This window comes from Pituophis catenifer, unplaced genomic scaffold (genome assembly GCF_029215685.1).
Source record: "Pituophis catenifer annectens isolate HBS135680 unplaced genomic scaffold, rPitCat1.0.hap2 SCAF_8, whole genome shotgun sequence".
NCBI lineage: Eukaryota > Metazoa > Chordata > Lepidosauria > Squamata > Colubridae > Pituophis > Pituophis catenifer.
Window position 1 is genome coordinate 3,146,510 of NW_027256888.1, and position 72,089 is coordinate 3,218,598.

Consider the following 72,089-nt stretch of genomic DNA (forward strand, 5'->3'; position numbering starts at 1 on the left):
CAGTTCCTGCAACTGTTCATCGTATGTTTTAGCCTCCAGTCCCCTCATCATCCTGGTTGCTCTTCTCTGCACTCTTTCTAGAGTCTCAACATCTTTTTTATACTGTGGTGACCAAAACTGAATGAAGTACTCTAGATATCTCTTTGATCTTTTTCGCTCCTTTGATCGCTCTCAATTAGGCCCATCATTTTTCTGCACTCAAAATAATGTGAATGATGTAGGAATAGTACAGGGTCAGCTATATGAACACTGAAGGACCCTCTTTATTCACATTATTATAAGAAAGAAATGTGCTTGTTTAGAGATTACACTAAGTCAGCTGTTGGTGATGAATTGGCGGCTCATCATGAATGGCCGAATTAGAGAATACACAAACGCAGGTGCTTCTCGGGATGATGGCGCCCAGAGCTGACTCCGTCACCCTCTTTTATTAGTTATCAAAATACAGCGTCATCAGAAGGCGTTATTATGGCTACACATCTCATATTACATACAAGAGATAGAAAAACATCCATATATTTTCCAATATAAGTTTCACATTCTTACCTATTACAGTAAATCACGTGATTTCTAGGAAAGCGATACTTAAGGTAAAAACAAAACTTAACTCTGGCTATTTGCGAGGGGCCCCATCTCCTTTATCTGATTACTTCACTTCTTAGGAATGTTCTGCAAGGAGATAGGAGATGTCTCTGCCTTTGCAGGCACAGCCTATGTTAGAGAATGAATAGGGTCCTTCAGAGAGTATCCATATGAACCCGCTTTTCATAGTTTGATTATGTCGATGCTAAGCTCCATACAAGTGTCCAACCAGTTAAACTGGTCTATACATGTACGATGGCCACTGCATTCCCACATTTCCTCTGTTTTTGTTTTTTTTGCAACAGGGTTCAGCTGTGTTGTTATTATGGTGTTCTCTTTATGCCTGGGAAACATACCTATCATCATAGCAAACAAAGCAGGAATATATTGAATACAACATACAGAAATAAGCAAAGCAATAATCATGAGTACAGTATACAATATGTTCTTCAGCCATCTGGTTTCTGCAAATGTTTTTAGCTCACCCATCCTTTTATTACGGTGAACAAAGTTAGTGGAAAAGTGGCCAGGAGATGTCAAGCGAGGTAGGCCATCATGTTTCTGAGTTGTATTCCAGTTATGCATTTCCACAAATCGCTCACACAAATTGTAAATCCATCCGGTTTCAGGCACCCAAGAAAACCACATGTCAGGAGTTTGTAATCTCTGAGTTATCCTGGAAGCCCTATCTTGCAAGTCCCGAGCACCTCCTCTGACCACACCTGATTTGTTCCTCCAGTTCCAGAAGGGCTTTGGTTTCACTTTTCAGGACGTCCTTCCTATTGGAGGGAATAAAACCTTTGCATATTTGCAGAAGGGAGGGGAGACATTGGATACAGCAACAAAGCAAAACAAGCAGTACAATTATAGATACAATATTTGGCATAATTGATTTCAACCAAAAACCATCCGGGAGCCATGACCAAAGAGCAGCCCAGATGTCAATGGCGCCAGATCCATTGGATGATAAGGGATTATTTTTTGATCAAGTTTTCCATATTTTCTATGGTGTGAGTGATGTTATATTGATAATCAGATACATAGGTACAACAATGTGAGTGCATGAGGGCACAATCGCCTCCTTTAACTACCAGCACAATATCTAAGGCATATCGGTTTTGTAAGACCACCTCCCTGATTTCAACCAGTTCTTTATTCATCAGCTTCAGCACCTTGATAGTCTCGTTGAACATATGTACTGTCCAGTTATTTAATAAATGAAGATCCCGATAGTTCATTGCCACCCGAGATTGGGCAAGATGCCTCTGGATATCTGAGTTTTTAATGAGCCACCCAGTGTCAGTGGTGGGTGTGGTTTGAAAAATAGGAGTAGTGGAGTTTGTCTGATTAGCAGCTATTTGAATGTCTTTTATTACTGTCCCATTATGATTGAATGTAGAGGTTGCTGACATGAAGGATCATGAGATGCAGGGGCAATAGATGCAAGATCGTGACTTAATTCCAGAATCCATGATATATAGTCTCCTTTATGCAATTGTTGCAGAGGCCCATTGTCCTTATCCACTCCCCCCTCAGCTGGAAATGTCAATATGGGAACCTTAGGTGTTGGAGTAGACTTAGGTAGAAAGTAAGAACCTTGTGCATAGACAATGTGTTTTTGGCAGGAGCGTACTTGACTTGAAGTGTATGTATGTGGGGATTTGATATTCCTTACATGGTCACTTGAGAGTCCCAAAGCTAACAATGTCCAAGGCCATAAACAAATCATAGTCACTTATACGTGTGAAACAAAATTACTAGCAAAATCAGAAAAACAATTCTGCTAACATTAGTATGTGTAAGAAAGTGTTAAAATGTATATGTACAATGTGAAGGTAGTTTCCTCCTGATGAATATTCGCTGTGCGCAGGGGACCAACTTCCGGTGTAGTTCTGCAAAGCTGATGGTCACCACCTTGAGTTAAGAGTCTGTTGCCGGGAGGACTCAGCAAGATGTTTTTTCTCTTAAATCTCAGCACCAGGGGTTTCTCCTTCTTTTTGTTGTAAATGAAATGGTCTTACGTGTCTTCCGGGGATCCAAATGATGCGATCGTTATGCTGGACAGCAGCGTATCCATGGCCCCAGGTAATAAGGTCAGCGGTCCTCTCTATGCAGGATCAGGTAGTTGGTGGAAATAGACCTTCGGTTTTAGGGTAGCTGATGGATAAGCAGAAAAATGACGGGTCGCAGCCGATGTGGGAGGCTGTCCAGTCAGGTTAAGGAAGTTCAAAGTATATAAACAAAGATTGAGTTTGTTTTGCATGGCTGGGAGGCCGAGGCATTTTTCCTCTTTCAATTTTATAAGCCAAATTTGTGTGTGATGGACCACTTGTTACAAAAGTCTGCAAAGGCAGTACTGGTGTACACAGGTCCATTGTCAGTTTTAAGTTCAATTGGGTGTCCCATCGATGCAGAAATCCGAATACAATGATTTATTACATGTTTGGTTGCTTCTCCCCTTTTTGGGAATGCCAATAATAAGTCCTGAATAAGTATCCAAGGAAACATGCAAATATTTCCATGGGGCAAAGATGGATACTGAGTTACATCCATTTGCCAGATTTCACAAGCTTTAAGTCCTCTAGGGTTTTACACCCATAGGGATAGAATGAGCTTGTTGACTACAGGTAGGACATTGCTGTATGATGGCAGTCGCTTCAGCTGCCGTGAGACCAAATTGTTTCGCTAATGCTTTTTTTTATTTTGATGAAAATAGGCATGACTGTCCCATGGTGTGATGGAAGATATAACCATGAGCGCAGTTGCAGCTTTGTCATTTCCCTCTTCCAATCTCTGTCTCTGCTACCCACAATATCTATAACCTTCCAATAAACAAATCTCCTTATAACACTAAACATTCAAGTCCTTCTCCCACTGCCATTCTGACTTCCAAGCCAGCTCAAGTCTGTGCAAACCAACTTTTTCTTAAACAATTCAACTCCTTCTCTGCACCAATATCTGATCGTCCTTTTAAATCTCCTTGTAAACAAGCATACTTCCAAAAGTCAACTTTCCGCTTTCCTTCATTAACTCTCTCTTACATTCCCTGTAACACTGGGTTCTTTGCATACCAGTCTTTATTCAAAATAGCACAATTATCTATTCACAGCCTACAATATCCAGTCAATCCTAAAAAATTTCCTCAACTCTTCAGGTGTTACTTCTTTCATTAATTAAATGTCCTAAGTATTTTATCTCTCTTTCTACATATTGTAATTTCTAACTCATCTCTGTGATAATTCCTAGCAAACAAACAAATAGACAAACAACAGACAAACAAAGAACAAACATGCCATCTGTTAAGTATGCAAAATGCACGTAGATATAAAAACATTAAGGAGTATTTTGAGTCAATACTCTGAAAAAGAATTGGGTATGAAAGTATTTGAAACGTCAAAAATTTCCAGAAGGAAAAAGAAGGTATTGCATTCTGAGCCATTCAGTGCTCTGCAAAGGCAGGTATCAGATATCACCCTATACCCCGCCCCTCTCTGGCTGGTTCTCTGAGAGAAAAAAAAATGGTTAAAAATACAAAGAAACAGTAGCCCCCCCCCCTCTTTCGTGCCTCTCATCTCCCAGGGAAAAAAAGGAGGGGGTGAGGGAAAGGAAAAAAATTTTAAAACAGACCAAGCCTCCCTTCTCCTCGGAGGGCAGGGAGAGAAAAGAAAAAAGTTGCTTATACACAAAATTACATTTCATGCAATCCAATACACACCCATTCACATCTGTACTGCAATCAGACCTTTTGTATAATACATCCTTCATGCGAATCAGTCATTCAAATTATTTCAATGAACTAGTTTATTCCCAAAACAGTGAAAAAATTCAGGCAACAGTCATAATCACAAAAAGTGATATGGGCCCATAACCATTGCCCGGTTTTCCACAGTTTCAAGTTCAAACCCAGTCAATTTTTTGCTGGCCAGCCAAGCATATCAATTCCACACACTATCATTATAGATGCGCATCAACACAATATTTTTAACAGAAATCACTTCAAGTTGATTAGTTCAAATTATCTGAGTCTTCCCATTTAGACAGGCTCTAATTTTATTTCCTGCTAAACCCCGGGTGGGAAGAACAATAAACAATTTATTTATTTATTTATTTTTTCAGCCTAAGAAACATACTGAGAGTCAGAGATCAAATTAAAAGCTTGTTGAGAAAAAGTGTGAAAGCTAAGATAGTCGCAGACAATTAGTGTAAGATTCTTTCCAGATGTCGTCATGAGTATCCTTGTAAGCAATGGCTCCTCTGGAGAAAATCATTAAGCAAGTAAACCTAGGATCTTTAGGCAAATGATATGAAATACAGCCTACAAAGTCAGTTAGAGCACACTGAAGAGATGAATTATTCTGAAGATAAAGGTGAAAGTCAGATTTTGAGATAGAAAGAATAATATTTATTAGATCAGTTCCATTTCTTCGACAGTCTGGCATACGCCCCAAGGTTATAATTTCAGCAATAGCTTAAATAAAGGGTAAAACATTTTTAGATGGTAATGAGACAAATAAAGCAATGTACTTTTTGCTGTTCTAAAACAGAATTAAATCTCCTAGCTTTTTCTTTTAGTCAATAACTCAAATAATGGACTAAGTAAATGCATAGGTAAAGAGAAATATGAGCAGTCCCAATTAATAGTACCCAGTAATTGTTGCAAATTTAACTTTGGGTAACTTTAGCCGGAGCAGAAAGAGATTGCACATAGTTTATGCCCTATACAGATAAGAAGCGTACATCTGTATTTTTTCTGGGGTAATGTGCAATTCATTTACACATAAATCATTTTGTATTTTCAAAAAGCCAATTAGGTTGTATTTTTTGTGCTCCAATTAAAATGTCATCTATACGATGATAACCAGGGTTTTGAGGGCTAGATGTTACAGACATGCCCCCACTTTTTGGATTTTTACACTTTTCCTTGAGGTTTGCTGCCTGGTGATGAAGCAGTCTTTCAACAAAGTCTGAAAAGGAACCATTAACAGTGTCCTGAAGGTTTTTTCTTTTTCTTTTTTTGCATCATTAAACACTCTATAACTAATCTCCAGAGTGCAAAAAATTTTTTAAGGGCTGGGGAGGTTTGTGGAGGCATGTTCCCATCTGCTTCCATTTTTTCACTTTTAAAGAACCCTTTTATTGCCAAAAGTATTTTAGAAGGTAAATCAAATTCTTTCACGGGCAGGACTTTCCCGTTATCTTTTTAAAACAATGATTGAGGACTTGGCCAATTCTCTAAGTTTGGGGAGGTACGTAACCTGAGGCTTAGAGAATTATGCCCCCATACTCACGATTTATGGGAGGGTGCTTCGTTCGCAGACGACCTGCCCTGGTTTGCAGAGGCTTTTTTTTCCAGCCGAATGAGTATGAGGGTGCCAAGAGACGTGCTCGATCCATGAATCACGTCGGGGTCACCATATGTTGGTGATGAATTGGCGGCTCATCATGAATGGCCGAATTAGAGAATACACAAACGCAGGTGCTTCTCGGGATGATGGCGCCCAGAGCTGACTCCGTCACCCTCTTTTATTAGTTATCAAAATACAGCGTCATCAGAAGGCGTTATTATGGCTACACATCTCATATTACATACAAGAGATAGAAAAACATCCATATATTTTCCAATATAAGTTTCACATTCTTACCTATTACAGTAAATCACGTGATTTCTAGGAAAGCGATACTTAAGGTAAAAACAAAACTTAACTCTGGCTATTTGCGAGGGGCCCCATCTCCTTTATCTGATTACTTCACTTCTTAGGAATGTTCTGCAAGGAGATAGGAGATGTCTCTGCCTTTGCAGGCACAGCCTATGTTAGAGAATGAATAGGGTCCTTCAGAGAGTATCCATATGAACCCGCTTTTCATAGTTTGATTATGTCGATGCTAAGCTCCATACAAGTGTCCAACCAGTTAAACTGGTCTATACATGTACGATGGCCACTGCATTCCCACAGTCAGCTAAATTCCATTCTTGGTAATATATATCTTCTTCTGAGGGGCCTAGCTGTCAAGAATGCAAGGACATCCATCTGAAACAAAAAGTTACTTATTATCCAAAGCAGCCATGAATCTACGCCTCAGCGATCACAGAACTGAGGAAGGTTGTTTAGCTAAGATAATCTTATGAACTAGAAAATAATGAAGGAATTTAGTAATTTAGAAAGTATCAATTATCATGTAACAAATGTATGTTAACCATAGATGGAAAACTGCTGTGCTCACAAAATCCTTTGTCTTGGATATGTATAAAAGCAGTTGTATCAGAGCTCTTCCGGGTTCAGAATTGCAGATACAAATCTGATTCTGAAACTGCGCAATAAAACTGTCTCTGGCTGACCCAGGAATGTTGTTTGGTCCCATCATTCCATAACAAAAAGGCAATCTAGTTAAAATTGGGGTGGGGTAGGCGGGAACCCAAAACAACCTCACAGCCTCCGGCAATTTGTTGTAGGCAACCTGCTTCTTTTCAGAAAATATTACGCCAGTGACGGTGTCGGCGATTGCAAATTTTAAAAGGTTGTGGGTTTTTTTTATTTTTAAAATGGGAAAACCTGTGAGTTTCCGCCCAGTAGGCCTGTACAGTTCCGTGTTCTCCCCCTGCGGATGGCAAATCCTTTCTGACGTGCCACAGGTAGTCCTCGATTTATAACGGTTCACTTAGTGACCATACGGCCCTCAGAGAAGTGACTTACAACCGTTTGTCACCTTTACGACCATTGCAGCGTCTCCGTGGCAAGCGTTGGCAACTAGGTTCGTATGTATGACCGTAGCAATGCCCCGGGGTTCACGCCAGAGGTGGTATTCAGCCGGTTCGTACTGGTTTCGGAGAACTGGTAGCGGAGATCGCGGGTGGGCCAGCCTACCTGCCCTGGCTCTATGACAACCTATGTGGACACATGTGTCGAAGGTGTAAGCGCGTGAAATGCGTGCGCGCACGGCAGTGGTAGGTTGACCCCGGTTCGGACTGGTTGTGAACCGGTAGTAAAACTGGCAGGAGGCTCTGCCCACTGACCCGGACATCATCATAGGCGATCTGCGAGCTAAGCACGCGTGCATGCAGGCATGATACAAACCAGTAGAAAAGGTAAGTAGAGCCCACCCCTGGCACATGGGTGTTGAACTGGTGGTAAGAATATTGGAAACCTACCACTGGGTCACACAATCCCCTTTCGCGACCTTCTGACCAGCCAAGTCAACGCGGGAAACCAGATTCGCTTAACAAGCGGGTGACAACAACTTCTGCAGTCATTCACTTAACAGTTACGGCGAGAAAGGGCATAAAATGGGGCAAAGCTCACTTAACAACGCTCTCACTTAACAACAAAAATTGTGGGCTCAATCGTGGTCGTAAGTAGCAGGATGACGAAGAGAGGTTAAGCAGTGAACATGAGAGACGGAGCTCAGGCGATGAGCAGGGACCACCTCCTCCTGATCCCCGAGCACGGAGAGTGGAGAGAAGGCAGGAACAGCACAGGCTGACCTGACTACTCACGAGGAGAGTGCCCCGCCCCTCTTCACAAGGCACATCTGGGGACTGAGACTTAAGGAGATGCTGTAGGGCATTTGTCAGGAACAAATGCTGAATTCCTAGAGTGTTGAGTGCCGACGTTTGAACTTTCCTGAATTCCTTCTTGATTTTTAGATTGTTGCCTTGCTTCTTGGCTTTCTGGACTCTTCGACTTGTCTCCTTGATTTTCTTCCTTGGAGCCGTGGTGCTCACAGTATGGGACTGGATTATTTGCAGCCAGAGGATGCTTGAGGTGTGTGTGGGGTTTTATCATCACTCGGCTCTGGAACATGCCAGAAACGTGGGAGTGTTTGGGGAAATTTGGAGCAATAAAGGGGCGTTTTGAACTGCCAGCTGCCTGTGCCCTGGGTCATCACAAGACTTATGACCATTTTTCACCTTTACGACCGTTGCAGCCCTCTCCATGGTCACGTGATCGAAATTCGGACGCTCGGCCACTGGCTCGTATTTATGACGGTTGCGATATCCCAGGGACACGCGATCCCCTTTTGCGACATTCCGACAAGCGAAGTCAACGGGGGAGCCATATTCCCTCAACAACCGTGTGTCACTAACTTAACAGCTGCAGTGATTCACTTAACAACGGCGGCAAGGAAGGCCGTAACACGGGGCCAAACTCACTTAAGAAATGTTTCACTTCGCCACGGAAATGTTGGGCTCACTTGTGGCCTACCTGTATTTTGTAGGAAGAGCGCAAAGTAAATTGAGACAATTAGGACTCTCGGTTTACATATCCCTGGAAACTCATTAGTTCAGTTTCATTTAACCGATCCTTGAGCTGATATCTCACTGGATAAACTATGCCACTGGATGCCATGGCTCCCAGTAATTGGATCAATTTCATTACCTCAGCTCAAGCTTTCTTTAGCCGGAGACTCTGCATAATGAGATCCTTCCAGGTGGAAAGATTCATGATCTTTCTCCTTTCCTTTCCTTTCCTTTCCTTTCCTTTCCTTTCCTTTCCTTTCCTTTCCTTTCCTTTCCTTTCCTTTCCTTTCCTTTCCTTCCTCTTTTCTTTCTTCCTTTTCTTTTCTTTTCTTTCCTTTCCTTCCTCTTTTCTTTCTTTCCTTCCCTTTCCTTTCCTTCCCTTCCCTTCCTTTCCTTTCCTTTCCCTTCCTCTTTTCTTTCTTTCTTTCTTCCTTCTCTTCCCTTCCCTTCCCTTCCTTCCCTTCCCTTCCCTTCCTCTTTTCTTCCTTCCTTTCCCTTCCCTTTCCTTTCCTTCCCTTCCCTTCCTTTCCCTTCCTCTTTTCTTCCTTCCTTCCCTTCCTTTCCCTTCCTCTTTTCTTTCTTCCTTTTCTTTTCCTTTCTTTCCTTTCCCTTCCTTCCCTTCCCTTCCCTTCCCTTCCCTTCCCTTCCCTTTCCTTTCCTTTCCTTTCCTTTCCTTTCCTTTCCTTTCCTTTCCTTTCCTTTCCTTTCCTTTCCTTCCTCTTTTCTTCCTTTCCTTTCCTTCCCTTCCCTTCCCTTCCTCTTTTCTTCCTTTCCTTCCCTTCCCTTCCTTTCCTTCCCTTCCTCTTTTCTTTCTTCCTTTTCTTTTCTTCTTTCCTTTCCTTTCCTTTCCTTCCTCTTTTCTTCCTTCCCTTCCCTTCCCCTTCCCTTCCCTTCCCTTCCCTCCCTCCCTTCCTCTCTTCTTTCTTTGTTTTGTTTTCTTTCCTTCCCTTCCTTTCCTTTCTTTTCCTTTCCTTCCCTTTCCTTCCTTTCCTTCCTTTCCCTTCCTCTTTTCTTCCTTCCCTTCCCTTCCTCTTTTCTTCCTTCCTTTTCTTTTCTTTTCCTTTCTTTTCTTCCCTTCCTCTTTTCTTCCTTTCCTTTCCTTTTCCTTTTCCTTTTCCTTTTCCTTCCCCTTCCCCTTCCCTCTTCTCCCTTCCTCTTTCCCTTTCCTTTTCCCTTTTCTTTTGATGGAAGTACCAGGGGTGACATGATAGCAGTATTCCAGTATTTGTGGGGCTGCCACAAAGAAGAGGGGGGGGGTCAACCAATGGTGGGATGACCCCGGTTCGCACCGGTTCTATACGACTGGTAGTAAAACCGGCGGGAGGCTCCGCCCACTGACCCTGACATCATCAGAACGCTTCTGTGCATGCGTGTGGCCCCATTGCAAACTGGTAATAAAGGCGAGTAGAACCCACCCCTGGGGTCAACTTATTTTCCAAAGCACCTGAGTGTAGGACAAGAAGCAATGGGTGGAAACTAATCAAGGAGAGAAGCAACCTGGAACTAAGGAGAAACTTCCTGAGGACAATTAACCAGTGGAACAGAAGTTGCCTTCAGAAGTTGTGGGTGCTTCATCCCTGGAGGTTTTTAAGAAGAGACTGGACAGCCACTTGTCTCAAATTGTCTAGGGTCTCCTTTCTGAGCAGGGGGTTGGACTAGAAGACCTCCAAGGTCCCTTCGAGCGCTATTCTGATTCATCGATCGTTTCCTTCTTATTAAGCAGCTGCCTTCTCAGCTGGGCTGTTTATTACAAATGAAAATGATGCTTTTAATCCCTAGATTTTGCATGACGGCCAAAGCTGGACATCCCAAGGCTAAAATGCTGTTGGCGGTCTGAACCCCAGATTGTAACAAGCTTAGACTGCCATAATATAACGTAATGATGCATTTCTAATCATATTCAGCGCTACCAAAAGAACCACTTAAAATGAATAGCAACTGGCTCATCTGAATTCAAATGCAACCTAAGATATGTCTCTGTTGTGGCTCCGTTGCCTGAGCCTGGGCTATCGACAGATGCAGACTCTGAGAGTGAGGGAGAGGAGTTGGCAAGGCCTCCCTCTCCAGGACCCTCCTCTCTGGCAATGCCTCCGGAGGACACCGAAGGCCAAGAGATAGGCCCAGAGCCAAGCACGTCCCCGCAGCCACAGGTGGACAGCGACGAAGGAGATAAGTGCTGGCTGGACCCTCGGCAGAGGCGCAGGGAGAAGCGTGCGCAGCAGAGGGGAAGGCGTGCCAGAGAATAGCTGAGTCACTGGACCACACCCCACAGGGTATAAATGTGGGTGTGGTGGCCGATTCAGTTTGTGATGAGCAAAAACTAGAAATAATCCATGATCTCTGCATTACTGGACTTCTGCCTGCCTTGTCGGACTGCATTTGGACTAATCCTTGTATTGCGGAAACTTTGCCTGCTTTATCGGAATGCTTGCAGTCTAATCTTTGTTTTGTGTGAGTAAAGTCTGAATTGGCAGCTAGCCACTGGGTTGCTGCCAGCTTTATCTTCAAAGATTTTGTCGTGTGGCTTATTAACTCTGGGCCGTCTGTGGGGGCTGCGTGTGTGGGACGGGGACAGAACAGTCTCTTCTGTTTGAGATCTTACCTACGGCATGAAAGAATACAGCCAGTCCTCGGGTTACGACCATGATGGAGCCAGTGGTGGGATTCAGCCAGTTCGCACCTATTCGGGAGAACCGGTTGTTAACTTTCTAGGCAGTTTGGAGAACCTGTTGTTGGAAGAAATCTTATTTTGTTTTTTTTTCCACTTTACGGGGCTAATCCTGTAAGGAAGGCAGGAAGGAAACATTCTGGTGGTGTTTCTAGCCTAATCTTTATTGCCCTGCTTACAGAAACTGCCTCTCGGGTTAACCCTTATTACATTGTAACAGCTAAGGCGAAGTGCCCATCGATGTGAGTGACGTTGAGTGGGCCACGTTACGCTAGTAACACAATTGTTATGTGAATCTGGCTCCCCCAAAACAGGCTGATTACCTTTTTTTCTGAGAACTTAACCAGATTTTGACTCTTTCTCTCTAGGGCAGTGATGGCGAACCTTTTCGGCACCGAGTGCCCAAACTGGAATGTGCATGCATGTGCGCATGCCAGAGCACTAGAAACCCACAGACCAGATGGCTGGTGCACGCATGCCTGTTTTTTGATAATTTTGGGGGCAGTTTTCAGGTTGTTTTCCGACACTATGGTGCCCGCAAAGACCTGCTGGCTGGCACCCCAGAAGAGCAGCTGGCGACGGCACGCATGCCCACAGAGAGGGCTCTGTGTGCCACCTCTGGCACACCTGCCATAAGTTTTGCCATCACTGGTCTAGGGAATAGTTTTTGCATACTGTTGTGACCTTTTGCATACTGTTGTGAGTCACTACAAGACATAATTGGTCCCAAACAAACCTATTTTGTTGTAACAGCTGAGAATTACGTTCATTCCCGGCTGAGTCCTAATTAGTTGCAAAACAAATCCTTCGGGATAATCACCAACCTTTATCTTCTTATCCTTCCTTCCTTCCTTCCTTCCTTCCTTCCTTCCTTCCTTCCTTCCTTCCTTCCTTCCTTCTTCTTTCTTTCTTTCTTTCTTTCTTTCTTTCTTTCTTTCTTTCTTTCTTTCTTCCCTTCCTTCCTTCCTTCCTTCCTTCCTTCCTTCCTTCCTTCCTTCCTTCCTTCCTTCCTTCCTTCCTTCCTTCCTTCCTTCCTTCCTTCTTTCTTTCTTTCTTTCTTTCTTTCTTTCTTTCTTTCTTTCTTTCTTTCTTTCTTTCTTTCTTTCTTTCTTTCTTTCTTTCACCACAACCTCCATAGCTTATCAGAATCATATCATATTCAACCTCATTTTCTCATCTGAGCAGCCCAAGAGAGCAGGAGGTCTATCCAGTTGCCTTTTAGTCATCAATCTTTCATCGCTCCCTACATTTATTTATTTATTCGCTTTTCCAAGGCTTCGACCAAAGGAACAGCCTCTGTACGTAGATTTTTGTCAGCGGGATTTGTCACTCTCTGGACAATTACAGTATTCTTGCCCGGATCATTATGAAAATGAAATGGAAACTACGAGGCAGAGCTGTGCAAATATCGTTGTGGAGCCACTCACACCCAGCTGTTTTCCTCGGACTATTACTGACAGATCCATCACAAGGTTAAGGAATGCTGTGGTGACACCACTGACCTTTTCAGATGCCTTTTTTTTTAAAAAAAAATATTATTATTATTATTTATGCACTCATTTCACAGCTCAGCTGCTGTTTTTGAAGGAATGCCACCTTCATCTCCAAATAATAGTTTCAGGCAGGAGTGGGCTCCAAAAATTTTAGCAAGGGGTTCTCTGCCCGGTTGCTGGGTAGGCGTGGCCATGGTGGGTGTGGCCTAGTCAGCCTCCTGCACCACAGTGGTGTGTGTGTGTGTTTTTTTGCCCTCCCTGGGTTCTGGAGGCTTTCCTCGAGCGTCCAGGAGGGCGAAAAGGGCCTCCCCAGGCACCAGAGGCCCTCTGGAGGCTGGAAATAGGCCCGTTTCTACTCCCCCTCCCCACCTGAAAGAGAGAGAAGGGGATAAGAGAGGATCAATGGGGCCAGCCTGAGGAAGAGAAGGGGGATAGGAAAGGAGAGGCCTCTGTGGGGCAAGCCTGAAGGAGAGAAGGGAGAGGAGAGGCCGATTGTAAATACTCATTAATGTTCAAGCTTTAACTGTCAATTTATCAAGCCCGATTACTTAGTTTCATAGCGGAAGGGTGGGTATCCAGCTTCTAGGTTTATATATTTCTGAATCGAATCGAATCTGGACCCTTTATTGTTTAATATGGCAATCTCTCGAAAGACGTTCCCAGCAAGTTTCAAGCTATAACCCTAATACCTCATTTTTTTAAAAAAACATCAACAATAAACAAACTCCTGTCCTATTTCTTTATACCTCCAGCTATTTTTATGGAGGTATTTATTTTCAACAGCTTTCCATTATGCATGATACAATTTCTCGGATATTAATCTGTAAATCCCATACGAATCCGTAACACGGCATATTCTCACTTCAAGGGAAATAGGTAACTTTTTCTTCGCAGGCTGTTTTTTTAACCTATCTGTTATTTTGATGTGCGGCGAGAGAAAGAGAAGTTGTACCACAAAGAGCAAATTTTCTTATTTATCGTGAAACAGGTTAGCTTTCCTCAAGGGAAGTGATCTCACGGTGCAAAATCATACAGAGTGTTTTGCGGATTGATGTAGATTTTTAGAACCTAAATTATATCATTGCACCTTCCCTTCCCCCCCCCCAAAATATGTCAAATCTTGAAAGATTGGACAAAAATCAAAGAACTTATTTATGCACATACGCACACAAAAAAGAACTTATTTATGCACATACGCACACACAAATTCCGGCACGCAAGAGGGCTAGTAATATTTATCATTTCATCCAATTTATTATTCTCATTTCTGTCTGGTGGTCCACAATTTATTCATTTCTTATGCAAAATGATCACATAATTATTACAAGTTAATGACAAATGAGGCTTGCCTTTTGAAAGCAATTCACATGTTCTCTACACTAGCCACGTTCTTCATATGTCTTTAATCATCATTAGTTGCTCTTCTCTGCACTTTCTCCAAAGTCCCAACATCTTTTTTTGTAACGTGGTGGCCAAAATTGGATTCGGCCTTCCAGGTCTGGTCTTACTAAGGTTTTGTAAAGTGGTAGTAATACTTCACGTGATTTTAATATTCCATATTGCATCTTTATGATCGGGTGTGACTTTCCTGTACCTCAGGAAGAACCGCTTTGTGTCTGTTGCCACCAGGAGATGCTAAGGGGAGGAAGGATGCTGCAGACAATGGGACCACCCAAAGAAGGCACTTTGGAGGCCACAGAAACTTGAACACAGAACTTGTGTAGAACATCCTAAAGGAACTGGGCAACCTTAGGAAAAGCGTAGCATACAAATGCTCTTCTAGTCTCCAAAGCAACTTTAAGATATCAAATCCAGAACCCAGCACAAATAGAATAGAAATAGAATAGAATAGAATAGAATAGAATAGAATAGAATAGAATAGAATAGAATAGAATAGAACAATGGAATGAAGAATAGAATAGAATAGAACAGAATAAAACAGAACAGAATAGAATAGAATAATGGAATGAAGAATAGAATAGAATAGAATAGAATAGAATAGAATAGAATAGAATAGAATAGAATAGAATAAAAATAATAGAATAGAATAGAATAGAATAGAATAGAATAGAATAGAATACAATACAATACAATACAATACAATACAATACAATACAATAATGGAATGAAGAATAGAATAGAATAGAATAGAACAGAACAGAATAGAATAGAATAGAATGAAGAACAGAACAGAATAGAATAATGGAAGGAAGAATAGACTAGACTAGACTAGGCTAGAATAGACTAGAATAGAACAGAATAGAATAAAACAATGGAATGAGGAATAGAATAGAATAGAATAGAATAGAATAGAATAGAATAGAATAGAATAGAATAGAATAATGGAATGAAGAATAGAATAGAATAGAATAGAATAGAATAGAATAGAATAGAACAGAACAGAACAGAACAGAACAGAACAGAATAGAATAGAATAATGGAATGAAGAATAGAATAGAATAGAATAGAATAGAATGAAGAACAGAACAGAATAGAATAATGGAAGGAAGAATAGACTAGACTAGACTAGACTAGGCTAGAATAGACTAGAATAGAACAGAATAGAATAAAACAATGGAATGAAGAATAGGATAGGATAGGATAGGATAGGATAGGATAGAATAGAATAGAATAGAATAGAATAGAATAGAATAGAATAGAATAGAATAGAATAGAATAGAATAGAATTCTTTATTGGAGAGAGAGCGAGAGAGAGAGACGGGTTCGGTAGTTTTTGCCCAAACTGGTAGTTACGGTCAGCGGCTGGGCCCGCCCTCCCACCCTGGTGCTATCCTGTCCTATACAGTCGCCATGCTTTTGACGCAGTGCGCATGTGTACAAGTCGCTCGCGCAAACGAAGCTATCCCGTCCTATACAATCGCCGTGTTTTTGATGCAGATTGTATGTACGCAAGCTGCACATATATACACATATTTGATTCCGGGCGAACCGGTTGTTAAATTATGTGACGCTCACCTCTGCCCCTTCCCTATTTTCTTACAGCACAATTTTGTCCCCGCTCACCATATGCTGGGCAATAAATTACGATTTACATGGTTCTGGGAGACGGCGTCGCTGAATAACTGCATTTCTGCACGTTCGCTTACGAGATGGTTCGGCACAGCCCGTCCTCTTTAACCTTACTCCGTGTATTGCCGTACTATTTTTAATTTATCCTTATGATGCATTTGGGAGACTTCAGCTTTAAATGCAGCTTTACTGCAGAATTACGTGGTCGGGTGGGTGAAATCCAGGGGTGAAATCCAGCAGGTTCTGACAGATTCTGGCGAACTGGTAGCGGAAATTTTGAGCAGTTCAGAGAACCGGCAAATACCACCTCTGGCTGGCCCCAGAGTGGGGTGGGAATGGGGATTTTGCAATATCCTTCCCCCAGGAGTGGGGACGGAATGGGGATTTTGCAGTATCCTTCCCCTGAAGTGGGGAGGGAATGGGGATTTTGCAATATCCTTCCCCCAGGAGTGGGTAGTGAATGGGGATTTTGCAGTATCCTTTCCCCAGGAGTGGGGAGGGAATGGGGATTTTGCAATATCCTTCCTCCAGGAGTGGGGAAGGAATGGGGATTTTGCAGTATCCTTCCCACAGGAGTGGGGTGGGAATGGAGATTTTGCAATATCTTTCCCCTGGCATAGGGAGAGAATGGGGATTTTGCGGTATCCTTCCCAGTGGTGAAATCCAAATTTTTTTACTACCGGTTCTGTGGGCATGACTTGGTGGATGTGGCAGAGGAAGGATACAGAGGAAGGATTTCCACCCCGCTCCAGGGGAAGGATATTGCAAAATCTCCATTCCCACCCCACTCTGGGGCCAGCCAGAGGTGGTATTTGCCGGTTCTCCAAACTTCTCAAAATTTCCCCTACCGGTTCTCTGAACTGCTCCAGAACCTGCTGAATTTCACCCCTGATCCTTCCCCTGGAGTGGGGTGGGAATGGAGATTTTGCTGTATCCTTACCCTGCCACACCCACCAAGCCACACCCACAGAAACGGTAGTAAAAAAAAAAATGGATTTCACCACTGGGCTCTAGTATCATTCTGGAGCGCGTACCTGATAATTGTGTTGGCCTCTAAACCTTTTACATCTTTAGCCTGGTGAGAGGATGGGTGGGAGCACACTCTGCCAATCTGCACCTTCCAGATGTGCTAGACCATAAAATCCCTCGTCACATCTGGAGGCTGCTGGAAATTGGGGGACAATTATATGCAAACACATGCCCACAGAAACCCACAACTGAAGTTACAGGCAGTTATGGACAGGCGGTATATTTGCACCGACTTTCTTAAACAGGCGTAGCTGATGTCAGCAGTAATTTTCTGCAGAAGTGTATTTAATCACGGAATAGATGTGAACCGGCATAATTTATACCTTATTGCATTAAGAATGATGGCAGAGCACCGAAGAGAAATATTTTACAGTCTAGTTAAGGTACGATGGTTTGAAGGGGTTTTGTGGCAAGGAGTGACCCAATGGAGATCCAGAGACTTGGGGTAAAGGGTTGAAGTCAGTGCTGAAATCCAATTTTTTTTTTTTACTACAGGTTCTCTTGGCGTGGCTTGGTGGGCGTGGTGTGGCTTGGTGGGCGTGGCTTGGTAGGTGTGGCAGGGAAGATACTGCAAAATCCCCATTCCCACCCCACTCCCGGGGAAGGATATTGCAAAATCTCCATTCCCACCCCATTCTGGAGCCACCCAGAGGTGGTATTTACTGGTTCTCCAAACTACTCAAAATTTCCGCTACCGGTTTTCCAGAAGCTGTCAGAATCTGCTGAATTTCACCCCTGGTACTATTCCCAACCCCCCCCAAAAAAGTGGTTGTCAGGTTTTGATGTCATCTCAAATAAATTGCACTCCCAAACAATTTATCTTTGCTGAAATATTCCATTTATTGAGTATGACAGATCTGGTCCCGACTTTGTTGTAGCCGATACTAACCCTCTGACCCCCAAACCCTTCCCTTTCCGTTCCCCAATTCTCATCTTTTCATTGGCCATCTTCCAAGTCAGTCTCCCCAGCTTCTGACCTCAACCCACAGGAATGTCCCCCTCCCATCCCATCTCCTAGGGGATATTATCTACAGAGAAAATAAGCAGGTGAAAAGTCAAGCCTCATCTCCTTTTTATGGCAGCATCAGAATGCTGACAGTGGTGTTATTAGCTAGTTTTAGAAAATACACTTTTCCCAAAAGGTTTCCACAATTTTGGCCACTCCTGTAGCACCATCCTTCTGCTTTCTCTGGAGGGCATCTTGCTTGCAGAAAGCTGACGTGACACTTTCACAAAAGATGAGTAGAGATGAAACGTAGGCAGGTTTCTAGCTTTACGCAATGTTTTCCCGGTGGCCATTTAGACATGAGTCGTAGTGACGATCAGAGCTCCAATTTTAGGTTAAATCTTGAACTGAGAACTGGAGGTGTGGGACTTTTCCCCTCCCCTTCCCTTGAAAATGATAATATTGCAGTGATTATGAAAGTAGAAGAGCGGCTGCTGGCCGAATAAGATTCAAGATTTAAGAGCCGCATTGTTTACGGAGGAAGCTCCACCTGGATGTGCCACAGGTAGACAGTTCTAACCGTCCTTGCAACCAGGAGCTGTTCTGCTGGGACAGGACAGGAGGGAGTAAACTACAAGCCAGGCCTGACTGTCACTTCTACTGAAAACAACAACAACAACAAATTCTCCTCCTCCTCTTCTTCTTCTACAAGATGAAATGGGTAACCTTCCAAGGTGGAGCCCTCGTTCGGCCAGAAGCTGGGAAGAAAAGATTTGGCTTATCTTGCTGGGCAATTGAATGAGAATAAATTGCGAATCAGCTCCTTCCTTCCTTCCTTCCTTCCTTCCTTCCTTCCTTCCTTCCTTCCTTCCTTCCTTCCTTCCTTCCTTTCTTTTTAATTCTCCGGCGCTGCTGGAATCCGGGACGTTTGTCAGAAAGGCAAAAGAATCCACCAGTTCGATTCCCAGGTTGGCTTATGGATTTTTCTTTTTTTCTTTTCTTTTCTTTTTCTTTTTCTTCTCTCCCCACCGGCGCCAAGAAAGATTCAGGATTGCAAGGGAGCATAATCCATCCTTTGGGAAGTCCTCTCCCAAATCTCTCCCCCACCCCCCCGCAAGCCCCAAACCCTCCCCATCGGCTCTTTTCTTTCTGGCTAGGTAGGCGCAAGTTGTAGCATCGCTCCTTGCAAAGTTGCCCCCCCTTTTTTTTCCCCCTCCACCACCCCAGAGCCCCCCTTCCAGCTCCCCCTTCTCTCTCGCGACCCAAGCCGGTGCCATCCTCCTGTCCCCTCCTCTGCTTCCCCCCCACCCCTTCCCCCCCACCCCCCACCCCCTCCCTTCCCGAACCGGCTCTGCGCAAGGTCCCCGCGGCTCCGTCCCCCCCCCCTTTTTTTTTTTTTTGCTGCCTGCGCTTGACGTCAGCTCGTCTTTCCCCCCACCGGCTGCTGCGGCGGGTCGAGCTGGAGAACCGGCCGGCGGGGACTCAGGGAAGGCTGCAGAACCTGAAGACACCCCCCCCCCCCCACAGCCCCGGGAACGACCCCACCCCTCCCCCGGCCTCAGCTCCTGCCCTGCGGCGGGCAGGACGGGCCAGCAGCGGCCGGGGGTCCCGCAGGCAACCTTCAACCGGGCGCCCCCAGCAGACCCTCCACTAGAGGGGAAGGGGGGGGAAATCCCCCAGTGGGGTCTGCCGAGAGGCTGCTGATGCTGCGCGTCCCACCGAGAAGGAGCCCTTTCCTGCAAGGAGACCCCCCCCCCACACGCCCCCCGACCCTTAGACGCACCGCCGAGGGGAGCTGCCGTTGGAGACCCCAGAGGTTCGGGAAAAGACTTCTTGGGGGGGGGGGATCCCGGCTGCTCAGAAGACCCCCACTCTTAGCCGCATCGCCGAGGGGGGCTGCCAGGGGTTGAGGACCCCAGAGGTTCGGGAGACGACTTTCTCGGGGGTCCCGGCTACTTAGAAGACCCCCACTCAGCCGCATCGCCGAGAGGAGCTGCCGGGGCTGAGGGACTTAAAAGAGACCCCCACTCTTAGCCGCATCGCCGAGAGGAGCTGCCAGGGGTGAGGACCCCAGAGGTTTGAGAGAAGACTTTCTCGGGGGTCCCGACTACTTAGAAGACCCCCGCTCTTAGCCGCATCGCCGAGAGGAGCTGCCAGGGGTGAGGACCCCAGAGGTTTGAGAGAAGACTTTCTCGGGGGTCCCGACTACTTAGAAGACCCCCGCTCTTAGCCGCATCGCCGAGAGGAGCTGCCAGGGGTGAGGACCCCAGAGGTTTGAGAGAAGACTTTCTCGGGGGTCCCGACTACTTAGAAGACCCCCGCTCTTAGCCGCATCGCCGGGAGGAGCTGCCAGGGGTGAGGACCCCAGAGGTTTGAGAGAAGACTTTCTCGGGGGTCCCGACTACTTAGAAGACCCCCGCTCTTAGCCGCATCGCCGAGAGGAGCTGCCAGGGGTGAGGACCCCAGAGGTTTGAGAGAAGACTTTCTCGGGGGTCCCGACTACTTAGAAGACCCCCGCTCTTAGCCGCATCGCCGGGAGGAGCTGCCAGGGGTGAGGACCCCAGAGGTTCGGGAGAAGACTTTCTCGGGGGGTCCCGGCTGCTCAGAAGACCCCCACTCTTAGCCGCGTTGCCGAGAGGAGCTGCCGGGGGGACCCCAGAGGAGACCCCCATCCTTAGCCGCATCGCCGTTGGAGCTGCCGTTGGAGACCCCAGAGGTTCGGGAGAAGACTTCCTGGGGGGGGGGCGGCTGCTCAGAAGACCCCCACCCTTAGCCGCATCGCCGAGGGGGGCTGCCAGAGCGGAGGACCCCAGAGGTTTGGGAGAAGATTTTCTCGCGGATCCCGAGAAGACCCCCACTCTTAGCCGCGTCGCCGAGAGGAGCTGCCGGGGGGGGGGGGACCCCAGAGGAGACCCCCACCCTTAGACTCACCGCCGAGGAGAGCTGCCGTTGGAGACCCCAGAGGTCAGAAGACCCCCCCCCCACAACCTTAGCGGCATCGTCGAGGGGGATTGCCAGGGGTTGAGGACCCCAGAGTTTAGGGAGAAGACTTTCTCGGGGGTCCCGGCTGCTCAGAAGACCCCCACCCTTAGCCGCATCGCCGAGGGGAGCTGCCGGGAGGGACCCCAGAGGTTCGGGAGAAGACTTTCTCGGGGTTCCCGGCTGCTCAGAAGACCCCCACCCTTAGCTGCATCGACGAGAGGAGCTGCCGGGGGGACCCCAGAGGAGACCCCCCACCCTTAGCCGCATCGCCGAGGGGAGCTGCCGTTGGAGACCCCAGAGGTTCGGGAGAAGACTTTCTCGGGGGTCCCGGCTGCTCAGAAGACCCCCACCCTTAGCCGCATCGCTGAGAGGAGCTGCCGGGGGGGGGGGACCCCAGAGGCTCGGGAGAAGACTTTCTTGTGGGAGAGGGTGTCCCAGCCGCTCAGGACCCCCCTCCCAAAGAAACCGGCGCAGGATTTTCGCGCGTGGCGGGAGATCGGAATCGCTCGTGGATCGCTGCGCACCGGGTGCCGAGGACGCCAGCGGCTGTCGGGGGCTGGTGGGTAGGTGGGTGGGTGAGTTGGGGGGGGGTCTCCCCGGCTCAAGCAGCGGGAGGCATGGCCCTGAAGGAAAGCGGCGGCCCCGGCGCGACCACTACCACCATCCTCCCCATCAGCGAGATGGTCTCGGGCTGTTCCGCCGCCCCGTCGTCGGGCTGCGCTTTCCCCGAGGTGGTGGAGCTGAACGTGGGCGGCCAGGTGTACGTGACCCGCCATTCCACCTTGCTGAGCGTCCCGGAGAGCACCTTGGCCCAGATGTTCTGCCCTCGACGGAGCGGCGGCCGGGAGCTGCCCCGCGACAGCCGCGCCCGCTTCTTCATCGACCGCGACGGCTTCCTCTTCAGGTACGTCCTGGATTACCTGCGGGACAAGCAGGTGGCTCTGCCCGAGCATTTCCCGGAGAAGGAGCGGCTGCTGCGCGAAGCCGAACATTTCCAGCTGCCCGAGCTGGTCAAGCTCCTGTCCCCCAGAGTGGCCAAGCAGGGCTCGCTTAACGACGAAGGCTGCCAGAGCGACTTGGAGGAAAGCGCCTCGCCCGGCAGCGGGGAGCTCTTGGTCCCTGCGCCTCCCCGGGCAGGGGAGAGGCGAGCGGGCTTCCTCACCGTGGGCTACCGGGGCTCCTACACGGCGGTGCGGGACAACCAAGCGGACGCCAAGTTCCGACGGGTGGCTCGGATCATGGTCTGCGGCCGCATCGCCCTGGCCAAGGAGATCTTCGGCGAGACGCTCAACGAGAGCCGCGACCCCGACAGGCCGCCCGAGAAGTACACCTCCCGCTTCTACCTGAAGTACACCTACCTGGAGCAGGCCTTCGACCGGCTCTCCGAGGCCGGCTTCCACATGGTCGCCTGCAACTCCACCGGCACCGCCGCCTTCATCAACCAGTACAGGGAGGATAAGATCTGGAGTAGCTACACCGAGTACATCTTCTACCGTGAGTAGCTTCCTGCTCTTCCTTTCTTTCCTTCCTTCCTTCCCTCCCTTTTCTTTCCTTCTTTCCTTCCTTCCCCCCCTTGTGTCCGTCCTTACTCTTCTTTTTTCCTTCTTTCGTTTGATCTCTCCCTCCCTTTTCCTTTCTTCTCTTTCCCTTTCTATCCCTCCCTCTCACCTTCCTTCCTTCTTTCTTTTAATCTCTCCCTTCCTTTTCCTTTCTTCCTTACTTCCCTCCCTCCCTCCTTTCCTCCCTCCTTTTCCTTCCTTCTTTCCTTCCGATCTCTCCCTCCCTTTTTCTTCCTCCTTTCTCTTTCTATCCCTTCCTCCATCCCTCTCACCTTCCTTCCTTCCTTCCCTCCTTCCTTCCCTCTTTTTCCTTCCTTCCGTCTTTCTTTTGATCTCTCCCTCCCTTTTCCTTCCTTCCCTTTCTACACCTCCCTCCCTCTCTCTTTCCTTCCTTTCCTCCCTCTTTTCCTTCCTTCTTTCTTTCTTTCCTTCCTTCTTTCTTTTGCTCCCTCTCTTTTTCTTCCTTCTCTTTCTATCCCTTTCTACACTTCCCTCCCTCTCTCTTTCCTTCCTTCCCTCCCTCTTTTCCTTCCTTCTTTCTTTCCTTCTTTCTTTTGCTCCCTCCCTTTTTCTTTCTTCTCTTTCTATCCCTCCCTCCGTCTCTGTCACCTTCCTTCCTTCCCTCCCTCATTCCCTCCCTCTTTTTCCTCCCTTCTTTCCTTCCTTCTTTCTTTTGATCTCTCCCTCCCTTTTCCTTCCTTCCCCCCTTCCCCCCACCCTTGCATCCTTCCTTCCTGTTCTCTTATTTCCTTCCTTCCTTCCTTCCCTCACTCCCTTGCATCCTTCCTTCCTGTTCTCTTATTTCCTTCCTTCCTTCCTTCCCTCACTCCCTTGCATCCTTCCTTCCTGTTCTCTTATTTCCTTCCTTCCTTCCTTCCTTCCTTCCTTCCTTCCTTCCTTCCCTCACTCTCCTGCATCCTTCCTCCCTGTTCTCTTATTTCCTTCCTTCCTTCCTTCCCTCCCTCCCTCCCTTCCCTCCCTCACTTGCATCCTTCCTTCCTGTTCTCTTATTTCCTTCCTTCTTTCCTTCCTTCCTTCCTCCCTCCCTTCCTTCCTTCCCTCCCTCCCTCCCTCCCTCCTTCCCTCCTTCCCTCCCTCCTGACAGGTGGACAGGGTTTTCTTTACGACAGAAGACTGCTCCTTTCGTTTTTCCTTAAAGGAGTTGGGAAAGTCAAATAGGAAGTGCCTCTTAAGAGACACGGAGGGTGTTTGCTTCATTCCTCTGGGTAGTTAAAAGAAAGAAAGAAAGAAAGAAAGAAAGAAAGAAAGAAAGAAAAGTTTCTTGCAGAACACCAGAGCTTTATTATTATTTATTAGATTTGTACAGAGCCTCGCTGCCATCCACTTTCCCAAAATAAAAACAGCAAGAAATAATAATAATAATAACAGCAGTAACAACAACAACAACAATAAAACAACATAACAGTAAACAGAAAAGAGCATAACTGGGTAACCACAAATACACACACAGCATTCCAAAGGGGCTTCAACCCCCCTCCCCAATCCAAAGCCTGGGCACAGAGCCAGATTTTCAAAACCCTCCGCAATGCCCAGTTTCCTTCCAAGAAAACCTTTGAGAATTTTCTTAATTAGAATCCACCATTAGGGTGGAACCTTGCAACATTAAAATTAATAGCTTTCCCCCCCCCAAGTAGCGAAGAGCAGCATTTATTAAAGCAAGAGATTGTTTTGGTCTCCAGAAATTCATAACATTCAGGCTAGAGTGAAGATTTGGTCTCCGGAACTGTACGTTCCACCTGTAATTTTCAATTTGTGGTTTTTTTTTAAAAAAAAAAACGTTGTTGTCATTTTCCTCGGTGTGTCCTTTTTCAGAAAATCCAATTTGGTAAATTCGTGCGCGCGTGTAGAAAAGGGCTAAATCCATTATACACACACACACGCACCCGTTAGTGCTGTGCCTAACGCACAATTTATTTGGGTCAAGGTGTGTGGCGACAAAGGAAAAAAAATCCTGCAGACTTTTCTTTGTTAGTGTGATGTGTTTTGTAGTTGTTGTTGTTGAAATGAATCAATGCAAACACTGTTTTTTTTTTTAAAAAAAAAGATTTGGGGGGATAAAAGCATGAATGTCTTTGAAACTTGAGGGATGCACTATCGATCCAGGTTTGAAGATGGTTGGCCTTTTCTCTCGTTTCTGATTCATTTCTTTTTCCTCCTGATATTCGGATTAAGTGTTGTACCTTATGATTCTTAACGAATGTATCTTGTCTTTTATGTACACTGAGAGCGTTTGCACCAACACAAATTCCTTGTGTGTCCAATCACACTTGGCCAATAAGGAATTCTATTCTATTCTATTCTATTCTATTCTATTCTATTCTATTCTATTCTATTCTATTCTATTCTATTCTACTCTACTCTACTCTACTCTACTCTACTCTACTCTATTCTTTATTCCAATATTTTTTTCTATTCTACTCTATTCTATTCTATTCTATTCTATTCTATTCTATTCTATTCTATTATTACCTAATTCTTCATTCCATTATTCTATTCTATTTTATTCTACTCTATTCTTTATTCCAATATTCTATTCTATTCTATTCTATTCTGTTCTGTTCTGTTCTGTTCTGTTCTGTTCTGTTCTGTTCTATTCTATTCTATTCTATTCTATTCTATTCTATTATTACCTAATTCTTCATTACATTATTCTATTCTATTCTATTCTATTCTATTCTGTTCTGTTCTGTTCTGTTCTGTTCTGTTCTGTTCTGTTCTATTCTACTCTACTCTACTCTACTCTATTATTACCTAATTCTTCATTACATTATTCTATTCTATTCATTTCTATTCTATTCTATTCTATTCTATTCTATTCTATTCCGTTCCGTTCCGTTCCGTTCCGTTCCGTTCCGTTCCGTTCCGTTCCGTTCCGTTCCGTTCCGTTCCGTTCCGTTCCGTTCTGTTCTGTTCTGTTCTATTCTACTCTACTCTACTCTACTCTATTATTACCTAATTCTTCATTACATTATTCTATTCTATTCTATTCTATTCTATTCTATTCTATTCTATTCTATTCTACTCTACTCTACTCTACTCTACTCTACTCTACTCTACTATTACCTAATTCTTCATTACATTATTCTATTCTATTCTATTCTATTCTACTCTACTCTACTCTACTCTACTCTACTCTACTCTATTCTTTATTCCAATATTTTTTTCTATTCTACTCTATTCTATTCTATTCTATTCTATTCTATTCTATTCTATTCTATTATTACCTAATTCTTCATTCCATTATTCTATTCTATTTTATTCTACTCTATTCTTTATTCCAATATTCTATTCTATTCTATTCTATTCTATTCTATTCTGTTCTGTTCTGTTCTGTTCTGTTCTGTTCTGTTCTATTCTATTCTATTCTATTCTATTCTATTCTATTCTATTCTATTATTACCTAATTCTTCATTACATTATTCTATTCTATTCTATTCTATTCTATTCTGTTCTGTTCTGTTCTGTTCTGTTCTGTTCTGTTCTATTCTACTCTACTCTACTCTACTCTATTATTACCTAATTCTTCATTACATTATTCTATTCTATTCATTTCTATTCTATTCTATTCTATTCTATTCTATTCTATTCCGTTCCGTTCCGTTCCGTTCCGTTCCGTTCCGTTCCGTTCCGTTCCGTTCCGTTCCGTTCCGTTCCGTTCCGTTCTGTTCTGTTCTGTTCTATTCTACTCTACTCTACTCTACTCTATTATTACCTAATTCTTCATTACATTATTCTATTCTATTCTATTCTATTCCATTCTATTCCATTCCATTCCATTCCATTCCATTCCATTCCATTCCATTCCATTCCATTCCATTCCATTCCATTCTATTCTATTCTATTCTATTCTATTCTATTCTATTCTATTCTATTCTATTCTATCCTATCCTATCCTGGAGAGGCATATTTCAATGATGTTACCCCACAGCAGTCTTTTTAAATCTCAAGTAGGAACCTTTCCCTTGGATGTGATGTTGACTTGATCCTGGTTGATATGCAAGTTCCACCGATGGTTGTGTAAATCACGAGCTCGGTACTTCGGCAGTCAAGGCGTGTGTAAAGATGCATGAGGGAAATTTGCTTGCTTTTATTTCACGTCGAGCATGGAAATACAAGGGGAAAAAAGGTCCTTCCAGGTTTTTACGGCACAGGGTGATAGAACGTAAGATGTCGATGAATTGATTTGATCTTTAATTTCAGCCCCGGCGAAGGCGAACAACCTCGGATTTCCAAAAATAATCTTTCGTAAAGGTTTTGAGAGAGTGGCGTTGTTGGATGTTGAGGGTTGGGTTGGGCTGCTCCTGATGAACGGAGGCTTTGCTGAAGAAGATGAAAGCAAGGCGAGGCTAGAAGTATGGAAAGATGGTTAATATTTTATCACTTCCTTCCCTTCTCTTGAACTACAAAGTAAACAGACTCCATCTGGGCCGATTTTCAGTGTGGAGAGAGAGCGGGAGAGGGAGAGAGAGAAGGAGAAGGGGGAGAAAGAGACAGAAAGGGGGGGGGTTGGGAGGGAGGGAGAGAGAGGGAGAGAGAGAGAGAAGGGTTGGGAGGAAGGGAGAGAGAGGGGGAGAGAGGGAGAGAGAGAGAAGTGTTGGGAGAGAGAGAGAAGTGTTTTGAGGGAGGGAGGGAGAGAGAGGGAGGCAGAGAGAGAGAGAAGGGTTGGGAGGGAGGGAGAGAGAGGGAGAGAAAGAGGGAGATAAGGAGGCTGGGAGGGAGGGAGGGAAAGAGAGAGAGGGAGAGAGAGAAAGCGAGAGAGAAAGAGAAGGGGAGAAAGAGACAGGGGGGATTGGGAGGGAGAGAGAGAGTGGGGGAGAGGGAGAGAGAAAGGCATTGGAAGGGAGGGAGAGAGAGGGGGGAGAGAGGGAGGGAGAGAGAAGGGTTGGGAGGGAGGGAGGGAGAGGGAGAGAAAGAGGGAGATAAGGAGGCTGGGAGGGATGGAAAGAGAGAGAGGGACAGAGAGAAAGTGAGAGAGAAAGAGAAGGGGAGAAAGACGGGGATTGGGAGGGAGGGAGAGAGTGGGGGAGAAGGAGGCATTGGGAGGGAGGGAGAGAGAGAGGAAGAGAGAGGGAGAGAGAGAGAGAAGGGTTGGGAGGGAGGGAGAGGGAGAGAAAGAGGGAGATGAGGCTGGGAGGGAGGGAGGGAAAGAGAGAGAGGGAGAGAGAGAAAGTGAGAGAGAAAGAGAAGGGGAGAAAGACGGGGATTGGGAGGGAGGGAGAGAGTGGGGGAGAAGGAGGCATTGGGAGGGAGGGAGAGAGAGAGGAAGAAAGAGGGAGAGAGAGAGAGAAAAGGGTTGGGAGGGAGGGAGAGGGAAGGAAAGAGGGAGATAAGGAGGCTGGGAGGGAGGGAGGGAAAGAGAGAGAGGGAGAGAGAGAAAGCGAGAGACAAAGAGAAGGGGGAGAAAGAGACAGAGAGAGAGGGGGGATTGGGAGGGAGGGACAGAGAGGGAGAGAAAGAGCTGAAAAAAGCCTCTGAAACCTCCGTTTGAGAGGCTGAAAAAACAGCCTCTCAAATGGCGGGTTCAGAGGTTGAAAAAAAAAAAGCCTCTGAAACGGAGCTTTCGGAGGCTGAAAAAAAAAGCCTCTGAAACCTCCGTTTGAGAGGCTGAAAAAAAAATCAAGGCACAGAGTTTACAACCAAGAAACCTGTTGCTAAAGTTCACCTCTGGGAATAGCTGATTGGGGGTATTCCGGGAGGCCGATCCACCCACCAACCAGCATTTTTCTTATTTTCCTCCCCAAAAACTAAGGTGCCTCTTATAGTCTGAAAAATACAGTACTTTAGAATTAGAATTCTTAGAATAACAGAGTTGGAAGGGACCTCGGAGGTCTTCTAGTCCAACCCCATATCATTTCAAACATAGGGTTGTCCAACCTCTTCTTGAAAACCTCCAGTGATGGACCGCCCACAACTTCTAGTGGCATGTAGTTCCACAGATTAATTGTTCTCGGTGTCAGGAAATTTCTCTCCTTAGTTCTAAGGTTGCTACTTTACACGATCACCTCTCCCGTTCAGAAATAGAGAAATAAGCTCTAGGTGGGATTGCTCATTTTCATGAAGTTCATTCAGTTCATCCCGGGACACTGCAACGGTCATAAATGTGAGCCAGTGGTCAAGCGTCCAAATGTAAATCATGTGACTGTGGGGATGCGGCAAAGGTCGCAAGTGTGAAAAAGGGCCCTGTCACTTTTTCTGGCGCTTTTGTAACTTCTAATGGTCGCCAAAGCGAACTGTTGTAAGTGGAGGACTACCTGTAGCAGGCGGTATTGCTATTATTTTTTTGGTTTGATTTGATTTGCTTTATATTTATATTTATATGCCGCCCTTCTCCGGAGACTCAGGGCGGCTTACAATGCGTTAAGCAATAGCCTTCATACTATTGTATATATTTATACAAAGTCATCTTATTGCCCCAACAATCTGGGTCCTCATCCTTATCCTTCTCATCTTGTCATTTCTCGTCTTTCTCACTTTCTCATCTTTCCTTGATTACCTTCTCCTATTGGTATCTTCATTGCTTGCAGTATGTATGTTATGATTTATGATCTATGACTTATCACTTTGTTGCTTGTATGGACACTGAGAGCTTCTGTACCGGAGACAAATTCCTTGGGTGTCCAATCACACTTGGCCAATAAAGAATTCTATTCTATTCTATTCTATTCTATTCTATTCTATTCTATTCTATTCTATTCTATTCTATTCTATTCTATTCTATTCTATTCTACCCCACCCCACCCCACCCCACCCTCCCCACCATACCACTCCATTTCATATTCTACTCTACTCTACTCTACTCTACTCTACTCTACTCTACTCTACTCTACTCTACTCTACTCTACCCCACCCCACTTAAAACTCTACTCTACTCTACTCTACTCTGAATCCAATTCTCTCCTCTCGTCTCTTCTTCTCTTCTCTCTTCTCTTCTCTTCTCTTCTCTTCTCTTCTCTCTTCTTTTCTCTCTTCTTTTCTCTCTTCTCTCTTCTCTTCTCTTCTCTTCTCTTCTCTTCTCTTCTCTTCTCTTCTCTCTTCTTTTCTCTCTTCTTTTCTCTCTTCTCTCTTCTCTTCTCTTCTCTTCTCTTCTCTTCTCTTCTCTTCTCTCTTCTCTTCTCTCCTCTCTCCTCTCTTCTCTCTTCTCCTCTCCTCTCCTCTCCTCTCCTCTCCTCTCCTCTCCTCTCCTCTCCTCTCCTCTCCTCTCCCCCTGTCCATGTCCCTCTCCCTCTCCCTCTCCCTCTCCCTATCTCTATCTCTATTTCTATTCTATGTGCTCAATCAAATTCATTCTGCTCCTGCTCTGTTGCAGTGATAGTGAAAAGTGTTCTGTTAAGCACTGTGGGAACCAAAACTCAAGGAAAAAAACTACCTCATCTTGGTAAGCTCAAGATGAGGGAAGAGAAAGATTAATCCGGTGCACGATATTGACACATCACCCGTTTTCATTATGGAATACCAACCTCAGTGGTGCTTAGATAAATTTTTGGGCACCATGGGGTACCCCTCCCTCCCCTCTCTCAGGTGATACTACAGAAATGATCTCCACCTCCTGTTGGAATTTGTAAGAAAAAAACGTTGTTGAAATTGCAAGGGATTTTTTTCCCCCTTGTGTCACCCAAAAGGAAAAAGGAAAAAGAAAGAATTCCTTCATCGGTGTGCATCTAAGAATATATTTCTGAAGAAATGTCTTCAAGGATACAGCTCTCTCCAGATTTCTTTGCAGCCCTCTGGAATTTATTTTCTGTCGCCGGTTTCAACCCTCCACATCTGTGGGATTTCCTGGTGGCGTTTCATCCACGTACCACGTGGGTCTGCCACTTTGTATCGCTTCAAAAGCCGGCCAAGACCAGCCAGAAACGATCGTTTCCGGAAGCTGCGGAGCAAGCAAGCGGACACAAAAAGGTTTCCACTTTCTAAACTGGCCAGAGTCCAATGGATGCATATAGATATTGATCGCATTTTGAAAGAGTTATGATCTCCAGGCTGGCCAGAGCTATTGTGTTTTCTCTTGAGTTTGCTGTTCTTTTCTCTTTCTCTTTCTCTCTCTCTCTCTCTCTCTCTCTCTCTCTCCATCCCATTTTACTTCCGTGTGGCATCTCAGATTGCAAAATTGCAGTCGGCTGTAGCACAGTTTGCATTGTTGTGTTGTTTTGTACTGGAGGATATTTTGGGGCAGAAAAGGCAGGATGGAAAACGCTTTGCATGAAAATGGTGGCATCCTTAAATTCGATATTCTACGGTTCCTAACACCAGCCTCCAGTGCCAGTTAATTTCACTCTCCTCGGTGGTTCTTAAATTGTCCTTTAAGGATGTCAAAAGTCCTTTATAATCCACAGCTGAGTTTGCTTCCCTGTTTCCCCGAAAATAAGATCCAACCGGAAAATAAGCCCTAGCATGATTTTTCAGGATGCTCGTAATATAAGCCCTACCCCCCAAAATAGGCCCCAGTTAAGATTGCCAGCCAGATGGATGCATTTAGTATTGTATTTTCCCCAAAATAAAACCCAACCAGAAAATAAGTCCTAGCATGAATTTTCAGGATGCTCATAATATAAACCCTACCCCCAAAATAAGCATTAATTAAAATTGTCAGCCAGATGGATGCATTTAGTACTGTATTTTCCCCAAAATAAGACCCAACCAGAAAATAAGTCCTAGCATGATTTTTCAGGATGCTCGTAATATAAGCCCTACCCCCAAAATAAGCATCAATTAAGATTGTCAGCCAGATGGATGCATTTAGTACTGAATTTCCCCCAAAATAAGACCCAACTGGAAAATAAGTCCTAGCATGATTTTTCAGGATGCTCGTAATATAAGCCCTACCCCCAAAATAAGCCCCAGTTAAGATTGTCAGCCAGATGGATGCATTTAGTACCGTATTTCTCCCAAAATAAGACCTAATGAGAAAATAAGCCCTAATGCATCTTTTGGAGCAAAAATTAATATAAGACCCGGTTTTATTTTCAGGGAGATCCGGTATCATTCCTCGGTTTATGAACTCAGAAATAAAGATAACTATCTTTAGCATACGAGTTTTCTCCCCTTCTTCATTCCTTTTTTTAGGGGAGTGGGGCCGTGTCTTCTACTATCTTTCCTCTTAAATGCTGCAGTCTTGCTCAATTCTCTATCATGGTTTATTCCTTTGTGGGGTGTTTCGCCTCCTTGCATTGAAACCTGGTTTTCTCCATTTGACGTACAGGTAGTCTTCGACTTACAACAGTTCATTTAGTGACCGTTCGAAGTTACAACATCAGTGAAAAAAGTGACTTAGGGCTGTTTTTCACACCTATGACCACGGCAGCACCCCTATGGTCAGGTGATCAAAATTCAGCCCCTTGGTCATTGACTCGTATTTATGACCATTGTGGTGTCCTGGGTTCATGTGATCCCTTCTGCGACCTCTGTCCAGGGGGGAGCCAGATTCACTTAATGGCCGTGTTACGCATTTAACAACTGCACTGATTCACTTAACGGTGGCAAGAAAGGTGGGCCAAAACTCGCTTAACAAATGTCTCACTTAGCAACATAAATTTTGGGCTCTATCGTGGCCACAGGAAGAGGGCAAAGCAGTGGTGGGATTCAAATAATTAACAACCGGTTCTCTGCCCTAATGACCGGCTGGGTGGGCGTGGCCATGATGGGCCTGACAGACAGCACTTGGCCTCCTGCACCCCCTGGGAGCAAAAATGGGACACGGGGGGATGCGCCACCTCCCCACGCCCCATTTTGGGCCTAGTAGGCCTCCCTGCACTTACCTGGGAACCAAAATGGGGTTCCTGGAAGGGACAGGGCGAGGACAGCCAGCAATTTAACTACTGGTTCGCCTGAACTGGCCCGAACCGGCTGAATCCCACCACTGGGGCAAAGTATGTTTTGCTGTCCATCTGGCCAGTGGTATTCCCCTCCTATGCTGACAATGTTGACCTATTTTGTAAACATGTCCTTTGCATCCCAGGTTCTTCCAAATTCCGTCAGACCATTATTCTTGGTTTAGGCAGAATCGCGTTCCATTCTGTGTTGTCTTGCATTTCTGCTGATTTATTTATTAGCATCGGCATTCCTCTCCGCTCCAAGTGGGAAAGCAGAGCGACAAAAAAACCCACAAACAACTATCCCAGCCACATTTAACATCTCGGCGGCTCCACAATATTTATGGAAATGCATACTGTCTTAAGTCACCTGCTGCTGGAACGTGACTTTCTATCTGTCAATCGTCAGACAGATAAAACATTTGCCTGTCGTTTTCAAGGTAACGTTAAAAAAAACACCAGCTTTTAAGAGATTGAGTTAAATAAATCTCCGTGGAGCCCAACTGCACTTTTTAAAAGCATGTTTAAAAGCGATTCACGGAAATTCTACCGAATTAGAGATGGCTAATCAAGAGGGGAAAAAACCCCACCACAAATACAGTTTCCCGGGGGGGGGAGAGGTCACATGATTCCCTTTTGCATCCTTCTGACAGGCAGGGAAGCCCAATTCACTTAACAACCATGTTTCTAACTTAATGGCAATGATTTACTTAACAACTGTGACAAGAGAGGTCATAAAATTGGGGCAAAACTCGCCTAACCAATGTCTCACTTAACAACAGAAATTTTGGACTCAATGGTTGAGAACTATCGGTATAACTAAAATAGTATTTTGTTAAGTATATTTAAGAACCGAAAAACAAAAGTCTAAGCTCTTCATGTACTCACCAGCGGTGGGCTGCTGGAGGTTCGTAGGGGTTCATGAGAATCTCTAGCTAAGATTCTGTGCAGTTCAGAGAACCCCCAAATCCCACTCCTGGCTGGCCCCGCCCACCCATCCCCTCCCCTCCCAGGAGTCCCCACACGTCCCATTTTGGATGCAGGCAAGTGCAGGGCATCCGCGGAGGCTCAGGAAGGACGAAAAATGGGCCTATCAGAAGTTTGGGAAGGCTGGAAATGGGCCCGTTGCCCATTTCCAGCCTCCAGAGGGCCTCCGGAGCCTGGGGCGGCCGTTTTCGCCCTCCCGGATGCTCGAGGAAAGCCTCCGGAGCCTGGGGAGGGCAAAAACACGCTCCCCTCCCACTGTGGTGCAGGATGCCAACTAGGCCACACCCACCATGGCCACGCCCACCCAGCAACCGGGCAGAGAACCCCTTGCTAAAATTTCTGAAGCCCACCCGTGCTGTTATTCAAAGGCACGGCCAGGAGGACTAATGAACAGAGCCGGTAATATGTATGAGCGTGTCTTTACCTTTAAAGCAGCTTTTCACCGTCTGAAGATGTGTCCCCATCTTCTTTATCAACATTCTGTGAAGTAATATAGATCATTTCTTTGCCATCATTGCAACTTGCAATTACTCACTCCAATCTCCTTGCCAAAACATCGTTCTTTTCTGCTCCATTTCAAGCAGCTTCTGGGGTGATCTTTCAATGCACACCGTTTCCATTCATTCGGTTGAGAAATTAATCCATCCTCCAACAATTTTTCTGACTTCCTTTTCCAGCAATTATTCTGATTTCCTTCTCATTCCCTTCACTTCCTGTCTTTCATGGGCATCTTCTTCCCCACGACTTAATTCTGACACTATCAAAAAAAGAAGAAAAATTGTCTGTCCCACATTCCAGTCTTCTCATCATCCTGGTATCCTTCTCTAATTAGTTTAATCTTTCATCATAAATAATCAAATCAATGATGCTTTTAGATTTCCATGCACCGCTTTAAGACACATCTGTGTATGAATAATGTGACGCTTGTTAAATTTATTTGAAACCAAAGGAATTCTTTAAAGCAGATACTCATCAGAGTAACAGGACAACGGAGTTGGATGGAATGTTGGAAATCTTCTAGGCCAGGGATCGCCAACCTTGGCAACTTTACGGCTTGTGGACTTCAACTCCCAGAATTCCTCAGCCAGCATTGGCTGAGGAATTCTGGGAGTTGAAGTCCACAAGCCGTAAAGTTGCCAAGGTTGGAGACCCCTGTTCTAGTCCATTAATGAGTACTCTTATTCATTATTGGGTCTCAATAATTTTTCATCCACTCTCTTATCTATCTCCCGTCTTTTGTCTAACAGTGGTGAGATTCAGCCGGTTCGGGCAAATTGCTAGTTAAATTGCTGGCTGGCCCCTCCCCTCCCCGCCCCTTCCAGGAGTCCCTACGCGCCCTATTTTGACTCCCAAGTAAGTGCAGGGAGGCCTACGAGGCCCAAAGCGGGGCACAGGGGGCGTAGTGCACCCCCCCGGTGACTTGTCTTTGCTCCCAGGAGGCCGCAGGGTGGCCTCCTAGGCCAAAAATGGGGCACAGGGAATGCGGCACTACCCCACAGACCATTTTCACTCCCAAGAGGCTGCAGAGAGGCCTCTGAGGCCCAAAATGGGGTGCGGCAGGGTGCAGTGCGGCCTCCCCGTGGCCCATTTTAGCTTTCAGAATGTTGCAGGGATGACTACTAGGCCCAAAATGGGGCGTGTCCCCCCATGGCCCATTTTTGCTCCCGGGGGGGGGGTGCAGGAGACCGAGTGCTGCCTATCAAACCCGCTGGCCACGCCCACCCACCCAGTCATTAGGGCAGAGAACCGGTTGTTAAATTATTTGAATCCCACCACTGCGTAACAGTGGATATATATATATATCCAAGAAGCTTCTTCAGCTCTGACCGGATGGTGGGGAATGGAAAGATTTAGTCATCCAGTCAGAGCTGAAGAAGCTTCTTAGATGAGAAGCGAAACGTCTTCAAAGAAAAACAAAACAGGAAGTCCAGTTGCCTCTTGAAAAAACACCTTTGGGACACACCATCCTCCGATCTCTTTCAATAAAGATAAACTGGTCGAATTGCAAGATCTCTCCAGCTATGGCTTTATGCCTTATGAAAAAAAGTGTTGTGGCTCCATTACCTGAGCCTGTGTCATCGGCAGGAGAGGACTCCGAGAGTGAAGGAGAGGAGTTGGCAAGGCCTCCCTCTCCAGGACCCTCCTCTCTGGCAATGCCTTCGGTGTCCGCCGAAGGGCAAGAGATAGGGCCGGGGCCAAGCACGTCCACGCAGCCACAGATGGACAGTGATGAGGGTAATGAGTCTTGGCTGGATCCACGCCAGCGTCGCAGAGATAAGCGCGCGCAACAGAAGAAAAGGCGTGCCAGAGATTAGGCTGAGTCACTGGACCACACCCCACAGGATATAAAAGGGAGCGTGGTGGCCAGTCAAACCTTGTGATGAACAAAGCTGAAAGCTTCCACGCCATTCTGCATTGCCGGACTTTTGCTATAGACTTTGCTGGATTATCTCTGGACTTGTTTGACTCCGTAATTATTGAGCTGTTTCTTTTGATGTACCAGAAGTGGGGAGAAGTTATCTCTCCTCTTCGTAAATAATAAACTCTTGGCAGGCAGCCACTAGGTTGTTGCCAAGTTCCGTTATCATAAGGAAAAGGATTTTGCTGGCTGGTTTGGTCTTTAACTCTTGAACGTCTGTTGGTGTGTGTGCGTGTGGGACGGGGACAGAACAAAAAGATGACCATACAGTATTGCTGCCCATACTAAATTGGCCTTCGCTTGTGTGAGAGAGAAGCAGCATTATGGAGTTCATAGTCCTTTATTTATTTATTGATTCAATTTATTGGTTCAATTTATATGCCGCCCTTCTCCGGAGACTCAATGCGTTAAGCAATAGCCGTCATACTTTTGTATATACCTGCTTAGTAAGGCTTTTGCCCCCCCCCCAAGCGGTGTTCTTTTTTATACAAAGTCAGCTTATTGCCCCCACAATCCGGATCTGTTCTGTCCCCAACTTTTTTCTTTTTATCAGATTACATGAAAATAAATATCCACTAAATCTTGAAAAGGGGGTACATCCCTAAGGGATAGCAACAGACAGATCAATGCGGCAACAGTGATGATTACACACATTTTTCTCTCTCAAGATTCACGCTCTAATTTGAATTTTTTTTTTTTAAGATCCAAAAAGTTAGCAATTCTCAGAAGAAGAGGGGGGAAAAAATCACTTCAAATACATGCATCTCGGGAATGAAAAAAAATATGCTTGGGTTTGAACTACATGGGAAAAGAATATTCATAATATATATCGCTTTGCCTAAACATACTTAAAATAGTGCTAATTTTCTACATTATTGATCTATGGGTACTCTACATTTGCTTTTTCTAAAAACTCATAGAATATTTAAGATATTTTTGGCTGAACATCTTCAAAAAACGCTGTTCCCACCAGATTGTTAACAGCCACAGCTATTTTACCAAAAAAAAAAAGGGGAACACGAATTGCACATTGAAATACAAATGCTACTCTTTTAAGAAATATGAATTCTACGCTGATAATTTTGGGCTTCTGGAACTCATTTTAAAATGACAATGATGGGAAGCTACAATTTGTGTCTTCCGCAGAAAGGCACTAAAAAAATAAAAATAAATAAATCATAGATTTCCCTCTGTTCCAGATTACGTAACAGATGTTATTGACATAATAAGAAAATATTGAGAGTAGCTAATATTTTGCCAATACTAAAAGGGGATGAAATCTAGCCAAATGTAAACCATTTTTGGATTATTTCATTGGCCTTTAAAGTGTAGAGAATATAATTTTGGCTAGTGTGCGACTTTTTTTTTTTTAATTGTGATAATAATGCATCATTTTTGAAAGGACCAAGCAGTTTTATCATACAGAATTTCAGATTTAAATTCATGCCCTTCTGTGGTTTTCTTTTTTTGACTGATCAATTCAATCGCAATTATTATGTCTGTTATGTTTTTTTTTGCAACAAGCTTGGAACAAGTATAAACCTGTGGTGAAATCCAAATTTTTTTACTACCAGTTCTGTGGGCGTGGCTGTGGGCGTGGCTTGGTGGGCATGGCAGGGGAAAGATACTGCAAAATCTCCATTCCCTCCCCAGTCCTGGGGGAAGGCTACTGCAAAATCCCCATTCCCTCCCCACTCCAGGGGGAAGGCTACTGCAAAATCCCCATTCCCTCCCCACTCCTGGGGGAAGGCTACTGCAAAATCCTCATTCCCTCCCCACTCCTGGGGGAAGGCTACTGCAAAATCCCCATTCCCACCCTACTCCAGGGGAAAGGATACTGCAAAATCCCCATTCCCTCCCAACTCTGGGGCCAGCCAGAGGTGGTATTGCAGGTTCTCCGAACTGCTGTTGTCTGGGTACAAATAATTTTGAAAAATAATCCTAGTATTTACAACGATGTTCATTACATTGATATTAATTCTATAATAATAAAAATAATCATAATCATAATATTTACTTTTCTATCTTTACAAACCTTCCTTGTTTCATTCATCCTTTTCTTATATTTCCATGTTTCTAACTTCTGTTTTTGTTAGCTAACCATTGATAAAATAAATCCCACGTCAGAAAGCATTCAGTTTGTTCCTTTTCCTTAATTCTAAGTGTTAATCTATTCATTTCTGCACATTCTAATATTTTTTTAAAAATCACACTTTCATCTGTTTAGGTTCCTCAATGCCATACATTTTAGTTATTAAACTATTTATGGTTTTAAGGATGTTTTTTTTTTATTGAATTATTACGGCTGTAAATTCTTTTCAATTTATTGTAAAATTGCTTTTAATTGCAATTTTAAGTTTGTGATTTGTTTTTGTTTTTTTGAAACGCGAAAAAGCAGATTAAAACTTTAAGATGAATGTTTATTATACAGAATAAGTTCTGCAACCTACAGTGAAGTAAGTTAGTAAAACAAAATAATATGGAAGCAGTTTCTCTTATGCATAATCAACTTCCGAGCAAGTCCATTTTTCTATTTTGCATCTGCTACTGTACTGCAACTACTAACGGTTGCAGTAATAATAAATGGCTGTAGCTTCCTTTCAGCGGCATCGTAATGAAGTGGCTTTAATTATTTCCTAATACTTTTGCAAAATAATGCTTCTTCTTCGATAAAAGTTAAATGCTTTTAGAAAAATTGGAGGTATTAAAAAAGATTAGACTTCTGTCTCAGTACATGGTTTGGTGGGTTTTTCTCTCCCGCCCCTCCTTCCGCTTCAGAGATAATGCAGAAAAGAGTCATGTTTTAATCTTAGATAATTTAAAGAGTATCTGTTTTGCCCCTTAATTTGGAGTTCGGTTACTCTGTGCTGCCTTTTTTCTTATTGGCAATTTGCAATGTCCGTTCCTTTATTTCTAAAAAGTGAATTTTTAGGCTAAATAGAATGACAGTTTCATTACCTGCTGTGAGTTTTCAATGCTCTCTAGACCCCCAGCTAGGCTTATTAATATTGCAACGTTGATTAGGGAAAAATATGTCGGTTATTTTATTTTGTTTTCTCCTCAAGCTAAAGGCCATGGTTAAATCCCACAGAGATTTGAATGGCATGCTTTCTCTTTAAAAAAAAAACCAAAACATCGGCCCAATTTTTTCCTACCATGTTTCCCCGAAAATAAGACCCTGTCTTATATTGTTTTGAACCCCGAAATAAGCGCTTGGCCTTAGTTTCGGGGTGGTCTTATTATTTTGGGGCGCGGGGAGCAAGACGGGGCTCCTCTTGCCATCTGACTTGATTTCCAACTCTGTCTCCCTAACCCTAACCAGAGGAAATGGCGGGGATCGGCTGCACACGCGTTTAAATATTTTTGGGGAGGGCTTATTTTCGGGGAAGGGGGCTTATATTAGCACATGCATTCAAAAGCCCAATTGGGCTTATTATCAGGGGAGGTCTTATTTTCGGGGAAAAATGGTATTAAGAAGGGAAGCTTGCCATCTTACCTGATTTCCAGCTCTGCGTTTAAATATTTTCAGGGAGGGCTTATTTTTGGGGGAGGGGGCTTATTTTAACACATGCGCTCAAAAGCCCGATTGGGCTTATTATCAGGGGATGTCTTATTTTCGGGGAAACAGGCTAACTACATGAAGACATTATTCTTTCCTTCCTTCCCTCTACCTCTCTATCTACCTACCTACCTTCCACTTCTTTCTTTCTTTCTTTCTTTCTTTCTTTCTTTCTTTCTTTCTTTCTTTCTCTTCCTTCCTTCCTTCCTTCCTTCCTTCCTTCACCTCTACCTCTACCTCTCTACCTACCTACCTACCTACCTTCCACTTCTTTCTTTCTTTCTTTCTTTCTTTCTTTCTTTCTTTCTTTCTTTCTTTCTTTCTTTCTCTTCCTTCCTTCCTTCCTTCCTACCTCTACCTCTACCTCTTTACCTACCTACCTACCTTCCCCTTCCTTCCTTCCTTCCTTCCTTCCTTCCTTCCTTCCTTCCTTCCTTCCTTCCTTCTTTCTTTCTTTCTTTCTTTCTTTCTCTCTTCCTTCCTTCCTTCCTTCCTTCCCTCTACCTCTCTACCTACCTACTTTCCACTCCTCCCTCCCTCCCTCTCTTTCTCCCTCCCTCCCTCCCTCCAAGCTCAGAGTGCACCAAGGACTCCTCATTTCAACCCTGAGCTACAAATATTCTCCTGCTTCAGCTTCTTCATCTTTTCCACGTTCATTACATTAACTAAGACTTTAAAACACCCATTCGCTAAATGTGACTAAGCCAACTTTTATGGTGACAGTGATGACTGCAATAAATAATAATAAAATACAGTAAAAAAGCAGGAACCCATCAAGTCTTGATGAGCAATTAGCTGTCAGAAAACCAGGAAAAAGGTTGGAAACCAATGCATTGAAAATGTCCTGTTTGCAAGTCTTGTTACCAGAAATGTGACATTTTCTGCACATTTTTGACACTTCCAGCTCAAAATCCAGCCCTGGATTTCATCCAGGGTCACTCAACTGCTGATCCTTACCATAAATATAAAGAAATGTGAAGCCCAATGTCAGTAATTGAAGTTAAAGATCATAGGGGTGTAAACATATTTAGCTATGAGAAAAGGGACTAATTAGGATATAAGATACAAAGGAAACGAGAAAAGCGAAGACTTCAATTTTTCATCGCAAAGAGTGCTTTGCACTGGGCTTGGATATAAATTTTTAAAAAGCTTGGCTAGGAAATTGAGCTGTGTTGCATTCAGGTAGAAAAGTCAAGGAGAATATGCTCTCTAGCATTTTTATTATTGAGTTTTATATCCTAGGTCACTGTTTAAAAATGCATGGCAGATTACAGTCAAAATTGCCTGCTTTTTAACGATACGAACAGCAACCAAAACTTAATATGTATCATAAATCTAAAAGCAAATGGAATTTATGGTGGGATGTATAAATATTGATCTCATAGTTAAAGAAAGAATATTTGTTTTGAGATACAGCATAGGCTAATTTTGCAAAGAGTTCTGTAAAATGCAATTATTATTATTATTTTTTAAAAAAGAAGCTGTTAGCTTGTGTTTGGGTTTGGAACTGAGACCAACTACTCGTAATATGAAAAAGTTTCTAGCAAATCGAAAATTCGCTGCGCTTTAGATTTTTGCAGCCAAGTAACATTATCTTATTGCTATAAATAATTCTGCAGAAAATTGATAAGGCAATGTATTTCAAAAGATCACACACAGTAGCTTCCCTTTGCAATATACAAGAAGCGAGAGATTTGAATTTCATGCAGTTCAACAAAATACCTTTGCCAGCTAAGCAGGAATGGATACCATAAGACAATTACAGCGTCTTTTAAAAGTTTTATTTCCTATAATATCAGAAATGTTCAGGAAAAAAGACCCCGTTCTCGATTTGATGAAATACTATATTTATTTATTTATTTATTTATTTATTATTTATTAATTTAATTTGTATACTGCCCTTCTCCCAGAAGGGACTCAGGGCGGTGAACAGCCAAAATTAAAAATACATACAATACAAAAGTTAAGATAATTAAAAAGAATTAAATCATTGGCTTCCCAATTTAAAATCCCCAAGTCTAAAAAATTTAAAATCCCAATTAAAAACCATTTAGGCTAGGCCGGCTTGATGAAATAAATAAGTCTTCAGGGCCTTACGGAAGGTCCGGAGGTCCGGGATCAGTCGTATTCCAGGAGGCAGCTCGTTCCACAGGGCGGGTGCCCCCACAGAGAAGGCTCTCCCCCTGGGGGCCGCCAGCCGACATTGCCTGACCGACGGCACCTGAGGAGGCCCTCTCTGTGAGAGCGTATTGGCCGGAGGAAAGTTATCGGTAGCAGCAGATGGTCTCGCAAATATAAAGGTAAAGGTAAAGGTTCCCGTCGCACATATGTGCTAGTCGTTCCTGACTCTAGGGGGTGGTGCTCATCTCCGTTTCAAAGCCGAAGAGTCACATCTAATAAGAACGTCATTCAAGCAAGGGAAACGGTAACACTGCTGTTTATGCAATAAAACCCAGTCACTACCCTGTTTCCCCCGAAAATAAGACCCTGTCTTATATTTTTTGAATCCTGAAATAAGCACTTGGACTTATTTTCGGGGAGGTCTTATTATTTTGGAGTGCGTGGAGCAAGATGGGGCTCCTCTTGCCGTCTTATCTGATTTCCAGCTCTGCGTTTAAATATTTTCAGGGAGGGCTTATTTTCGGGGATGTCATGTGCTCAAAAGCCCGATTGGGCTTATTATCAAGGGATGTCTTATTTTAGGGGAAACAGGGTACCATGTTTCCCCGAAAATAAGACCCTGTCTTATATTTTTTGAACCCCAAAATAAGCGCTTGGCCTTATTTTTGGGGAGGTCTTATTATTTTGGGGTGCATGGAGCAAGACAGGGCCCCTCTTGCCATCTTACCTGATTTCCAGCTCTGTCTCCCTAACCCTAACCAGAGGAAATGGCGGGGATCGGCTGTGCATGCATTTAAATATTTTCGGGGAGGGCTTATTTTTGGGGGAGGGGGCTTATTTTAGCACATGCACTCAAAAGCCCAATTCGGCTTATTATCAGGGGAGGTCTTATTTTCGGGGAAACATGGTATTAAGAAGGGAAGCTACCTGTACTTACGAAAACAGACAGTGGTTAGAAATTGTTCTGTCTGCTCCTTGTCAATCAATAGCCCTTTAAATGAATCCTGTTGAGGGAGCTGGAATATGACAACGAGATAGTTCGGCTGGCAAGAACGGAAGAAACAAACCGATAGGGTTTTAACAGCTGGCTGATCAGAAGTGATTGTTGGTGCAAATCTTCCGAGCTAACAGCGGATTTCAAAATGCTTGATAAGGAAAATGAGCCTTCAACTTAGCAGATGGCTTTAGGTTCTGGAACACGTCAGGTGACAGGTCTATCTAAGAATCTCTGAGACAGGCTGGAAAAATGATCACGAGATTGTTTTCCTTAATCGATTATGGGGTTGATCAGCTGCGGCAATACTTTGGGCTCGAGTCCGTTGGCTCATACCAGTAGCTCGGTTGCCATAGAAAGTGGACTTTTACAATAAATTTAAATTGATGAATGAATGAATGAATAATATAGTCTTCCAGTATTTGAGGGGCTGCCACAAAGAAGAGGGAGTCAAGCTATTCTCCAAAGCACCTGAGGGCAGGACAAGAAGCAACGGATGGAAACTCATCAAGGAGAGAAGCAACTTAGAACTAAGGAGAAATTTCTTGACAGTGAGAACAATTAACCAGTGGAACAGCTTGCCACCAGAAGTTCTGGATGATCCAATACTGGAGAATTTATTTTTATTTTAACGGCTGTGAATTCCTTTCATTCACAGCACGTGCTGAATCACCGAGAGTTTATAAATAGTCCAACAGAAGTCTGCCACAGTCCTTCGGATAAGGCTGGTAAACACCCACCTTTATCTTCTTTGACAGGCTGCCGAAGACCTAATTGGCAATTATCTTGGCAAGGCCACACAGAAACATAGAGTCAAAAATGGAGCTTCAAAGTACAAACTGACACCATCCACAATGTTGCTTCCTGCAAAGGCCCTTTATGTCTTATGGGAGGGGCCAATCATCTCCAAGCCTTACTCCCGAGTTGTCCCTTTTGTTTTAACTGTTCTTGTCTTCTGGCAGTTCTGCACATGCACACACTAGGAACAGACTCCCCCTGTTCCTCTGCCTCTCTGATATCCGACTCTGGAGGCTCTGGAGTCCACACATAACTCCCAGATGGCCCTGGCCCCATCTCTGACTCTGACGCAGAGCCCTTGTCCGGGTCTTCCCCAGACTCCAGAACTGGCCCATGTTCCTCCCCAGCCTCCTCACTCTCTGACTCGACTGACTTGATTCCATGTTAGTGCGTGCATACCAACCAGAGGTAGGATTCAGCCAGTTCAGACAAGTTTGCCCGAACTGGTAGCGGAGATTGTGGGTGACCCCCCCACCTTCCTGGCACTATGCCGTCCTATTTAGGCATGTTTTCGAGGCCAGGCGTATGCATGGGAGATGCGCGCATGGGGCGAACCCGTGGTAACAATGTCTGAAATCCACCGCTGATACCAACCAGAGGTGGGTTTCAGCAGGTTTTGACCAGTTCTGGAGAACCGGTAGCGGAAATTTTGATTAGTTCGGAGAACCGGTAGTAAAAATTCTGACTGGCCCCGCCCCCATCTATTCTCTGCCTTCCGAGTCCCAGCTGATCAGGAGGAAATGGGGATTTTGCAGTCCTTCCCCTGCCACGCCCACCAAGCCACACCCACCAAGCCATGCCACGCCCACCAAGCCACACCCACAGAACCAGTAGTAAAAAATTTTGGAACCCACCACTGATACCAACACATAAATATGTGTGTGTGTGCGTATGTGTTTGTATGTGTGTCTCTTCCAAATAATCATTTCCCCTTCCCATACCAGAATTTTTAACTCTTTGTGGCATGTTTTCTTCCATTTTGGGATCTTTATGGCCTTTAATAAAGCAGGCAGTCGCTAAATGAGGACGATGCGTAAACTCTTTTTTTTAAAAAAAATAGTTTCATTAATTTATAACATGACCTGCAAAGAGAGCACAAAAGGAAATATTAGGGAAATTAGGAGAGGGAAAAGGGAAGTGGATAGTGGGGGGAAAGGAAGGGAAAAAAAGAAAAAAAAAAGGCATTGACTTCCGACTCCTTTGGTGCAGTAAAATAAGATTAAAAATCTACCCTCAGCTTTTTACTTTTTCCTAATAATAGAAACTTCTAAGACAGTGATGGTGAACCTTTTTGCCATTACGTGCCAAAAATGGGGGGAGTGCAGGGGGGGGTTGCGTGCACGCGTGCCCACACCCATAATTCTATGTACCCTACCCCCCCTGTGCATGCGTGCGTGACCCCCCCCCGCGCTCCCCCCACTTTTGTCATGTGATGGCATGGTGGGCCTGGTAGGCCCGTTTTTCGCTGTCCCCAGGCTCCAGAGCCTTTCTAGGAGTCTGGGGAGGGCGAAAATGGCCTTTCCCACCCCTGGAGGCCCTCCGGAGGCCAGAAACAGCCTATTTCCCAACTTCTGGTGGGCCCAGAAGGCCTGAAAATCAGCTGGCTGGCACGCGCATGCACGCTGGAGCTGAGCTCGCGTGCCCACCGATATGGCTCCATGTGCCACCTGTGGTTCGCCATCACGGTCCTAAAATAAAGTCATAAAGATTAAAAGGGAAGACTCTTCTGGGGTGTCTTTGAGGCGCTTACAGCTGAACCCTGAGCTGCATATATTCTCCGTTATTGCAAAGATCGCTTTATTTTTCTCAGTATTTTTCCCCCTCGTATATTTTTGCAACCCGTTTCTTCTGAAGCACTACGTTCCAAAATGGATTCAGTTCCCACCGGACAATTTTTTCCTAACAACGCAAAATGCTGTGTATGAGAACAAACCCCGAGGAGCGATTAGAAACGGGCAGGGGATGGAACGCTTCACACGATTGTGAGTTCTCTCTGGCACTTTTGCTTATGAAATATTTTTTAATTAAGACCAGGAAAAAAAAGAAGTCTTCAGCTACTTGCGTAGTTGAAGAAATTGAGGTTATCTCGGGAAACCCCATTGACCTTCCTTCCTTCTTTTGAAAACAAAATATCGCAACTTCATGAAGATCGCGCTGAAGGCTGTAGGCGGGAGGAAGGCCGGTGACAAAATGGGCACGGCACATCATCCATGCATGCAAGTTTTGTGGCTTAGGTAAAGACCTGGATGTCAGATCTTAATACAGGTCGTCCCTGACTTATGACCACAACTGCAAAGGGCTGGACTAGAAGACTTCCAAGGTCCCTTCCAACTCTGTTATTCTATTCTATTCTATTCTATTCTATTCTATTCTATTCTATTCTATTCTATTCTATTCTATTCTACTCTACTCTACTCTACTCTACTCTACTCTACTCTACTCTACTCTACCCCACTCCACCCCACCCCACTCCACTCCACCCCACTTCATACTCTACTCTACTCTACTCTACTCCACTCCACTCCACTCCACTCAACTCTGCTCAAATTCTATTCTGTTCTGTTCCGTTCCGTTCCGTTCCCTTCCCTTCCCTTCCCTTCCCTTCCCTTCCCTTCCCTTCCCTTCCCTTCCCTTCCCTTCCATTCCATTCCATTCCATTCCATTCCCTTCTATTCATATTCATTCTATCCAAGGTGGTGCAGTGGTTAGTGTGCAGTACTGCAGGCTACTTCAGCTGACTGCTAGCTACAGTTCGGCAGTTCAAATCTCACCAGGCTCAAGGTTGACTCAGCCTTCCATCCTTCCGAGTGGGTTAAAATGAGGAACCAGATTGTTGGAGGCAAGAGGCTGACTCTGTAAACTGCGTAGAGAGGGTTTAAAAGCACTATGAAGCGGTATATAAGTCTGAGTTCTATTGCTATCCTATCCTATCCTATCCTATCCTATCCTATCCTATCCTATCCTATCCTATCCTATCCTATCCTATCCCATCCCATCCCATCCCATCCCATCCCATCCCATCCCATCCCATCCCGTCACCAATAGCCCTGACGATGCTATCTAGTTTGGCTGATGAGGCTTTTTAAGATTGGACAACTATTTGTCTGAATTCGTACATGGATCTCCTGTCTGAGCAGGGAGTTGGACTAGATGACATCTAAGGTCCCTTCCATCTCTATTACTATAATTAGAGTTGACGGCTATGTTTAATCTGCTGACCATGGACAATATTGGCTGTTACTGCATTTCCAAAATCTGCATCCTCACCGAGGTATGAATCAGCCTTTGAAGTGCAGTGGTTAATAACAGGAAAGTTAAAAGGGGAAAAAAAAATTAAAGTTGCCTGCTGTTGACGTAGTTGTTAGACTACATTGTGGGAGGTTTAATGAATAGCTGTGGGTTTCAGTGAATAATTTTTGCCATTAAGCCGCTTGCCATTAAGCTGTTTTGACTAATTTCTTAAGTCTATGTTTAATGCACCGTAAACAACAAGAAAGATGCTTTTTTTACTGTACAGGAAGGACTTGATATTGGTGTTTACACAGAAATAGTGCGCTACTAGGCTCGAAATTCTCGGTTTGGATAACTTAGAACTGTGTCGCTTGCAGTCAGACCAGGGGTGAAATCCAGCAGGTTCCAACAGGTTCTGCAGAACTGGTAGCGGAAATTTTGAGTAGTTCGGAGAACTGGCAAATACCATCTCTGGCTGGCCTCAGAGTGGAGTGGGAATGAAGATTTTGCAATATCCTTCCCCCAGGAGCGGGGTGGGAATGGAGATTTTGCAGTATCCTTCCCCTGCCATGCCCACCAAGCCACGCCCACGCAGCCATGCCCACAGAACTGTTAGTAAAAAAAATAGGATTTCACCACTGAATCAGACCTAGGTATTGCATACAAAATTATACATCGTAATGCTTTACCTGTAAATGACTTCTTCTGTTTTAATCACAATAATACGTGTGCGAACCACCGCTTTAAACTCAGTGCAAATCGTTCTAAACTTGACTGTAAAAAAATATGATTTCTGTAACAGAGTTGTCAAAGTCTGGAATGCCCTACCTGATCCAGTTGTCTCAGCTACAAATTTTCACAGTTTCAGTCACAAATGGGCTTCCGTGGACCTTACTTCATACTTAAGGGGTCCGTAGAGGAGGCGTGCATAAGTGCACCTCCTGATAAGTGCGTAAGAAGGAAAAGTGCATAAGTACACCTGATGTGGCCCTTAATGAAATCGAGTTTGACACCCTTGATGTAGATCTTTTCCAGAGCCTTTGGCCAATTATTGCCTTTCTTGGGACTGAGAAGACCTTATGACTCATGTTCAGAGATGGTATTCAGCCGGTTCGTAGCAGTTCAGACAAACCGGTTTCGGTGACTTAAATAGGATGTAAAGCAGTCGTATTTAGCCATGTTTTGAAGACGCATGTGTGAGCAAAGCGCATGCACGGAAGACTGGGCACATGCGTGAAAGGTGCCCACTCACGCAAAGTAAGCATATGTGGAACCCATCACTGCTCATGTGCTCCTGAATTTTGACGGAGGGGAGATCTACGAGTCCTACTTTTTAATCTGCATTTCTTTTCGTTCTTGAGTCAGTTTGACTGGGCAGCATATACGAATTCTGTATGCAATAACTGCAAGCTGTGAGTTTTTATACTTTAATGTCTTCTCAAGGAACAAAATATTCCATGGCAGGCCATCTGTTTCGTCTCTTGCTGACTTTCACTATTCACAGGAAAACTGGTTTCCTGCCTTGTAATTAAGCATCTATCATCAATGTTGTTTTCAATAGATTACAACAAAAAATAATAATCTATCTTGTGTTATGGTCCGCCAGCAGCCTGCGGAGCTGGCAGCGGAATCAGACAGTGATGAGGCTGAGGAAGAACATGGGCCAGTCCTGGAGGCTGGGGAAGGCTCGGATGAAGGCTCTGCATCGGAGGCAGAGATGGGCCAAGGCCATCGGGGAGTGATATGCGGACTCCGGAGCCTCCAGAGCCTCACAGGAGTCAGCCAGGGGAACAGGAGGAGCCTGTTCCTAATGCACGCATGAGAAGAGCTGCCAGAAGGCAAGAGCAGCTCAAGCAAAGAGGACGACTCGGGAGTAAGGCCAGGAGATGATTGGCCCCTCCCATAAGGCTTAAAACAGACCAGCAATGGCGTTTGGGCTTTGCCGGAAAACAACGTTGGTAGCTTCATCTTCTTCTTCGTCTACGTCTTGTATTTATTTTTGTGTCTGTGACTTCTGAACGTTTGCCAAGAAGGGCCTTTGGCAGTTTGCCTAATTAGACCAAGGTTTGCGATAGGACTGAGGAATTTGTGTTGGGAGGAATTTGCTTTAATTTAGTTGAACGATGCTGGGAATGAAGTAATTCTCAGCTGTTCGAATAAAGTTTGTTTGTTTTTTCATGGACTGATTTTCCTACTACTTACTTGTGTGTTATGGAATGATGGGACCAAACAACATTCCTGGTCAGCCAGAGATAGTTTATTGCGCAGTTTCAGAATCAGATTTGTATCTGCAATTCTGAACCCAGAAGAGCTCTGATACAACTGCTTTTATACATCTCCAAGACAAAGGATTTTGCGAGCACAGCAGTTTTCCATATATGGTTAACATACATTTGTTACATTATAATTGACACTTTCTAATTACTAAATTCCTTCATTATTATCTAGTTCATAAGATTATCTTAGCTAAACAACCTTCCTCAGTTCTGTGATTACTGATGCGTAGATTCATGGCTGCTTTGGATAATAAGTAACTTTTGTTTCATATGGATGTCCTTGCATCCTTGACAGCTAGTCCCCTCAGAAGATATATTACCAGGAATGGAATTTAGCTGATTTTGTGTAATCTCTAAACAAGCACATTTCTTTCTTATAATAATGTGAATAAAGAGGGTCCTTCAGTGTTCATATAGCTGACCTGTACTATTCCTACACCATTCACATTACTTGGGCCTGGGTCACAACATGTTGAACTCATTTCTTCTCATTTCGGGCGAATAGGTTGTAAAAACAAATGCTTTTAAAAGTAAAAAAAAAAAAAGATTGCACACCGCAGCTGATCACCCCCCCTCCATGCGCTGTTCTACTAACCCCATTCCTCCTTTTGGCATGCACTGCGCATGTGCGCGCACCTTGCATTTGGTAGTAAACCAATTCAGAATTCACCACTGGCTTTGATGCAGCTTCTTTGGTGATGGGACAGTTCCAGAAGGGTTTTTTATTAAAACAGCTTTGCCTTAGAAAAAGATTCCATGTCTCTAATAGCTCACAGGATCATGGTTTCCCGGTTTCCAGTTTAGCAGGAAAAGCGTGGGATAGAATTGGTTTAAGAAGAGCAACTTGCTCCCTGTATTCGAAACATGTTTCAACATGAAATCAATCTGCTATTGGTGTCGAATGTGAGACTAGACCTATGAGAATCACATGCCAAATTTTTTTCTGCATCGCTGGCAGTGGTGGGTTTCACATATTTTTTCCTACTCGTTCGCCGTGTGCATACACCTTCCATGTATGTGCTTTGCTCACGCACATGCCTTCTGTGCATGTGCCTGGCCTTGAAAACGTGGTTAAATAGGATGGCATAGCGCCAGGGCGAGTGGGCCGGCCCACCCGCGATCACTGCTACCGGTTCACCAAAACCAGTCCGAACCGGCTGAATACCACCACGGATCGCTGGTGAACTCTGGGAAAAAATTACAAATTGAAAAAAAAAAAAAAGATCATCCATCATCTTCTTTTAATGACCCCATAATCTCTTGTGGGGTGGAATCTGGGCAACTGAAGGGAGCTGAATGTTTTACTGGCCGGATGCCCTTCCTGTTGCCAATGAGGAGTTTTGTTCAGCAGATATATTCTCAGTGTGCCTAGAGAGAGAGAAATATCTGCCTCTACCTGGGATCGAAATCGAAAGATCACCTATGCCTAGTATTAAACGGCATTAGCCAAATAAGGCAAACTGTTTTAATATGTTTTCTTTAGCTCTCCAAAACATATTATTCCGTGGATTTATCTTACTTTTGATAAATCAGTACACAGGTGTTTTGCAACAGTTGGCAATTCGTCTTTTTCTTGATTTATAGCTTGCAAGGAGGAATAGAAGGAGAGAGAGAGGCTAATTAAATATAACGAACATCCGGTGCGCATTTATTGAAATATTGACATTTTGTGACCGATTAGACCATGTTATTCTAACTCATTATCCTGTTACCTTGCCTTTCTTAATCCCTTTAGCAAGAATTATTTAATTTTTGGGATGTATTTTGTGTGTGAGAGAGAGGTGGTTACTGGTAAACACACGCAGGCCTATCATTCAGAAACTTTACTCCTTCTGCCTTTTAAGGACTCTGCGTAATAGTAATTAATCTTCTGCTGTGCAAATGGTTTCTGAATTTTGTAATGGAATTTAGTTAACATTTCTACATCTACATTGCGGGGTGGGTTCTAAATTTTTTTACTACCAGTTCTGTGGGCGTGGCTTATTTTGTGGGCGTGGCTTGATGGTCATGTGACAATTCTTTAGGACTTAGCAGAGGTACTGGTCTACCAGGCTTTTAACTGCTTGCAGAACTGTACCGATCTACCCATTTATTTTTGCAGGCACTGATCTACTCATGTATTTTTGCAGGCACTGGTCTACTCATGTATTTTTGCAGGCACTGGTCTACTCATGTATTTTTGCAGGCACTGGTCTACTCATGTATTTTTGCAGGCACTGGTCTACTCATTTGTTTTCTTTTAACATTGATCAGCTGTAGGGTGGCCCTTTGAAGCCCCGCGGCAAGAGTTTAAACATTTATTTTTCCCTCTAGCCATCAGCTGGGACTCAGGAGGCAGCAATAGATTGGGGGTGGGGACAAATAAAAGGTAAGAATAACGCGTGGGGTGGGTAGGGGGCGCATGGGTGGGTGGGTGGGGGGCAGAACCGGTTCGGTGACATTATATCGTCACCGCTACCGGTTCGGGAGAACCGGGCCGAACCGGGAGGAACCCACCACTGGGAAGACCTCATGTTGCTGCACGATAGGGTAATATACGGTATTCCTCGGCTTACGACCACAATCGAGCCCAAAATGGCTAAGTGAGACATTTGTTAAGGGAGCTTTGCCCCATTTTACAACCTTTCTTGCCAGCTTGTCGGCTGAATTGCCGACCTCTCGATTGACAAGCTCAGCATTTTTAGCCACTGAGCCACTGTGTCCCACGGCCTCTATCCACATTAGAGCCTACTAAAAATCATTTCCATGGCAATATGGGTCCTGTTTGACTTACGACCTCAATGGAGCCCAAAATTTCTGTTGCTAAGCGAGACATAGGTTAAGTGATTTTTACCTCATTTTAAGACCTTTCTGATCACAGTTGTGAAGTGATATTGGTCTGTTGTTAGCCTTGGAGTGTAATCTATGCTGAACTGGTTGCTGATTACGGGTGGAGAAATGCTGGAGTCTTTTTCGTTCTCTTTTGGGCTGGTTGATTGTCTCTTCTGCGTAGTCTATAAATGTCGTTCATGTCTATGTGTCTGTTGATGGCTGATTTGTCGGAGTGCTAAATCCAGGCCTGAGAACTGGAATCTATATACATAAAAGCAAAAACCACTCACGCATTAATCACGAAATCTCCAGAACCGTAAAGTCTACAAACGTGAAATTTACCACGTATGTTCCTCTTGGCTTCTAGGTGCTCACTAAGAAAGGATTTTTCGAAACGACCATCAGAGCATTAGTATTTCCTATATTATTATTAACACGCTCTGATTCTAAGGAGTTGTACTCCCCCTCCCCAACTCAAAAGAAATCTGTTCCAAATGCAAAACACAAGCAGAGGAGAGGAGTTTCACTTTCAGTTTTACTTTCACAGCAGAAAGCAGCTTTACTACAGAACAGTTGAGCTAAGCCATGCCCTACCTCCTTCCTGCCTCCTCCTTGCTCGCACAGCAAATACTGTTTGAGTTTCCAAACACCCCTCAACTCTCTCACACACTGACAGGATGCTAGCCAGATGAATACCGATGGATGCTGCGGGCTGGGATGTTCTACTCCTCCTCCACCTCTGTTCCAACTGCCAGTTGCATTATATTAACGCACACTGATGCTACGGAGTTACACATTCTACATTAAGTTTCAGGCTGCAAGTGTCAATTTATCAAGCCCGAGCACATACTTTTGTAGCGACGCACGGGCGTCCAGGTAGTCTTAAATGATTTTTAGTAGGCTGTTTCTCTGTTTATTAGAGTTTAGAGAAGCTGCATTGACTTTTGCGGATGACAGCAACAGCTTTTGCTGAAGCTAATCAAATATAATCTTCCTGGACTGGATAAAAATACAAACCTTGATTAAAGTGAAAGCACGGTCAACTGCCTGCGTGCGACAGGTCTAGTAATTATTTCGTACCTCATGAAACAACCCCTTGAAATGGTTAAGCAGGCAATCTTTATTATAACATACGAGAGGAGAAAGTAGAGTCATTGTTTATACCGAGACTTTTTAATGGCATCTTCTTCTCCGGAGACTCAGGGCGGCTTACAGTGCGTTAAGCAATAGCCTTCATACTTTTGTATATTTTTTACAAAGTCAGCTTATTGCCCCCACAAACTGGGTCCTCAATTTACCTACCTTAGAAAGGATGGAAGGCTGAGTCGACTTTTCCTTTTGAAGACGTTTCACTTCTCACCCAAGAAGCTTCTTCAACTCTGACTGGATGGTGGAGAATGGAAGGATTGATACTCCTTGCAGACAGCTGGTCATTTGCATCCTTTTAGTGGGTCATTAAGGCCAGTTGGAGGTTTAACTGTGACCTCAGGGTCACCTGAGCAGTACAAATGGTTTCTGTAGTCCTGTAGTGAGTGGTTTATCTTTTCAAATGATCTTTTGGGGTCTGGAGATAAATAAATAAATAACTTTATTGTCATTGTACATGTATACACAGTATACCCATACAACAAAATTCACTTAACACCCAAAGACCAGGTCCAACACACATAACAATCCCCAAACATACCCCCACCCACCACAAATTCACCACCCCTAATCCACCCAAACATCAACACAACAGACCAAGTTGTTAGGATATGGTTTGAGCCTAACAAGTTGTCCAGGCAATATATGTGTTCTGTGACTTTAATATGAACATGTATTGTGTGACTTTAAAGTTTTACTGCTGATTCATTGTAATGCTGAGTCATGCTGTAATTAGATAATCACTAGTTATAAACGTATTTAAGAAAGGTACTGTAACGTATTCAGTTGATGATATGCTACCATTGTGTGTGGAGTTGCAATCATTGTGCTATCATTGTTGGATGGATCTGCTACCATTGTGGTTTATGAACCAGAGTGAGCTTGTTATTCTAACCGACTACTGTTTGTGTGGTAAGAAGAGTTTTTGTATCACTGGACTGATTTAACTGGCAAAGACTTGGATTGATTTAAAGACTATGAGATTGTTTTCTCACTGTAAAGTAAACTTTTGATAAACCAGTTTGCACATCTCTTATTCATTGCTCTCAGCAATGTTTCTCTGTGCTCTACACTCTGCTGGTTGGTAACACAACAACAATATCCTTAACATTGGTTACGGGCCCAGAGCCAACCAGAACTAACTAGGATTGTTAAGAGCTAAACTGAGAGTTAATGTGAATAGTACAAACTGTGTTGTCCAACAGTTGTCCAACAGCTCACTGATGGTGGCCCTTTAGTTCATTGTTGAGTGCAATTGTAGCTGTGGGATAAAAACTATTCAGAAAAAATCTGATCTGAGTTTTAATTGTTCTGTATCTTCTGCCAGAAGGCAACAGTCCAAAAAGATTGTGAGCAGGATTGGGAAGAGTCTCTGAGAATGTGATGCAACTTTCTCAAACAACGAGATTCGAAGATGTCGTCCAGGGCTGGTAGCTGGAGTCCGATGATATTCTGGGTAGTTTTAATGGTTCTCTGTAGAACTTTTTTGTCCGTTACAGAGCTGCTCCCATACCATGCAAGATCCTAAGCGGAATTCTATTCTTGACCTCTCCTCACTTATTTTCAACATAATCAGTTTTTAAGAAGGGCGTTTCTCGACCGTGGCGACTTGAAGCTGTGTGGACTTCAACCCCCAGAATTCCCCAGCCGACAGAACTCTGGGAGTTGAAGTCCAAACATTTTCAGGTTTGCTAAGATTGAAATGTGTGGCTTGGGTCATGCTTCATTTCCTTCCTCAAAGTGGAGAAACAGAACATTGCTCTTCTTATGGGCTCGTTTCCTGAATTAGCAACAGGAATAGAGGTAGTCTTCCATTTACGACCACAATTGAGCCCAAAATTTATGTTGCTAAGTGAAAAATTTGTTGAGTGGGTTTTGCTCCATTTTACGAGTTTTCTTGACCCGTTTGTAAAGGGAATCACTACAGTTGTTAATTTAGTAACACGGCTAAGTGGATCTGGTTTGCCCCTTGACCTTTCTTGTCAGAAGTTTGCAACATGATCCCGGGATACAACCAGGGGTGAAATCCAGTAGGTTCTGACAGGTTCTGGAGAACCGGTAACTGAAATTTTGAGTAGTTCGGAGAACCGGCAAATACCACCTCTGGCTGGCCCCAGAGTAGGGTGGGAATGGGGATTTTGCAGTATCCTTCCCCCAGGAGTGGGGAGGAAATGGGGATTTTGCAGTATCCTTCCCCCAGGAGTGGGGAGGAAATGGGGATTTTGCAGCATCCTTCCCCTGGAGTGGGGTGGGAATGGCGATTTTGCAATATCATTCCCCCAGGAATGGGGTGGGAATGGTGATTTTGCAGTATCCTTCCCCTGGAGTGGGGTGGGAATGGAGATTTTGCAATATCCTTCCCCTGGAGTGGGGTGGGAATGTAGATTTTGCAGTATCCTTCCCCTGGAGTGGGGTGGGAATGGAGATTTTGCAGTATCCTTCCCCTGGATTGGAGTGGGAATGGGGATTTTGCAGTATCCTTCCCCTGCCATGCCCACCAAGCCACGCCCACCAAGCCAGACCACTCCCACCAAGCCACGCCCACAGAACCGGTCGTAAAAAAATTTGGATTTCACCACTGGATACAACCGTCATAAATGTGATTGTCAAGCATCCGAATGTAGGTAAATCACGTGACCGGGGGGATGTTGCAACGGTCATAAGTGTGAAAAAACTGGCCCTAAGTCCCCTTTTCCGGTGCCGTTGTAACTTCCAATGGTCCCATTGTAAGTCCAGGACTACCTGTAGACTCCTGGTTTGGTATAGTGAAACTTTAATGACAATGTGAACTTACGAATGGAGCAATCCTGATGGTGCTTCCTCCCCAATATTTTTAATTGCTTCAGCGTTTGTTTGTTTTTTCCCCTGGATTTTCCCATTGAAGCAATTCAACTATCACCCTGAATGTTTTATGGAAACGAAGACCAGGCGAATGTCTTAATCTGTCACATTTCAGGACTCCTTCAGTTTTTTTTTTTTAATTTGATTTATATGCCGCCCTTCTCCGGAGACTCAGGGCGGCTTACAATGCGTTAAGCAATAGCCTTCATACTTTTGTATATTTATACAAAGTCAGCTTATTGCCCCCACAAACTGGGTCCTCATTTCACTTACCTTAGAAAGGATGGAAGGCTGAGTCAACCTTGAGCCTTGGCGAGATTCGAACCAGCAGAAATTGCAGGCAGCTGTGTTAATAACAGGGTGCACTAAACCAATGTACTATCAAGGCTCTTATGTTTTATGGTGCTTATGTTGTTTTATGGTGCTTATCGTGCTAAAACTAAAACTCGGAGGCTTTGAAAGAAGGAATGCAGAATAAATATCAAACTAGGAAATATCAGATAGCTTTTAATTGAAAGTATTATATAGGTATAGAATAATTGAATTCTATGAAGATGTGAAAAATATACAGGGGGTGGAGGGGTTCAAGTTTTATAAAAAGGGGATTTTGATTTGGATTATATTTTGTGGAAGTCCGGGGGGGGAGGGGAGGGTTGGGGGGGGTTAGGGAGGGTTAGGGGGGTTAGGGAGGGTTTTGGGGGGGGAAATTGGGGAGAAAATGTAATTGTAAAACTTTTTCAATAAAAAAAAAAAAGAAAAAAGAAAGAAGGAATATTTTCCTGAATGAAATTCCATTAAGTCCAAAATGGCTGCTTTATAATTATGCAATTGAGCCGTATGGTGGGGTACTGTGCCCTGACGGTTTCTCGGTAGCGATCTGGGAAGCTAATTTTAATTTTTTGCTGTAGGCTAGGCTTTCATGGTGCTTATCCAAGTGGGAGGAAAGAGAAAAAATAAAATAAGGCAAAGTGAATTAGAACTGCCTCTTTTTTTAAAAAAAATAAAAAAAATTGCAGTCAAAGCAGTTACTGCTTCTTATCCTTTGCCCATATTGGCCTTGGGTGATTCCAGGCAGTAGCAATCACAGTGCAATCTGTTTTGATTAACAGAAGAATTCTGCAGAATAACAGAATAGCACTGAGTTGGAAAGGGGCCTTGGAGGTCTTCTAGTCTAACCCCCTTGCTCAGGCAGGAATCCATTGTCAGGGCATTTATTAATCCCATGTTTGGCTCTGGGACTAATTACCCTGGTTTAATTAGAGGAGATGAATCGAGGCTTCTCCTTGTTTGCAATATTCTGAAAAAGAGTACGGAAACACGTAGCTTAGTGATAAGAAGTTGGCAAGCTACGGAGAGTCTGACAGTCCAGAAATGATGAGTTCAGCTGGCAAATAAAATAACGCAGTGACATCCCTATACCCGTAACGGTGAACCTATGGCATGCGTGCCACAGGTGGCACACGTAGCCATATCGGTAGGCACGTGAGCTCAGCTCTGGGCCCACCAGAAGTAGGTGCCGGAAAACAACCGTGGAGATGCCGAATTCCAAGGGTGGCCTTACCAAGGCCTTATAAAGTGGTATTAACAAGAGCCTTGGTAGTACAGTGGTCTAAGGCACCCTGTTATTAAGCTGGTTATTAAGACCAGCTGCCTGCAATTACCGCAGGTTCGAATCTCGCCAAGGCTCAAGGTTGACTCAGCCTTCCATCCTTTCTAAGGTAGTTAAATTGAGGACCCGGTTTGTGGGGGCAATAAGCTGACTTTGTATAAATATACAAAAGAATGAAGGCTATTGCTTAGCGCATTGTAAGCTGCCCTGAGTCTCCGGAGAAGGGCGGCATATAAATCAAATTAAAAAAAAAAAACACTTCACGTGATCTTGATTCTGTCCCTCTGTTTATGCAGCCTAGAACTGTGTTGGCTTTTGATCTCCTTAGATTCAATCATATTATGGCATTACCGGTAGTTACTGGGGTCTGGAGCAGGGGTCTTCAACCGTGGCAACTTTATGACTTGTGGACTTCAACTCCCAGAATTTTAATTTTAAAACTCCCAGAATTTTAAGCAAAGCTAGCTGAGGAATTCTGGGAGTTGAAGTCCACAAGCCATAAAGTTGCCAAGGTTGGAGACCCCTGGTCTGGAGAATGTAGATAATTGTAGGAACAGACATCCCAGTTAAGAAGGGGGTGGAACATAGAAAGAGGTTTTGAAAATAAAATATGGTTGTGGTTAGGAATGATCCTTGACTGAATCCCTAGGCAAGCCTGGAAAATAAAATAATGTTCTAGTGAGAAAGCATCAGACATCCAAATTTGAGATTGCATCATGGCCTCTGCCTGCTTTGAAAGACTCTGCCAGGGATCATACGACACTCCGACGGAGCGCTCCAAACTCAACCAGATGGAGAATGATTTCTTGGACAAATTCCCAGACCTACGACTGATGCATCAGCTCAGTTCTTCAGCTTCCAAATCAAGATTGGCCATGATCTTCTAAGGATTATCGGGATGACCTCTGCCATCTGTTCTTGTCCCAGTCAATCTCGCAAAATCAACAAGTATACCGCACTGGATGTTCCAGCACTTGAAACAATATTCAGTAAAGAACAGAAAAAGGAATAAATAGGAAATGCAGGTAGCCCTCGACGTACGACCACAATGGAGCCCAGAGTTTATGTTGCTAAGTGAGAAATTTGTTCAGTGAGTTTTGCCCCCATATTCCGACTTTTCTTGCCCCGTTTCTTAAGTGAATCGCTGCAGCTGTTAAATTAGTCCCACCGTTGTGAAGTGAATTGGGCTTCCCCATTGACTTTACTCGTCGCAAAATATGGTCATATGACCCCATAACAAAACTCACTTCACAAAGGTTTCACGTAGCGACAGACGTTTTGGGCTCCCGAGCTCCGTTTTCGGCTGTGATGGCCTCCTGCAACACTCTGTCAGTGAAAACGGAGCTCGAGAGGGCCGCGTACAGCCTTCGCTAGCTCCGTTTTTGGCCACGATGGTCTCCTGCAGCCCTCTGCCAGTGAAAACGGAGTTCGGGTGAGCCGTGCACATCCCCCGGGTCCCGTTTTCGGCTGTGACGGCCTCCTGCAGCCCTCCCCGAGCTTCCTTTTCACTTGCAGAGGGTCCGCGAGCCGTTCCTTTGCTGTTTCCAGGGCAGCCCTGTGGGCCAGATCTAAGCACCCTGCAGGCCGCATCCAGCCCACAGTAGTATTAGTATTAGTATTTATTAAATTTTTATACTGCCCCCTCTCCCGAAGGACTCGGGGCGGTGAACAGCCAGAATTAAAAACACACAATACAAATATTAAAATACATTAAAACAAAATTAAATTATCTTTGGCTTCTCCAATTTAAAACCCCTTACCCATAAAATTCACCCAATTAAAAAATTTTAACCCAGCCCGGCTTGCTGAAATAAAAAAGTCTTCAGGGCCCGGCGGAAGGTCCGGAGGTCCGGGATTAGTTGTATCCCTGGGGGTAGCTCATTCCAGAGGGTGGGTGCCCCCACAGAGAAGGCTCTTCCCCGGGGGGGTCGCCAGGCCTTGAGTTTGACACAGGGGTGAAATGCTCCCGGTTCGGACCGGATCAGGCGATCTGGTAGCGATTGTGGCAGGTGGTTCAGAGAACCAGTAGCGATGGCGGCGTGAGGCTCCGCCTATCCACCCGGGTGTTGTTACTTCCTGGTTTTAACCAGGAAGTAATGTGTTTTTCACTCTCTGCGCATGCGCAGAGAGTCTGCACATACATGTGATGCGTGCGCGCACTTCCGAACCGGTAAGGAAGGTAAGTAGATTTCACTCCTGGTTTGACCCCCCCTGAAATAATAAAAGCACTCAAAAGCAAACTTCAACATTACAAAATATTGTAAACTGTGTAAAAATCCTGGCACTCATTAAGCTAATTTGTCAGCTGTCCCAGAACTGCATGCTGTGTGTCTGTGTTTCTCTCTCTCTCTCTCTTCTGCCCATCGATAAGCTTTCTTTCCAATCAGCCTCCATTTTGTTTCCAGGCTCTTTCTCCCAGGCTTGGAACTGAACCAGATGGATTTTCCTTCCAACTTCCTTCCTTTCGTAGTTGTGTTTGCTTTAAAGTTAACTTGCAGAACATTGAAAATTGGCTGTTGTGTCTCCTAATAATCTGACCCCTTTTGTCTATTAGGGCCACCCCAGAGGACGGTGTCTCCCAAGCAAGAACACGAAGATCGGAAACCCGAAAAGGTGACGGACAAAGGAAGCGAGAGTGGAACATCCTGCAACGAATTGTCCACATCCAGTTGTGAGAGCCATTCCGAAGCCAGCACGCCTCAAGAAAATGCTACAAGCGCTCAGCAGCCTACGGGCCACGAGTCCAATACCCTGACGTTGGATCGCCCATCCAAGAAAGCTCCGGTCCAGAAAATGCCCCCACCGGATAAACGTCGAAACAGTGAACTTTTCCAGACTCTGATGAGTAAATCCAGAGAAATAAACCTCTCCAAGAAGAAGGTCTCCGAGAAGCTCAACGTTGAGGAAGAGATGAAAAAATGCATTCAGGATTTTAAAAATATTCAAATCCCCGACGATTTCCCGGAAAGGAAACGTCCGTGGCAATCTGAACTGTTGCAAAAATATGGGCTATAGTTTTTTCGATAGTGAATCTCATGTCCCTGGTGATTTAAGTGTCTATTCCATTGCCGGTTACTTGTGGTTCTACTCCTTGGAGTTCTGCGGCTTCTTTCTTCTTTCTGTGAACTGGATGTTGGATAGGACATGGGTTGACTGTTTTTTCCCCCCTTTCTTTTCTTTCTTTTTTTTTAAAGGATACAATTAATGAAAATAAAACCTAGATCGTTTTGTAATAGTTAACAAAGTGCATGGTCAAGACATTTGGGGTTTAAGCCTCCTCATCAGTGGTGGGTTTCAATTTTTTTTACTACCAGTTCTGTGGGTGTGGCTTGGTGGGCGTGGCATGGCTTGGTGGCCATAGCTTGGTGGGCATGGAAGGGGAAGGATACTGTAAAATCTCCATTCCCTCCCCACTCCAGGGCAAGGTTACTGCAAAATCCCCATTTCCTCCCGATCAGCTGGGACTCGGGAGGCAGAAAATAGATGGGAGTGGGGCCAGTCAGAATTTTTACTACCAGTTCTCCGAATTACTCAAAATTTCCGCTACCGGTTCTCCGAACTACTCAAAATTTCTGCTACCGGTTCTCCGAACTACTCAAAATTTCCGCTACCGGTTCTCCAGAACTGGTCAGAACCTGCTGAAACCCACCTCTGCTTCTCATCCATGGAATAAATATATCATCTGGTCGCGCACCATTTTATATACATAATAGCAGTGATATAAAGTTCCACAGCAGAAAAGGATGGGTCTAAGGCAGGGGTGGGGAACGGTGTCCCTTTTATGACTTGTGGACTCCAACTCCCAGAATTCCTGAGCCAGCTGGCTCTGAAATTGTGGGAGTTGAAGTCCAAAAGTCATAAAGGGTCCATTGTTCTCCACCTCTGCCTTAGAACCTGAGACATACGTATTAAAATGGCGGCCTCAGGAATTCTGGGAGTTGAAGTCCAAAAGTCATAAAGGCTCCATTGTTCCCCACCTCTGCCTTAGAACCTGAGTCTCACATATTAAAATGGCGGCCTTAGGAATTCTGGGAGTTGAAGTCCACAAGTCATAAAGGGGCTATAGTTCCCCACCTCTGCCTTAGAACCTTTCATATTAAAATGGCGGCCTCAGGAATTCTGGGAGTTGAAGTCCACAAGTCATAGAGGTGACCACAGTTCTCCATCTCTGGTCTAAAGATACGGGATAGAATTTGGTGCAAACACATTTTTAAAAGTTAGCACAATGAAGGAAGCTTCCATTTTGCCTGAGCACAATAGGGACTAGTAGCTTACACGAAGGAACAAAAGGTCGCGGGCTGCTGGGATAGATATTTTGTTCGTTGCCAAGATTATAACTGTAAAATGCCTTTGGAATTGAACCTTATGAGGATTTGTGTGTGTGGCTGTGTGTTTTTCTTTTTGTAAGGAGGATGTAAATATGCCTTATATTGTTAAACGATCACACCAACCTTCACCTAATCAATGTTTGCCAGGGTTATTTCTGTGAAATGCAAAAAAAAAAAATAAAAAATTATCAGCGGATTGTGAAACTGGTTTGACGATCTCAAAAATCTTCTGTTTTCATGTTAATCAGCGATGTTGGAAAAATAAAAATAAACATGCTCTTAATGCATTGGTTTAATACATTACTGTTAAACCTTCCTGATTGATTGATTGATTGATTGATTGCTATTTGAACCTTCAAGTGCATTTTAAGATTTTACTCGGGGTCCTCATGATTCATCTATTTTGCTACCATATTGTAAATAACACGTTACAGACAAAATGAATATTGCATTCAGTTTTGGTCACCACGATATAAAAAAGATGTGGAGACTCTAGAAAGAGTGCAGAGAAGAGCAACAAAGATGATTAGGGGGCTGGAGAATAAAACATACGAAGAATGGTTGCAGGAACCGGGTATGTCTAGTTTAATGAAGAGAAGGACTAGGGGAGACATGATAGCAGTCTTCCAATATCACAAAGAAGAGGGAGTCAAACTATTCTCTGAGGGTAGAACAAGAAGCAACGAGTGGAAACTAATCAAGGAGAGAAGCAACCTAGAACTAAGGAGAAATTTCTTGACAGTTAGAACAATTAATCAGTGGAACAACTTGCCTGCAGAAGTTGTGAATGCTCCAACACTGGAAATTTTTAAGAAGATGTTGGATAACCTTCCCTTCCAACTCTGTTATTTTATTTCTATTCTATTTGTCTGAATAATGCTTGGGTCATGAGTTAAAATGTTCAAAATAAATTCAACAAGTTAGAATCCGACAACATTCAGGATAGTTGTGTTAAAATCTCACCAGGAGTGCACAATTCTTATCCGGCAAAGAAAATAGCATTTCTGAGAATTGATAGTAAATTAGTGTAAGATACTAAATTATTCCTAGTAAGATACAGCCATCAACGTACATTTCCCCAACATATGAATAATAATACACCAGGGTGACACAAAACAATCTAGAAAAACAGGTTTTGTTATAAATTAAGAATTTGCAGAGACAAGTGAAATATTGCTGTCTATTGAGGGTTGTTTTTTTTTTAAAAAAAAATATACAGACAGTTTGTTTTTTTAATTCGACTGTTTCATGCCTTTGTTTGCCATACTATTGTATCATCAATAATTTAATTCAGCAGATCACACTTGGAAGAATTCCTTGGTGACATGAGAGTGGAAATATTTACAAGTATTGAGATTTTTGTAGCCTGCCTTATTTTGTGAGTTCAATCTATATGTTTAGATTGGAGCCTGAGTGGCGTAGGAGGCTAATGCCTCCTACTAAGGCAGCATTTAACATCCAGCTGCCTGCAATTACTGCGAGTTCAATTCTCACCAGGCTCAAGGTCAACTCAGCCTTCCATCCTTTCTAAGGTGGGTAAAATGAGGACCCGGTTTGTGGGGGCAATAAACTGACTTTGTATAATATATACAAAAATATGAAGGCTATTGCTTAACGCTTTGTAAGCCGCCCTGAGTCTCCGGAGAAGGGCGGCATATAAAAATAAATAAATACATAAAAAAAAAGAAACACATTTTTGCAGTTTTGACCAATAATCATTGCCCAGTGGTGGGATTCAGCCGGTTCCAGACCGGTTCGGGCGAATCGGTAGTTAAATTGCTGGCTGGCCCAGCCCCGCCATCTTCCCACCCCACCCATTCTAGGAGTCCCCATGCATCCCATTTTGGCTCCCAGGTAAATGCAGAGAGGCCTCCTAGGCCCAAAATGGGGCACAGGGGAGCACCGCCCCCCATGGCCCATTTTTGCTCCCAGGAGGCTTCAGGGAGGCCTCCTAGGCCCAAAACGGGGCACGGGGATGTGTGGTACAATCCCCGCCACAGCCCGTTTTTGCTCCCAGGCGGTGCAGGGAGATCTACTAGGCCCAAAACGGGGCACAGTGGGGTGTGTGTGTGTGTGTAACCTTGAGGCAAAAGTCACTTAACCCATGTCTCACTTAGCAACAGAAATTTTGGGCTCCATTGAGGTCGTAAGTCAAGCAGGACCTGTATTACCATGGAAATGATTTTTTACCAGGACCTACCCTGGATTTAAGGCGAGGGGCTGCAATCATTTCTCTAGTCGTGGCTCAGACGGTCTTTGGAAATGCAGCATAATATCGGCGGAGTGCCTTTCTCCGCATTAAAGTGAGAAAAAAAAAAAAAAAAAAAGAGCACACAACACACAACCAAGGAAGAAATAGCAGATGTGAAACATGCACCGTGATGGGGAAAACAAATAGAAATGTAGTTTGGGGCTTCCGTTAATTCCCTACCGTTTCTTTTCTCCTAGTTGAATTTTCTGCCTTGTTTTTATTTCCCGGTTTTGGGCTTCCTCCCACTGGAGGCTCGCCAAGTTGGCTGGAAGATTTTAGCGCCAAAGCCGATCTTAATCCTTTCTTGGCTGATTTACAGTATCTATTAATAAAAAGCTGCCCAGCTTGACTTTCCTTGCTTATATAAATGGTGTACGCTTTTCTCCAGCAGAGAAACGAAGGGGTAAATGCTATTTGCAAAGACGTCGTACGCTGCAAATGCACGAGAGTTGTACTTTCCAAAAAAAGAGATGATACAAGGACAAGAAAACAGGGAAAAGGGGATTTTGAAAGAAAATAGCATCAGGGAAAACATAAGGGGTTGGGACAAAATGTCATGTTATTCCACAAGGGAGACAATCACAGCAGGGGTGAAATGCTCCCGGTTCGGCCCGGTTCGGCTGAGCCGGTAGCGATGACAGCCAGTGGTTCGGAGAACTGGTAGCGATAGCAGCTTGAGGCTCAACCTACCCACACGGTCGTCGTTACTTCTTGGTTTTAACCAGGAAGTAACCTGTTTTTACCCTCTGCACATGCGCAGAAGAGTTTGCGTATGCGCAGAGGGTCGGCACGTGCACTTCCGAACCGGTAGGGAAACTAAGTAGATTTCACTCCTGAATCAAAGGGGTGCAACTCTTGTCTCTGCCTTAGGAGTGAAATCTACTTACCTTCCTTACTGGTTCGGAAGCGCACGTGTGCATGCGTCATTTGCATGCACACACTTTCTGCACATGCACCAAACCTTCTGCGCATGCACAGAAGGTAAAAAAAAATTACTTCCTGGTTAAAATCAGGAAGTGATGACATCCGGACAGCGATCGCTACTGGATCACTGAACCACACGGAAAAATCGCTACCGGATGGAGCAATCCGGTCCGATCCGGGAGCATTTCACCCCTGCTGTGCCTCTGTCCAATGTAGAATTTTCTTTTTTAAAAAAAAACATTCTTTCCCTGACAGAAGTATGGGGTAGGACCAGAGGTCGGGTTTCACATAATTTTACCACCGGTTCGCCGCACATGCGCCCAGCCTTCCGCGCATGTGCTTTGCTCGCGCACGCAGCTTGCACGCATGCGCGCAGCTTAGAAAACGTGGCTAAATAGGATGGTATAGCTCTGGAGCAGGTGGGCGGGTGGGCAGGTGGGCGTGCCCACCCCCACCCATAGGTCGCCACTACCGGTTTGCCCAGCTGAATACCCCCACTGGGTCGGACATACCGAATGGATTACATGGATATATTTTGGAGGAAATTTCTTGCGGATAGTTTCCCCAATAAACCCTTCACAGAATCAAGATCACGTGATATGTTAAATGCCACTTTATAAGGCCTTGGTAAGGCCACACTTGGAATATTGCATCCAGTTTTGGTCGCTACGATGTAAAAAAAAAAAAGATGTGGAGACTCTAGAAAGAGTGCAGAGAAGAGCCACAAAGATGATTAGGGGACTGGAGGCTAAAACATATAAAGAACGGTTGCTGTAATTGGGTATGTCTGGTTTAATGAAAAGAAGGACTAGAGGTGACACAATAGCAGTGTTCCAATATTTGAGGGGCTGCCACATGGAAGAAGGGAGTCAATCTATTCTTCAAAGCACTGTTGTGGTCCGCCAGCAGCCTGCAGAGCTGGCAGTGGAGTCGGACAGTGAGGAGGCTGAGGAAGAACAGGGGCCAGTCCTGGAGGCTGGGGAAGGGCCGGATGAGGGCTCTGCATCGGAGGCAGAGATGGGGCCAGGACCATCGCGGAGTGATGTGCGGACTCCGGAGCCTCCGGAGGCTGACAGTAGAGAGGCAGAGGAACAGGAGGAGCCTGTTCCTAGTGCACGCATGAGAAGGGCTGCCAGAAGGCAGAAGCAGCTAAAGCAAAAAGGACGACTCAGGAGTAAGGCCAAGAGATGATTGGCCCCTCCCATAAGGCTTAAAAGACCAGCAAAGGCTCTTGGCCTCTTTGCTGGAAAACAACCGTTGAGAGAATTGCTTCTTGTTTTGCTGTCTTTATTTCTTCTGTTCCTGAACTGTTGCCAAGAAAAGCCTTTGGCAGTTTGCCTAATTATCTCAAGGTCAGAGATAAACTAAAGACGGGTGTTTTAAGGACTTTGCTTTCATTTCATTTAGAATACGCTGAGAATGAGTTCATTCTCAGCTGTTTTAATGAAATCTGTTTGTTTGTTTTTTTGGAACTGTTTTGCATTTAATATCAACTACATGGGCCTGGGGCACGACAAGCACCTGAAGGCAGGACAAGAAGCAATAAGGATGGAAACTCATCATGGAGAGAAGCAACTAAGGGGAAATTTCCTGACAGTGAGAGCAATCAACCAGTGGAACAGAAGTTGCCTTCGGAAGTTGTGGATGCTTCAACTCTGGATCTCTTTTAAGAAGAGATTGGATTACCATTTGTCCCAAATGGAATAGGGTTTCCTGCCTGAGTAGGGGGTTGGACTAGAAGACCTCCAAGGTCCCTTGCCTTCCTGTTGATTTCATCAGTCTTCAGAATGGATCAAAGGATCGCCTGTTCCTTGATATGGTGTCCCCAGAGGCTCCTACTGTGACTCATGCAGCCTAACACAATTGGGATCCTGCAACAAAGTCACAACATTGGGGTCAGTCAGTCACACAATGCTCAAGGACATTATGGCAGTGGTGAAATTTTTTTTTTTTACTACTGGTTCTGTGGGTGTGGCTTGGTGGGCGTGGCAGGGGAAGGATACTGCAAAATCTCCATTTCCATCCCACTCCAAGGGAAGGATACTGCAAAATCCCCATTCCCTCCCCACTTCTCGGGGAAGGATATGGCAAAATCTCCATTCCCACCCCACTCTGGGGCCAGCCAGTTCTCCGAACTACTCAAAATTTCCTCTACCGGTTCTCCGAACTACTCAACATTTCCGCTACCGGTTCTCCGAACTACTCAACATTTCCGCTACCGGTTCTCCAAACTACTCAAAATTTCCTCTACCGGTTCTCCGAACTACTCAACATTTCTGCTACCGGTTCTCCGAACTACTCAACATTTCCGCTACCGGTTCTCTGAACTACTAAAAATTTCCGCTACTGGTTCTCCAGAACCTGTCAGAACCTGCTGGATTTCACCCCTGCATTATGGTAAGCGAGATGTTCTTTCACTTGTTACTTTTCCTGCAAAAGAAGATACTGTGGGAACAGTTACCGTTTCCCTTTTCCCCGTGAAATAATTAATTATGTTTTGGATTCAGATAACAACTTTAGCAAAGATCTACCCGGTAAGTGCTTCCTGGAATAATCAGAATGCAAAAAAGAAAATGGCCCAACTGCTGGGAAAAATGCAAAACCATTTATCCGATAATAGACCACAGGATCTCTTTTTCAGCAGCTCGATGAAGAAGCTAAATTATATTTCAGGCGAGATAATGCGGCTCGTTTCCATTACTCATCCTCTAAACTTGAAGTGTGTTCAGAAAAACACGAGATCTTTTGTTCTCACCGTTTAAAGAGATGATTGCAGTTCTTTGGTAATTATCCAAGTAATGATCGGATGGGTTCTTAGATGCTGCCTGAATTCGGTTGCTTTCCTGCACCATGCTTTCATTACCAGGCTAGGCAACATCATCAGGGCAAGAGAGAGTGAGGTGTCTTGGCTGTTTATATATATAAAAGCTTGCCCTGTCAAAATTATCAGGAGCTTGCCCTAACATCCATGATGGTATGGTGGCTTCTTCCTACACGCTATTATCAGTGTCAGGGTTCCAGATAATACACCCATAGCAAACAGAATTCTGAGGCAGGCAGGTTCCTCAAAGAATAGTTTTATTGGACGTATCATATTGGCACAGGCGGGTGAAAACCGACTCTGAATGTTTCTAGGGTTTTCACCTACCATATTTTTCAGAGTATAAGACGCACCTTTTTCCCCCAAAAAAGAGGGTGAAAATCTGGGTGTGTCTTTTACTCCAAATGTAGCCCCGCCCGGCTTCTCAAACGGAAGTTTCAGAGGCTGAAAAAAGCATCAGAAACGAAGCTTCAGAAAAAAAGCCTCCAAACAGAGCTTCAGAAAAAAGCCCCAAACTGAACTTCAGAAAAAAAGCCTCCAAACAGAGCTTCAGAAAAAAAGCCCACAAACAGAGCTTCACAGGCTCTTTCACTAATCTTTCCTGCAGAAGGAAGATAAATAGAAGAGTTAGGGGCAACAAAATGCAGTTCAGGCAGAAACTTACTTAAGCCTTGGTTCTATTCAACGATTCTAGCTGCAGTCCATTAACACAGGACCTCAAGGCTCAAAAAAACCAAATGTAAGGGGAATACCAAAATGTAAGAGCTTATGTTCTGTGACCCACAGCTGTTTTACACAGGAGATTACAAGAGGAAAAACGTCAAAGTCAGGGGTGAAATGCTCCCGGTTTGGACCGAATCGCCCGATCTGGTAGTGATGGTGGCAGGTGGTTCGGAGAACCGGTAGCAAAAATCCCTCGCCACCCCCATGCCCAGCTGAGCCGCGCAACCATCAGAGGCTTTTTATTTTATTTTTAAAAGCATTTTTTCTACAACCTCTTCGGCCGAAAAAAATGCTTTTAAAAGTAAAAAAAAGAATAGCCTCTGCCGATCAGGCAAGTCATCTGGGATCGTCAGAGGCTTTAAAGAAAAAGAAAAGCTTCTGCCGATCAGGCAAGTCAGCTGGGATCATCAGAGGCTTTTAAAAGCATTTTTTAACAACCTCTTCGGCCGAAAAAATGCTTTTAAAAGTAAAAAAAAGAAAAGCCTCTGCTGATCAGGCAAGTCATCTGGGATCGTCAGAGGCTTTAAAAAAAAAGAAAAGCCTCTGCCGATCAGGCAAGTCAGCTGGGATCGTCAGAGGCTTTAAAAAAAAAGAAAAGCCTCTGCTGATCAGGCAAGTCAGCTGGGATCATCAGAGGTTTTTTAAAGCATTTTTTAACAACCTCTTCGGCTGAAAAAATGCTTTTAAAAGTAAAAAAAAGAAAAGCCTCTGCCGATCAGGCAAGTCATCTGGGATCGTCAGAGGCTTTTAAAAAAAAAGAAAAGCCTCTGCCGATCAGGCAAATCAGCTGGGATCATCAGAGGCTTTTAAAAGCATTTTTTAACAACCTCTTTGGCCGAAGAGGTTGTAGAAAAAATGCTTTTAAAAGTAAAAAAAAGAAAAGCCTCTGCCGATCAGGCAAGTCATCTGGGATCGTCAGAGGCTTTTAAAAAAAAAGAAAAGCCTCTGCCGATCAGGCAAATCAGCTGGGATCATCAGAGGCTTTTAAAAGCATTTTTTAACAACCTCTTTGGCCGAAGAGGTTGTAGAAAAAATGGTTTTAAAAGTTAAAAAAAAAAAGTTGGCCACGCCCACTCAGTCATATTACCCCACCACCACCAAGCCACGCCCACATGCGCCTGAGTGCATGCGTGGACATTTGCAAACTGGTAGGGAGGGTAAGTGAATGTCATGCCTGCCTCCTCTGAACTTGTGAAGTCCGGGACCTGATCCACAACTCTCTTTTTTTCCCATTCCATTTGCTAAATCCAGATCCCGGATGTGAAATTCAACTGGCGTATGGCAAAGACAAAAATCAATCAACAGGCCTCTCCAGATGTTATTAAGGCTACTAATCTACAACTCTCAGCAGCCCTCATGACGGGCCTGTTTATAGCTAACAACATCTGCTCTTCATCCCTCAATGTTTGCACGGTGACAGGATTTGACGGCTGACTTGAAGTCTCCTCCGTTAATGAGTTGATATTTGTAGAACGCGTTCTTTGACAGCCTCAAGATGGAAAATCTCTGTGACAAACAGGCAAAGGTAGTCTTAATAACTCTCCAAAGAGCAGACTTCGTTTCTTGTCTTTCCCGACAAGGTAGCCTATTTGAATGTGACATTCAACCTTTTATCAGGAAAGTCAGGTGGCCTGTTTTGATGTAATTTGCGGAGATGCCCCTCACCCGAGGAAGGGATGTAACAGTTGAAATGCCAGGTGACAGTTTTAATAATAAGAAATATTCTTCTTCTGCAGATTTTTTGCACGCAGACAGCTAAGGACGTACGAAGTCATTAGAAATCCCTGGATAATTTCCAGAGATGTGAGTAAATTGCCTTTGCTGGCTATTGTTAAAATACTCCTCAATTTACATACCGTATTTTTCGGACTACAAGACGCACCGGAGTATAAGACGCACCAAGATTTCGAAGATGAAAACAAGAAAAAAAATTAGTTTTTGCCCTCCCCGGTTCCCAGGAGCACTCTGGAGGCCTCCCAAACCCTCTGCGCATCCCGTTTTTGTGAAAAACGAGCCCGTTTTTGGCGAAAATGGGACGTGCAGGGTGGGGTTTCAGAAAGCCAAAAAGAGCTGTATTCGGTGTATAAGACGCACCAACATTTCCACCCTCTTTTAGGGGGAGAAAAAGTGTGTCTTATACTCCGAAAAGTATGGTACATACTAACTGCTTTGATTGAAGAAAAAAAAAAAACTGCAGTTACTTTTATTACTACTTGGAAACCGCTTCTGGACTTTGTGCTCGTGGTGGGGAAAAAAATGAAACGTTGATTTTGGGTTTTACTGATTAGACTGTTATTTTTATTTATTTTATTTATTTTAATTTGATTTATATGCCGCCCTTCTCCGGAGACTCAGGGCGGCTTACAGTGCGTTAAGCAATAGCCTTCATCCTTTTGTATATTTATACAAAGTCAGCTTATTGCCCCCACAAACTGGGTCCTCATTTAACCTACCTTAGAAAGGATGGAAGGCTGAGTCGACCTTGAGCCTTGGAGAGATTCGAACCAGCAGTAAATTGCAGGCAGCTGTGTTAATAACAGGGTGCTTTAAACCACTGTAGTACCAAGGCTCGTTATAGAAATGGCTAGTTTGTATTATTATGTAAAAGTAAAAAGTTGAGGTTTGATGTTGTTATCTTACTCTACTGTACCAAAGGGAGTCGGAAGTCAATGCCTTTTCTTTCTTTCTTTCTTTCTTTCTTTCTTTCTTTCTTTCTTTCTTTCTTTCTTTCTTTCTTTCTTTCTTTCCTTCCTCCTTCCTTCCTTCCTTCCTTCCTTCCTTTTTTAATAATTAAAATTGAAAAAAAAGAAGAAGAAATTTTTACAATTTCCTTCTTTTCAAAATTTTCACATCAGTAAACATTTCGTACATAGCTATTTTTTCCCCCTTATTTCAATTTATACCAGGGGTCTGCAACCTTAAATACTCAAAAGAGCCATTTGGATCCGTTTCCCACAGAAAAGAAAACACCGGGAGCCACAAAACCTGGGTGGGCGTGGCCAACTCGATGTCACTCACTTCCACCAGTCACATGACCCCCCCCAGCCACGCCTACCCAGCCGGTCATTAGGGCAGAGAACCCGTTGTTAAAAAACACCGGGAACCACAAAATCCTTTTGACATATCTCTCTCTCTCTCCCCTCCCTTCCTTCCTCCCTCCCTCTCTGTATCTCTCTATGTCTCTCTCTCTCTCCCTCTCTCTGTATCTCTTTGTCTCTGCCCTGGCCGCTTCTCCATTCCCTGCTGTCACCCTTACCTTCTCAGGCCAGGCAAGGAGTGACTGGGAGGGGGAGGGCGAGGGGCGGGGCCAGCCAGTGGTGGGATCACCTGACAGGGAGCCACAGCAGAGGGCCCAAAGAGCCGCATTTGGCTCCGGAGCTGCAGGTTGCTGACCCCTGATTTATACATATGATTCTAATATTGATTTATATACATAAAGATATCAATGTACTCAATTTCAATCATACATTCTGTGTCCGTTCCATTTCCACTTGTTTGTTTGTTGTTGTTCGTTGTTACATTTCAACTCCTATATCTTCCTCATTTACTCTTTCCTTGCCCTTTATACCTCTCCTCTAACCATTCATACCATTTCTCCCATACCATGTCGTATTCTGTTTCTTCCTTTTCTTGTATTTCTTTTGTGAGCTTGTCCATCTCTGCGCACTCCAAAACTTTTCTAATCAAATTTTCTTCCGTTGGTGTATTATTATTTTTCCAATTTTGTGCATATATTATTCTTGCCACTGTTATACCTCTGTAATTGAAATAAATGAAAAGAAGGACTAGGGGAGACACGATAGCAGTCTTCCAATATCTCGGGGGCTGCCACGAAGAAGAGGGAGTCAAGCTATTCTCCAAAGCACCTGAGGGCAGGACAAGAAGCAACGGGTGG

At 44.3% G+C, this 72,089-nt stretch overlaps 1 protein-coding gene across 1 annotated transcript; it reads left to right on the forward strand.

Annotated features, from left to right (window-relative positions):
• Positions 1-21,583: 21,583 nt before the first annotated feature.
• Positions 21,584-60,362, forward strand: KCTD8 (potassium channel tetramerization domain containing 8). The gene is made up of 2 exons (XM_070948277.1): positions 21,584-22,460; positions 59,702-60,362. The coding sequence occupies exons 1-2, from the start codon at positions 21,584-21,586 to the stop codon at positions 60,160-60,162; spliced, it is 1,338 nt and encodes a 445-aa protein (XP_070804378.1). The 3' UTR covers positions 60,163-60,362.
• Positions 60,363-72,089: the final 11,727 nt, after the last annotated feature.

Coding starts and splice junctions, on each gene's coding strand:
- KCTD8 (XM_070948277.1), top strand. CDS start 21,584: ATGGCCCTGAAGGAAAGCGGCGGCCCCGGCGCGACCACTACCACCATC. Junction 22,461..59,701: donor CACCGAGTACATCTTCTACC/GTGAGTAGCTTC, acceptor TTTGTCTATTAG/GGCCACCCCAGAGGACGGTG.